At 53.5% G+C, this 68,418-nt stretch overlaps 3 protein-coding genes across 3 annotated transcripts; 2 read left to right on the top strand and 1 right to left on the bottom strand.

Moving 5' to 3' along the window:
- The first annotated feature begins 1,494 nt into the window (after nucleotides 1-1,494).
- Nucleotides 1,495-2,897, top strand: DIRAS3 (DIRAS family GTPase 3). The gene is made up of 2 exons (XM_074908056.1): nucleotides 1,495-1,750; nucleotides 2,003-2,897. Exon 2 carries the CDS (start codon nucleotides 2,082-2,084, stop codon nucleotides 2,676-2,678), a length of 597 nt encoding a protein of 198 aa, XP_074764157.1. The 5' UTR covers nucleotides 1,495-1,750; nucleotides 2,003-2,081; the 3' UTR covers nucleotides 2,679-2,897.
- A 14,725-nt stretch (nucleotides 2,898-17,622) lies between these two features.
- GNG12 (G protein subunit gamma 12) lies at nucleotides 17,623-41,624 on the top strand. The gene is made up of 5 exons (XM_074908057.1): nucleotides 17,623-17,693; nucleotides 25,367-25,424; nucleotides 25,964-26,063; nucleotides 38,996-39,112; nucleotides 40,478-41,624. The coding sequence occupies exons 4-5, from the start codon at nucleotides 39,017-39,019 to the stop codon at nucleotides 40,601-40,603; spliced, it is 222 nt and encodes a 73-aa protein (XP_074764158.1). The 5' UTR covers nucleotides 17,623-17,693; nucleotides 25,367-25,424; nucleotides 25,964-26,063; nucleotides 38,996-39,016; the 3' UTR covers nucleotides 40,604-41,624.
- A 4,298-nt stretch (nucleotides 41,625-45,922) lies between these two features.
- GADD45A (growth arrest and DNA damage inducible alpha) lies at nucleotides 45,923-48,126 on the bottom strand. The gene is made up of 4 exons (XM_074908058.1): nucleotides 47,991-48,126; nucleotides 47,798-47,899; nucleotides 47,477-47,690; nucleotides 45,923-46,802 (listed from the first exon to the last, which is right to left on the bottom strand). The coding sequence occupies exons 1-4, from the start codon at nucleotides 48,032-48,034 to the stop codon at nucleotides 46,689-46,691; spliced, it is 474 nt and encodes a 157-aa protein (XP_074764159.1). The 5' UTR covers nucleotides 48,035-48,126; the 3' UTR covers nucleotides 45,923-46,688.
- Between the last annotated feature and the right edge of the window lie 20,292 nt (nucleotides 48,127-68,418).

Here is a 68,418-nt window from a genome sequence, read left to right on the forward strand (position 1 = left end):
ACAGAGAAGATAGCCAGACCCTGAAGACACCCCTTAGCCAGGGGTACCCCCATTTCAAGTCTCTCAGAGCTGAGCTCTTAACATCTATCCCCCTTGCTCTCTTCCTGCTGAATGTCCCGGCAGTGAGGCACCACAAACGCCCTTTGTCACATTTTAAAATTGTCCTACTCGTTTCCCAGCCCCGGCTGCAGCTCCCCCAGGGCCTGGCTGGGGACCGTCCTCTCCCCCCGAGGTAGCTCAGCTCCGTGCTGACGACTCCCTGAGAGCCGCCCAGGGACCCGCGGCTTTTTGCAGACTTCCAGATGGGAAGGTCTGATCCAAGCCCAAGGTCGTGCTCAGAAAAAAGCCCATTCTAGAGAAAAAAAAAGAGAATTGTCATGCAGGCAATGCAACACCCCCTTCCCGGTCACAGGCAGAGCCGGGGATGGTTTTAATTGTTACCGTGGGAGATGTTGCTGTCGGTACAAGCTGGGACTGGCTGTCCTCAGGGATCAGGGCTAAACAAATTGCGCCTGTCAACCAGCAAACGTTGTCCCTCTGCTCCAAAGCACCCTCCAGCAAACTGCAATGTCCGCGTTAACCCGCTCAGAGGCCGCGCCTGGCCCCTGCCGCGGGGGTCGGTGTGGTCCCTCTCGGGTGCAGCTGTGTGGCCCTGAGGGCCAGCAGCCATTTTGTGGCCTGAGGGGCGGCGGGGATGGGGAAGGGGCTGAGCCCTGCTGTCTCCCGCCGGGCACCCTCTCCTACCCGCCATGGCAGCGGCTCGGCTGGAGCGGGGCAAGGAGGTGCCAGGGCAGGACGGGGACGTGAGGAGCTGCCGCTGCGGGCCTGGTGCTCTCAGCCCTGGTTTGGAGGGGTAGCAGCAGGGACATGGCCGCCTTCCCCTGCCAGGCGCGCGGGCTGGGGATCCCGTCCGCCTTCAGAGAGGGGGTGTGGAGAGGCGGTGTTTTGGGGAAATTTCTAATAAATGAGGAGAAACACAACCTGTGATTGTGAAATACAACTCTATCTGCCAGCGTGAGGGAGCCAAGTGAAAGGAGCGGACCTTGGCGGCCATAAGCCTGAGAGCTTGGGTGGGTGCTCGGGGTGGAGGGCTGCAGGGCTGCCTCACGGGGCTGGAGAGCAGACCCTGTTTTTAAATGTTAAAAGAAAATGAGCCTTAAATGTGAGCTGGGGAGGATGCAGACTGGGTGAAAGCCTGTCAACGCCTGGGGGCTAAAGGAGGTGCGATGGGGGGGGGGGGGGGGGGGGGGAAGAGACTTGTGTGGAATTAGGGGGATGGAGCACTGAAACTTGGCTCCGGCAGCTTTAACCACCAGATTGAGGCGGTGGTGGTGATTAATTCTTTCTTTTGATGAGGCTTTTGAGGGGAAGGAGGGATTTTTCGGGGGCTTTTGCAGGCCGGCCGGGTGCCCGCGGCCCGGGCCGGTGGTACCGCCCGCTGCGGAGCCGCCGCCCGCCCCCCCTGAGGCCGCCGCAGCGCCCGGCGCTCCCGGCCCGGCGCCTCCCGCCGCGCTCGGGGGGGGCGGACGGAGCTTGTAGGAAGGGAGAGAAAGCCCTGGGAGCGCTGCCTGCCCGCAGGAGCCGAGCGGGAGCGGGGGAGCTCCCGCAGGCCCGGCGGCGGAGGCGGAGGGAGGCGCCGAGCCCAGCCTGCCCGCAGCGGCGGGGCTCCGGCCGGCGGTGGCACGGTTCCCCCAGGGCTGGTGGGGGATCGTAAGCTCGTTTCGCTGGGCGGTGGAGCTGATGGCTACAGGTGAATTCCTTTTCGCTTCTCATAACGTTCAGTCTGCATGGGATGTATGCGGAGCGGGCGGGGGGGGGGGGCGGAATAGTGGTTTATTCCTCTTTAGCGCAAGAAAAAAGAACGGGGGGAGTGACTTATTTAATAGCTTATTTCAGTAACATACCGTAAAATTACCGAGGTGGTGTGAACGATTTCTTTTTCTTTCTCTCCCCCTGCTCCTCTTTCTTTCCCTTTACCCTCTCCCTTCTTCCTTCCCCGCAGGCCACCTCTGTATAGGGGTGTGTAAACTTGAAGAACTCGGGCTTTTTCAGTTAAAATCTTGCATCGCAGCGCAGCAAACATGCCTGAACAAAGCAATGATTACAGGGTGGTTGTGTTCGGAGCAGCAGGGGTTGGCAAAAGCTCCTTGGTCCTTCGTTTTGTAAGGGGAACTTTCAGGGAAACCTATATCCCTACAATCGAAGATACGTACCGGCAGGTAATCAGCTGCGATAAGAGCATCTGCACCCTTCAGATTACAGACACCACGGGAAGCCATCAGTTCCCTGCTATGCAGAGGCTGTCTATATCCAAAGGGCACGCTTTCATCTTGGTGTACTCGGTCACCAGCAGGCAGTCCATGGAAGATCTTCAGCCCATCTTTGAACAGATTTGTCAGATTAAAGGGGACATCCAGAAAATCCCCATAATGTTGGTGGGTAACAAAAGTGACGAGACCCAGAGGGAGCTGGATGCCAGCGAGGGGCAAGCTCTAGCCAGCAAGTGGAAGTGCTCCTTTATGGAGACATCAGCCAAAATGAACTACAACGTGCAGGAGCTCTTCCAGGAGCTCTTGAATCTGGAGAAGAGGAGAACTGTCAGTCTCCAGGTGGACGGAAAGAAATCCAAGCAGCAGAAAAAGAAAGATAAACTGCAAGGCAAGTGCTCCGTGATGTGATTGACTTTGGCTGGACTCGCACCACTGCATGGTGTAATCGGAGCGCGGACTCCCACAGAAAGTACGTTTCTGCTGGAGGTTTCAGATGAATCCATGCCTTATAGGGCTACTGCTCTTCTCTAAAATCTCCACCGGATTATTTTATCTGTTGGTTTTAAAGAGGATGACTTTCTGCATGTTTATTTTTTTAAAAAAATAAATGTTCAATGTTAGCAATTACATGTGACTAGAAGTTTTTAATGCAAGAAGTTTACGGAAGAGAAAAAATGTCAGTCAGAAACAAGCACCTCTATTCCTGTGAGTACATGATAGTTTTTAAGTATTTCCAGCCTATTAGCTCAAAAGACATCATACTGTCTATAATGTGTATACTTCAAAAATTGTTTTCAGGAATCTGCTGACTGGAGCAGATCTTTAACAAAGCTAGGCATTTGCATTGCAAATGAATATGGATGTGGCTCCAGATGCTTACATTTTTGGCAGACAGACCGGCTTGCCTACCAGAGATGCAGTTTTTCCATGGCAGAAGTTAAGTTTTCCTGTGTGCTTTGCAATTCCTGAGACTTCGGCAGTTCTGTGTGTGATTACAGCTATTCCTGCATACAATCGAGCTGTTTGCTTTTTTCCCCCCCTTTACTCTGACTTTCCCTGTTTGCCAAGGTAGGAGGTTCCACATCCTCTGGCTCCAAATCCAGGGGTGATTCCTGGCATCCTTAAGCAAGAGCTGCCTCCTCCATGAAGGAAATCAGGTTTTTGTAAGTACCAATGGCTATCTTGGCAGCTTGCCTTTCCTTTCCCAACTGTAAGTCTGGTTTTGCATGAAGCTACTTTTGCAATCTTCTCTTGCAAGTTCTCTTAGATATTTCTCCCCCCCCTTATTTCATCCACGTTACCCAGGTTTTAGTTGAGACTTATGACAAGTCGATTCAGGTGATGCTGCTTCAGGAAGAAACATCTACACCTGGAAGCTGCATGTTTAAAGCAAATTCCTCTCTGATGGCAACTTTTAGCAGATACTTCCCACAAATCAAAGGACTGGAGACTTGGGCTTAGTGTATCTCGACTCCTTCCTTCTGCTTTTTTTTTTTTTTTGGCTATTGTTAACAAGAGACAAGCATGATAAGTGATAAGCCTCAGCTGCAGTGCGTGGTTGAGAAAGGTTTCAAGAAAATCGGTGCAAATATTCTCTGTCAGCCTGTGCTGTAGATCTCCTACTTTGTGTATGTATTAGTCCAAGCAGCAGACTGTAAGGACCTCAGGACTGCACCGTAGGTTTGATTTTTACACAACAACAGTCTTGACGCAAGAGACAGGGGAGAGAGGGATTGCTTCTTTTTATAGCACTTTTCTAGTGGAATGATTTTGTTGTTGAAGACGAACAAAATACGGAACAGGAGATGCTGGAAGGTACACACCCTTTCTTAGTTTGAAAGCGTTCTTGTCGATTAATAACTGCTGGTTTTCTACGTAAGATGCTAGAGAAGGGCCTGTTCTCTCAGCCATTGTTTGTTCATGTGTTGCAGACTCATACACGGAGCCCTGAGGTTTGTGTCCATGTTAATATCTCTCATATTTGAACAACTCTTACACTCAGTGCTGACTCGTTATGCTCCGTTGTCTCCCGTGTCTGTCCGTGAGCTGCTTTTCCAGCCTCCTCAGGCTGTTCCCACACAAACACGAGGGGTCGGTGGCTCCGTGTGTGCCAGGGGAGTTTGCCTCAGTTACAGCTGGAGCCCTCACACCATTTGATTGAGCAGAAAATCTTACTCATTATGATTTCAGGAACCCAGGCGAGTTCTGCATGAGCGTTGGGTGCCAACTGAAGTGTCACGCTTACTTGCCAAAATAAAGCGTGGATTTGCCGAGCTGATACAAAGGCTCTGTGCCTGATTTTTCCTCCTGGAGATGATATCCCACAAGCTTCCTGCGCCGGACCTGTGGTGCTGACAGGTGTAGTCCTCTGTGCCCCTGCTGTGTGTCACCTTCGCTGTTGCAGTCAGGGGTGAGTCAAGCTGAAGGGCAGAGGTAGAAGCACCCGTAATGGCTTGGCTCGAAAATAACTCGGGCTTTTTCCTCTCTAACTTTGCGCATGAACTTTGATCTCTCTGTTCTTTCATTTCCAAGCAATTATGCAATGCTTCTCTGTGGGTCGTTTTTAGCATCTGGCAATTATTATTGCAAAGACTTTCGGTTCCATTCCAGCCTTTGAAACCCCTATAAGACATTTTATATTGAATCCTTTTTAAAATGTCATGAGACCTAATAATGTCTCTGCAACTCCCACTGCCTTCGTGGAGATGCCTGTGCAAAGGCAGGGCAGCGTGTATCTGCAATTATTCACAGAGCCAAGATGTTCTGTAATGTGTCATTAGCGCTGCGGTGTTTTCCCTGCGTGTGGTAGGGATGGAGCTCACGGGGGACAACTCATGGGGACAAAACGGGCTCAATCCCTCCTGCACCTGGGAGAATCTCTGGCAGATCCCCCACACCGCCTCGGCGGCTGCGAGAAGAGGTCCCACAGGACTGCGTGGGCCGTGGAGGGGCTTGGGGGGAGATGCTGGGGTGCCTCGGGGGAGGCAGGAAGGTGGTGGTGGGGGCATTGGGCCCCCCAAGTCCCAGCCTAGGAGCCTGGAGCAGGCTGGGAACAAGCAACACCTGGTGCAGCTACCTTTCATGCTGTGTAAATAATCTACGTTTTGGGTGTGCTAGATCAATTGTATGTAAATTAAAACTGTATTAATAAATAAATTATATAATTGTATTTGTTTCCATACAAACCGAACTAGTCTGATTTATCTGTGTGTGTGTGTGTGTGTGTAATCTATTATTCTTACAAGAAGGGAAATTTATTTTCATTGAACCGATGCCTGTCAAGATGTTGGCTATTAAAAGTTCCATACAAATCTAAATTACAGGGCAATATCTTGACAATCTTCCAGGGAGCTATGTAGAGAATGACTATAGTTAGTAACAGAGTGAAAAATACCATCTCGCTTGGGGACGCCTGTTAACCGTTACAAAACAGCGTCCACGTTCCATTTGTAAATGGATTTTACTCCCTAAACCTTGTATTCGGGTCTGCTTCCTCGGCACGCGGCGCTGGTGGGTTCCTGTGTGCCGGGAGAGATGGTGGCATCGTTCCTCTTGCTCTCTTACAGCCAGTAGCCTTGGGCCAACGTCGTTACTCTGGAGCAGTGGCATAGCTGTAGAATTACAGGCCTCAGACTAACTGGAGAACAGCTGAAGATCCGTTGTTTTTAGGGACCAATGGGTAAGTTTTTGCTAAAACTGTACTTGAAGTACTATGTGCCTCTTGCAGATAGCCTCTGAGGAGTTTATTGCACACATGCTTAAGTTTTCTTTCTCGTGAAGCAGCATTTTGCTGAATTAAAGGAATAATGATTTTTCTTCAAGGATTAAAGTGTTTTGTAGCATAAGGAGTATATGTTAGAAATGCTTTAGCCTTTTTTGAATAAGTGCAGCTTTAAAAAGTGAACAGATCTGTTTTTTTAAAAGAAAAAAGCAGAAGGTATGCTGATGAAAGACAGTGACAACATGTTTTTTTATGGAGCTATTCATGCATCCTGTAAACTTTTCAGCTTGGAGACATGCCTTGACACACTGTTCCTATCTGGCGAGCAGAATGGTAACTCAATGTTTCCCAAGTTGGTTGTTTTTCTCTCCTTTTTTTTTTTTTTTTTTTTTTTTTCCCCTTCCCTCTCCTAAGTCAATCCCAGAACTTGCCGTTTTTCTGAAATGTTCTTCGCAAGTTCAGATGTGGTGAGACAAGCTCATGGGAGACACTGATACAACTTGTTGACTCGCTGTTGATGCCTCCGTAACGTCTTTCCAGGATCACGAGGTGAACGCAGGTGACTGTAAAAATCCTCCGTGCAATGTCCTGAAGGAATCGTGAGCCCTGTCGGTAGCCTGGGTGGCTGGGTGAAGGCTGAGACATTTCAAGCAAAGTCACTGCATTTACTCGCTACCCTCTCTCTCAGGACTTAACGAGGACTGGCAATTCCTAGCTCTGACCAGCTAGGTATGTATTTCCAACACTAATTTAACCCCCTCTTTCAGTTTCTCCAGCAAGCAGCTGCTTTAATTTGGAAGCAACGTGGACCGGGTGGAGCATTAACCCCGGTTTTCCTTAGATCTCTCTTCCAGGATCCCAAACGTGCTTTAAAGCTTGGCTCAAATCTTGCTCTTAAAAATCAGTGCCGTGCTTTCTGCTGCTGTAGAGCTCTCAAATAATTTTCAGAAACAGCACTGCAGTGCATTTCTGAGAACTTGTTAAGCAATATTCAGGCCAAAAGGTGTCAAATCGGGAGTGTTTTAATGGACAAAGACAATAGCACTGCAGGCCTTCTGCTGCTTTGCTGGAAGAAAAATATTACAGGACCTTTCATTTTAAAGCCGTTCCAAGGTTTCCTCTGCAACCCAGAAATTCAAACATTTGTCAATTAGTAATAATTTCCATGCAACACTTGTCGACTGGCTTGAGGCAGCTTCCTTCCTGAGTCTGGCCAACAAAATTAGTGTTAAGAGAAAATACCAGGGAGGAGAATCACGAACAGCTCTCCTGCAACTCACAAGAGAAAAATGTGAGCAGTAGCTGGAGTGTCCACCCACACATGTATTTTAAAAACAAGCAGACAGAATATTGCCATATTCTAATTCCTCTTCCCAGAGCGAAGTAGGCACATGATTAATGTAACAAACAGCTCTGAATAATAAGCAATATTGCTTTATATGCGTGGTCCGTAGCTGCAAGGTACTCGGCGCACTCTAGAAGAGTAAAAGCGCTTCTTAATCATCATCTGCCATCTTCTACAGTTTCTGGGGCGTAAATTAAGTACGTCAAAAGCATCTAAGAGCTAGTGAAAACGCTAAAGACCGCTTAAAGCTGGTTGCGGCAGAGCAGCCTCCAAGTTAATGGATATTGCCGCATGCTAGGCTAGCCCTGCTACCCTTAATTGTTTCCTTTTCCCCCCCTTTTGAACATATATTTAATAATGCAAAAGTCTGAAAATTAGAGGGGAAATGAACGAGGCAAAGAGATTGTGTTTTCCTGGCTTAGCGCAGAACCAGTCTTCCAACCCAACCCTCCCTAACTGCCCCTGCAACCCCCCCGCTGCCCCCCAGCCCTTAGCTGGGTGGAAAAGGGGGGTGTGGGGGGACCCACACCCACCGTGGCCCCTCGCTTCTTGGCAGCCTGTGCAGAGAACTTGGCGTGAGGAGGCGGCCGGCGCAGCCCATCTGCTGGAAGGCGGCTGCTCCGGGAGCCCTCCCGTGAGCTCTGCCGCCAGGGATCGATAAACGGTACGAGGTGACGGGGCCCTTCCCTCTCCAGCGGGTAGCTGAGAGCCGTAGCCTGGCGTGTGACAGCATCCTTAGTGCTCCTGGGGACAGGCAAGGCCCACGCGTCCTGAGTTGTGCCCACAGAGGCTCAGCTGCGGGAGAAACCTGGATTTTTCTCAGGCTATTCAGGGTCAATTCTGTATCTGTGTTTATTTAGCTCAGGTAAATGCCGTGATCTCTATCTGTTGGAGAGTGACTCCTTCTGTTTATCTCCAGCAAAAATTAAGCACTTGGGCAAGTGCTGGCAAAGAATCAGAAGCTGAAACCAACCAAAACTCATTTCTCCTTGTGCGCAGCTTTTCCCCAGAAGTGCTGAAGTGGCTTAGGTGCTCAGTCCCTTTGGCTCTAGGGGCTCTGGGGGAGTTCGGCGCTGCGCAGCCCGCAGGGTTTGCCAGTGTAGCCCTCGCACCGTCCTTAATGCTCAGGATTAATCCAGCCTGCGCTTCTAGGCTGTTCCTCTGCGCCAAACGGCCAGGCAGGTCTGCAGCTTTTGTCTGAGCTACTTGAGACGGCAGATGTGGATCTAGGCAAATCAGTGAGTGAAAACTTGATCCTCCACGAGCAGCTGTAGGCAGAGGTAACCTCGTTGCTGGTGTGAGTAAATACAATGGTGACTCCAGAGCAAAGTACGTGTGTGTTCCCAGCTGGAAACTGTCTCCTCCTAGAAGGCATCGGATCTATTTTTAATGACCGCAATTTAAAACATTTTACTGATAACGATATATTATTAACACATTCGTGACAAGACCCCTGCGTGTCACCAGCTGAGCCTGCGATGTCTCCCCCAGCGAGCGGGAGGTGGTTTTCCTACACCCCTGAACACTGCCCCAGTGCTAAAACATCGGGGCAGCACAGCAGTAAAAGCCTTGAGTCCGGAACGCCGGCAAGAGTCTTATCGTTTCACCTCTGCTTTTCGGCAAGGGCACTTCTGCGGTGACAGCTGTTTGTACCCGGAGGTGAGGCTAAAATAAACCACGTCAACATCATAACAATATCCACGGCTGAGCAACCCGAGTGTGCAGCCGTGCTCCGGGTTGCCCAGGAGAGGCATGGCTCTTGCGTTTGCAGTTTGTCAGTCAGAAATAGGCAGAATCCTGCAAACATCAACACCGAGTGCTCAGCAGAGCCTTTGGGTGAGCTTTGCCCAGCCCGTGTCTGCCGGGGCTGAGCCTGCAGCAGTGCAGGAGTGGGCTGCCCACAAGTACCTCCTGCAGCCCCTCTGACACGAGAGAGGGGCGTAGGACGCGGTCGGTGTGACGCAGCACCATGGCGTGATTGCATCCTCCACACCAAGAGGCAGGGCTGCCAGTAGAAACCACAATCTTTTTCTCCCAGTGGAGAACAATAAAAGCGACCCCTTTTTACCCAGAATGACAGCACGGGCAAGGATATAACATGTATCTTGATGACGACTCCCCTTTTAAAAATGAATCCTGGTTTTCCACCCAGGTAACAGAGGAGATCAGTCAGATCTGACAGATTTTTTTCTGAGTAATTCTGTTTTTTTCAAGGATCAGTATCTGAGAAGCTCATGCACGGACGCTGCGCCATGCCCGTGTGTAAATACAAGTTTCTTGTTGCCCACAGAGAAGGGATGGATGGATGAACGCGTCGTCGTTTGCCGCCGGCAGCCAGGCTGTTCCCGCAGCACGAGGATCGGCGGCCCCACTCCCCAAACAGAGAAGGCTAGAGGATTCTGCGGTTGGGCAGGATGATCTTCAAGGTCTTTTCCAACCTAGATGATTCTGGGATTCTGTGCTGGGCTGTTTCCTTCCCTCCCACCCCCCCGCGAGGCCCCACTCCCGCCCTGCCGCAGGGCGAGCGGCTGACCGGGGTGGGAAGTGATCAGAGCACCGCACCGAAGTCTCCAGCACAGGGACCAGCGGGGAGCTTTCTTTTTATATCTCAGTGATGCATTTATGCTTTTCAGACTAAAAATATCTAAGGATGGAGATATGAAGACTCTTCTCTCCCACGTTGTTGTTTCTCCTTTGTTTTTACATGGTTTTCTCCAACCCCTGCATCCCATTATCTGCCTCAGTCTGCTCGTGGGCTCCCGGCGAGTGAGGGATGAGCAGCTCCCACCCAGGCAGCGAAAATCCCTCCTCAGAGGGATTTGGGATGGAGCAGACCCTATCCAAAAGATAAAACCTACCTCTGCAAAATGCTCAGCCCTATGCAGGGCCATATGGGCCGGCTGAAATGAATATGGAGGCGAGGGAGTAACGGAATATGCTCCCTCTGACTCCGAGGAACAGCGCACCGGAGCTGCAAGATGTAGGTCTGTGCCTGTGCAGTCCTGACACGACATTTCTACAAAGTAAAGCCCACAAAAGGGGAAGAGAATGGATAAAAAAGGGGATGTTTGTGCTCAAATTGTTTCAGCTATTTCTGCTGTCAGATGCTTTACCAGCTGGCCAAGCTGGAATGGGGAGATTGGCTGATTTCTTGATTATCTGGAAAGATTAGCCAGAACGTGGTTCAAAAATGGAAAATATTTCTGTTGACTGTAAGAAATTACTCTTTCCCACAGGCGTAATTCCAGGCACTGATTTGTTAGGTTCTTCTTTAGGCAAAAAATTAGTCTTTACATGCAAGACAGAGGATGCTGAAGTGTGGCTGGTGTTTGTCCATGATGTGAGTCATGCGTAACAGAAGGATATTGGGTGTTTGATATTTTTTTTATTACATTCGACGTTGCGGTGTAATCGGTTGGAGGATTTCAGTTATCTGGAGCATGGGAAGGTCACAGCCCTACCAGGGAGTTTCGGGCCGGTGCATGTTTTCAGTCTGTGGTATGGTGCCAGTTGCACGCATGGTGTCAAACGTTGTGGTTTTCTCACAGGACGGGGTAATTTATCACACACACTCCCTTTGGACAGGGAAGGCCGGGTCCGCCAGCCCAGGGATGGGGATTTTAATGAGACACTCCATCATTTGTGAAAGAAACACATGATAAATGCTAAGGGAAAATAAGCACAGGGAAGGTTCAGACCGTATTGCTAAGGGCTGGCTACTCGGGACACGGGTGGGCAAGCAGAGGTAGCAGAGCCAGGGGAGCCTGGGCTCTGGCTGCTTCTCCAGCAGCGCTGTAGCTGGCTGGGGCGTCCTGCCCCTTTATCCACTTTGTGCTGCCAGAAGGGTCTGGGGGACCTTTCTGACCCTCCTCCCCAAGCATCGCAGGTGCTGGTGCCCCCTCCCTGGACACCTCCCCGCAGGCTGAACCCCCTGCCCTTTTCTGTGCTGGAACTGGCTGGGAGAGATGAACAGCAATATTTTGCTCTTGGTCTTTCTCCTTTAGCAGAGTCTATTCAACAAAACAGCCAAGATATTGATTTTTTGGGGGGGTTTTTTTGGCTCATTAATTCAGGCTTTGCTCTGGGAATGCAGGAGAGCAAGCGCAGTGCTGGGTGGCTGGGACGGAGCTGGCACGGGGGCCACCGCGGGAGGGAGCGGCGGCTGTTGATGGGGCAGGGGCAGCGATGGAGAAGCGGGGCCCACGGTCCCAGCCGGGGGCTCTGAGCCCTGCCCGGAGGAGCGAGGAGGGATGGCTGCCCTGGCAATGAACTGCACTGTCTGCCCTACCTCCGGTCCTCCTTCCCCACGCGTCTGCACAGAATCTGATTACTCTTCTGCTCTAGAGAAAAACCGTTCTCGGCTGCTGGCCGTGCACATCTGCCTCGTTTATTTAGAAACTACCTGTCTGTAACTATTACTCTGGACTCTGCGCCCAGTGAGCTAAACCCAGAGGAGAGCTGGGACCACCGCCCTCCCAAAACACACGACAGCCACCTCCGCCCCGTGCCAGCACCCAACCAGTGCTCTCGCCTGCTCTCAGCTATTTTCAGGACTATTTTTCTGTGCATTTCTAGTTAAACACAAGCTCAGCAGAGCCACCAAGTCAAAATTCACATTCTGCACAGATCCTGGGGAAAAAAACACTGGGTTTTTTTGTGGGAGTTGTGGCACAGTTTTGAGGATTTCCTAGGGAGGGGCAAAAGCTAAGAACGGCTTTTCTGCTCTGTCTGCTCTAGCCTGGCTCCTACCAGCTCCATCCTCCCTGCCAGGAGAAGGGCTACAGTTGGGCCTGGGGGCTTGGCTAGCTTGGGCCCCCGTTTGACTTCTTTGGGCATCTTGCAAAAGAATTGGGTAATTGACGCAGGGTACCGGTGTTTGATTTTTGCTGGCTGCTGCTAGCATGTCCAGCACCTTACTTTGAGGTGCAGGTTCAGGAAAGCATCTTTGCTTGTGGTAGTGCTGGAGCGAGGCACCTGGCTGACATTTCTTCTGGCAAAATAAGTTTCCGTTACAGAAGGATGAATGCTTAGAGTCAAAATGCATCATAAGAAGTGTCAGTTTTAGAACAAACGCCCACTATATACAACTGCGGACACGGGCACTGGGTGAGTGCTCGGCAGCCCAGCACCACGCTTGCGCCAGGGGGGCTCAGACTTGGAGAGAAACGGCTTCTTTGTCCTCAGAGAGGGCAGCCCTGCTGCTGGCAGCCTGCAGCATAGGGTTGGCTTTTGGTCAAACGGATGGAAAAAAAAATCACTTTGTTTCTCTATGTGCATCCCTCCCCCTGGGATGACGCTCTTGACCTTCGGGCAGCACTCATCCCGCGCTGCGAGCGTGAGGCTAATGCTGATTCTCCACAAGGCTGTCGGTGGGGCTGCACGGTCCCCCCCTGCCGTGACTGCAGCCGTGCTTGCGGCGTCTCTGAGCACCTCAGAAGTTATTAGCCTCTTGCAAACACGCGCTGCTTTTCATTTCAAGGTCTGCTGCCTCTGCGTTGCATTAGGTGCTGTGTCTCATTCCTGGGCAGGGAAGAGGTGATATGTTCACCTCCAGAGCTGGATTATTCGAGCTCCTTGCTCCCTGCAATGCTCCTGCCAACAGCAGCTCCACTAATTGCCTTTAAGGAGAGATTTATGCAACTGCTGCTGTTCCTCCTGTCGAGCCGGTCGTGCACCGTATGTTGCACATACAATCATTTTTCAGCGTCCGTGCCCCGAGGCACCGGGAGCATCCTCTGGTCGCTGCTGCTCAGCAGCATCCCTCAGCACCAGGCTCCAGCAGGCAAGTGCCTGCTCTTGGCTGGGCACTCAGAGCCTCCCCCGGGCAGGAGGAACCATTTTGGGGGGCAAAAAGGTGCGTGTCCTTTCTAGGATGGCCACGTGAGAGAGACAGGCGGTCCCCAGGAGTGGGCTTTGCTGAGTGCTGGCATTTGGGAGCCCCTCTCCTTGGGCACTGGTGATGCCTGGTGGGCGATGCATTGGAGCTGCAGCATTTTCTCCACTATTCCATATCTTAGACTGACTCTGAGGGAACTGGGGGGGTTCAGTCTGGAGAAGAGGAGGCTGAGGGGAGACCTCCTGGCCCTCTGCAACTCCCTGCCAGGAGGGGGCAGAGAGGGGGGATGAGTCTCTGGAGCCAAGGCCCCAGCGCCAGGCCCCGAGGGAATGGCCTCAAGCTGCCCAGGGCAGGGTCAGGCTGGCTCTGAGGAAGGATTTCTGTGCAGAAGGGGCTGTTGGGCGTTGGAATGGGCTGCCCAGGGCAGGGGGGAGTCCCCGGGATCCCTGGAGGGGTTGAAGAGTCGGGCTGAGCCAGCGCTGAGGGATCTGGGGGAGTTGGGAACGGTCAGGGGGAGGGTCATGGTTGGGCTGGAGGAGCTGCAAGGGCTTTTCCAACCCTGATGGTTCTGGGATTCTGGGATTCTGTGATCCCTGGAGCAGGCTGCAGGGCATCTGAGGCAGAAAGGAGCAGCAGCGTCAAACAGGCGGAAGAAGTCTGGCTTTGCTTCAGCATGGCCAAAGTGCACGCTGAGACCAGATCTTCTGTCCTCCAGGTTTATGTTATTGCAGTATGTCCTTTGGCTGAACTCTAAACCTTGTTATGCGGGAAATAATGAGAGTTCAGCAAAGATAAACGATCATGGTGGACAGGATTACACCCTGGGTACCACACCGAATCCCACAGGCGTGGGCTGCTGCTAATACCTCACATTCAAAACAATGTTCACGCACTTTGCTGTGGGTTAGGGGGAGCAAAGTAAAAGAATCAAATAACAAAAAAGTTATTTGCAATAGCCTAGGTTGAAATACAGGTGTAAGATGTGTGAAAAGCAAGAACAAAGAGTTGCTTTGTGTCACCTTCCCTGTGTGTGTCTGTGGTCAGAAGGGCAAGGTTGAGGCAGGATGATGGGCTCGGGGGTGCTGCGCCGCTGGCCTGGCTGCAGGGAAGGTTTTCACCGTTTTCTTTGAAGCAGTTGTGGCCGCTGCTCTGTGTCCTGTCCTTGGGAAAGTCATTTCATCTCCCCGCTTCTCCCCTGGTCCTTCCGGACGGACAAAAGGTGGGAAGCAGTTAAACCCTTGAAGCAAAGACTCTTTAATAGTGTGGGCACTCTGATCTAGGCTTAATACACTCTTCTGATACGTGCTAATAATAATAAACATATATATATATATTTGTGTTTGGAGGAGAAAGGAAAAACTGTGCTTGTATCACCACAGATCTGAAGAAGTCAGTCCTGACTTCAGACAACGGTGAGACAGCCTTTGTTTTTACGTCTGGGACAGAAAAAAAGGAAGGGAAGTCAAGAGATCTCCTCTTGCTGAGTCTTTATCCAGCCCCTGCTGAAAAGGAAAATAAAAGTTTAATGGAGAAAACACAAAGTTCAAACTCGCTTTAAGTTTTATGGTCCCATTGATCCGAGTCGGAGGGGCAAGGCTGGTCCCGCGCGCGGTCACCTGGTGCAACTCGCGCTTTCTCTGGAAGCAGTTAAGAGTGCCGGGTGCCGCGGAGGTGCTGCGAACGGTCATGATGCCACTGTAAAAACTGCCTTTAACCTTCCCCCTGTCCCATAATGTTTCAGTGGCAGCATTTATTTTTCAGGGAATTGGGGCTATAAAGCAGAAGGAGCCTTTGTGGGACGAACCAGGGAGACGGGAGCCCACGCCGTGGTGCAGGGTGTGCTGGAGGGGGGAGCCCCAGCATGGACGGTACCCACCGTGCCCAGTGCATGCCCCAGTGTGCCCAGTCCATGCCCCAATGCACCCAACATGCCCCGTCAATGCTCCACGCCACCCAGTGTGTCCTCCCAGTGTGACCAGTGCCTTCTCCAGTGCACCGTGTGCCCACTGCACACCCAGTGTGCCCTCCCAGTGGGACTAGCACATTCTCCGGGGCACCCAGTGTGCCCAGTGCATGCCCCAGTGCACCCAGCATGTGCTCCTGTGCACACAAGATCCCTCCCATGCCAGTACAGCGCCCAGCAGGGCCCCCACTTGCCCATGGCCTCCCTCAGGGCTGCATGCAAACCCTGCAGGGCAAACTGGCCGGGGTGAGCTGGGAGCCCCTGACAGAATCTGCTGCTCGGGTTGGGGGCTGCTCGCCCAGGAAGGCTGCACTGCGAGGCAACAGGTAGTTAATTAACTCTGGTTAATTAAGCTCACGCTTAGAACTGAATTAGTGGATAGCTGCTTCTTCAGCCCACGAGAGGGCATTGCTTCCCGGGGCCTGGCTGGCTGGTGGCGAAGCTTGGGGAAAAGTGGCTTGCTCTTTTTGAAATTAGGCATTGTACAAGGAATTTGTTCTCTTTTAACAGTTTTCCTAAGGGTTTGGGGTTTGTTGGGGGTTTTTGCGCGGGACGTAGCTCATGACAATGTCCTTCTGTGCCTCCAACGCTTTACAGCCCCGAAGCCGTAACAGGAGACACACAATAAAAAGGAGCCAAGCAGGATGGCGATACCGTCTCCTCTCATAAACCCTGGCTGCAGAGACGGGCTGGCGTCGTCCGTGGAGACCTGCCTGTGCCAAGGGGAGCAACAACCGGGCTGCCTCGGCGTCGGACAAAACACGGCCCTGGCAAAGAGTGGGCAGGGATTTTCCCGATGCTCTCGGACCCGCTGCGGGGCCGAGGTGCAGCTCGGGGTGCGGCGCGGGGACGCGCTCGGCGTGCAGCTGGCTGAGCACAGCGGCCTCCCTGTCCCTCCCCACCACGGGACGGGTGTTATCTCCCGCCCAGCTGCCTCCCTGTCCTCCCTTTTTCCCGGTCTCGGTGCCCGGTCCCTTGCAGGGAAGGTGAGTGGGTGAGAGCCATCGGCAGCAGCTGGGTGCTGGGTGCAAGAGGGGGAGGTGGGGGTCCAAACCCAGCATCGCTGCCCATAGCCAAGGAGCTTCAGGAGAAACAGAATCACACAGAACCATTCGGGTTGGAAAAGCCCCTCGGGATCATCGAGTCCAACCCTCAGCCCGACTCTACGAAGTTCTCCCCTACCCCACATCCCCCACAGCTCATCCCAACGGCCCTGAAACCCCCCCAGGGATGGGGACTCCCCCCTCCCTGGGCAGCCTGTTCCACTCTCGGACCACTCTCGCTGGGAAACATTTAATCCTAATGTCCAGTCTGAACATTAGGAACATCGACCTCCGAACGTTCACCTGTCCTCCTGGGGTTTAACAGCCGTGAGTCCGGGCCAAGACTAAACTTAATCTGGTCTAACGAGCGCTCCTGCCAGCTCCCAGGCAGCAACCTGTATTTAAGCGTTAATCAACACCCTCCTCTGCCTCTGAAGACAAATGTATTCCCGAGCAATTCGCAGCATCAAAGCCCCGCAAGCAGAGGCACGTCGGGCCCGTTTGGGCAGCAGACAAGTCTTTGCAGAGGCCAGGCCTGATCCTCCTCGGGAGACGGTGCTCGCCCCACGCTCCAGCAAACCCCACGGGACACCCGGCTTGTCCCCGGGCACACGGGGATGCTGCAGCCGGTCCAGCGCCCGGGGGTGCTCTGCCATCGCACCCCGTGGGTTGGGACTGCTCCGGTCCCACGCTGCTCCTGTCGCAATCCCTTCGGGAACAGCGTTGGCAGGTCTGAATCCGGCCTTCGGAGCGGGAGAGGCCGGATTTGGTTGTGCAATTTCCTGGTAGATCTGGAAGAAGCACTTTACACCTCCTGGATGGCGTCTGGGGGAACGATGGGGTTTGGGAATGGGTGCTGTGTCATGTGTCTCCCCCTAGGTCTCCCCCCCGCCCCGTTCTGTTTCCTCAGGCTGCGCGCGCTGGGCTCGGGAATAAAAAAAAATTTAAAAAAAATTAAAACATCCAACTTCTCTTTCTCCGAAGTGTTCCCTGTTAAAAGATTAATCTGGTGCTACAGCTCCCCAGTTCAGGACGCAACCCAACACGCTGCGCCCCTGCCGTGCCTTACGTCATCATGACGTCACACCGCCGCCCAAAACCCGCTGTTATACCTTAAAAAAAAATTAAAAAAAAAAAAAAGAGGAAAAATCATTTCTAAGGTGTAAGCAGGACAGCTGGAAAAGTGGGGAGGGCACGGAGGGGGGGTGGCACACTGCAGTGGATGCCCGAGCCCCTGCGGGGAGATTATTTTGGGGAATAAACGGGAATTCCCTAAAATAAATAAAAGGGGATAGTTCAGGCAGCCGAGTGCCCGCCGTCGCCACGCCCACACGCGCCCGGCCACGCCCCGAAGGGGCGTGGCCGGGCGCGTGTGGGCGTGGCGACCGCGGAGGATGGGCGTGGTTATAGCGAGGCGGTGGGGCGTGGCTATAGCGGGCGGTGGGCGGGGTCAGCCCGCCCGCTCCGGTCGCCCGTGGAGACGGGGCTGCGGTCGGAGGCCGGGAGCGGCGGGCGGTGAGTACCGGGCCGGGCCGGGGAAGGGGCACCGGGTCGGGGGTTCCGCCGGCCGGGACGGGCTCCACGGACCCGGTGGGGCAGCCGGAGCCGCCAGCCCGGCCCCGGTGGTTGGGCGGCTCGGCCACCCCCCCCCCCCCCCCCCACCCACCTTCACTCCGCCTCGGGTGGGCCGCGGGCGGTGCTGGGCCCGGGCGGTTCTTGGGTTGGTTTCGGGGGTTTTTTGTGTTTTGTTTGGGTTTTTTTGTTTGTTTTATTTCTTCCTTAGCTCTCCGCAGGAGCAGTCCCGAGCGCGCAGCTTGGAGCCGCTTTGGTGCGGTTCAACAAGTTGAGTGTGTGGCTCCAGAAAGGGACAAAAATCTCCCTAATTACATATATATTAAAAAAAAAAAATTAAATAGGCCTTTCTCTTGGAGATAAACTCCGTGCAGCAGCACTCGGCCTCCTCCGTCCATCCACACTCTATAGCCGGTGGTGGGTGCACAGGGCTGGGAGTAGGAGGCATCACGGGGGGCAGCCCCTTGCTTTCAAATAAATCATTTAAACTTTTCTCGGTTTTAACGTTCCCACCCGTCAGGCGATGGGCTTTGTTGGGGTCGGGTGGCTCAGCCTGACGGAGGAAGTTTCCCATGTGCGAGGAGTTGTGGGATTAGTGTGGGAAGGAGTTTTAATTAGTGGTAAGCGTCATTATTCAAGGAGGTTTCGTGTTGATCCTGAGATTACACGCCCTGTTGCAGTAATAAGTTTACTTTAGTAACTTTTAAGTTGCAATACTCTATTCTGAGCTTAAATTCTTTACTTTGGGGGGGGCCGGGGAGAAAAAAAGGAAATATTTGGAGTATCTATTTTGGTTTTAGCCTGATGCTGTTGGGAGGGAGATCCCACGCTGGGCTGATGCCCGTCTCAGCCCACCCATCTCCTTCCCCCCCCGCTGGCACAGACCCCACTGGGGTCTTGACCCCACCAGTGTCTTGTCACGCTGGAGGAAGGGCGGCAGCACCGGCCTCGACGCGTGGCTCTGAGCTGGGGGGGGGTTGGTCACAGCAAACGCCATGGGGACAGACATGGGGGTTACTGCAAGTAGGGGAGGGCTCGGGAAGCCGGGCTGAGTACGTAGGAAGCTGAGGCCTCGTTAGTTCTGACGATCAGGAAACGATTTGATTAGTGTGGCATATCAAATTGAATTCACAGTAATTTGTCATGCTGTTAGCCGGCGTTTCCATTGAATTAGAGCTAACGGCATCAGTGACAAGTTACTTGTTTGCGTTGTAAATTGGTTTAGACATAAAATTGGATCAGCAAATAGCGAGTACTGGACGGCAGTAGCATTTTATGCTACCCCAGTACCACTAAATGAGATTGAGGGATTAGTATGAGGTTAATGACTTCTCAATCCCTTATTTCATCCTCACGTTAAACGTACTGCAGGCATTTAGGATATCTTTAACCAAGCACTAAAGCGGCACGTGAACTCTAGAGGAGAACAATGGATGGGGTCTAGTGCTGCGGTCAAGCTCGCTTTCGGGATCACCCAGGACTGCCTTTGTTTGAAAACAAAGCTCCTGCTATTTGGAGACGTTCTGAGGGCTCCCAAACGACAGCCATCCCCGGGCAGAACCGCTGCCACCATGTCTGATCTCTTGCTGGCATTATGCTTAAGTGCAAATGTTGAGTTGTGCTGTAGGTTTCAGACGTTTCTTTTGTTTCAAATATATGTCTATATTTGTCTATATAATAACTTTTTTTATGAATACTGAAAGTTCTTAGTTTCTTAGGCTCTGTTCCTCAAAAGAGTTCCTCAAAAAACCTCGCGAGCGGTTCTTTCTAGGAAGGGGTGGGATGCAGACGGTAGCGTGGTGATGGCTCCACCATCCCTTCAAGTGTTGCTGAAATGTTGAGCGTGTTGTGGAAGATGCTAAACGCGACACCTCTTCTGGGGTGGGAACGTGCTTCCTCCCCAGGCACAGCTTCCCAAACCCTGATGCATCCATCGTCCTTCGATTAGGCTTCGCTGCAAAAGTTAATTCAAATTACCACAGAAGTTCATGGGACAGCCCCATAAATCCTCACCCTCGGCCGTTTCTCTTCGTCCCCTGTGCCAGAGGAGAAACTACCGCGTGAGCCAGCATGATGTGGACAGAGAGAGATCCTTTCCAAGCAGCGTAGAGTTAGCATGGGAAGCACCACCGCAGCCTTGGCCAAGCTATGGAGCAGTATTCCTGGGAGGATTGTATTGCTGCAAACTCCTCTGCCCTTACAAAAACTATAGAAATGGGCAGGGTTTCGCAGGGCTCGTGTTCTAGCACAGAAATGTCGTGCCGAGGTAGGAACCGGCAGTGAAACTGTCATTAGTTTTAATGAAAGTGGAAAGCAAGTTCCCCAGATTTTGAAAGTAGCCGTGGACTTGCTGTTTCTTGGGAAATTAGAGCTGCAGATGTTTGATGACTCTCGGGATTTGCTCCACATTAATCACCGCTGGAATCACGCAGCTATTTTCTGAATTTTGTAATATTGCACAACTAGACCTCATTTTTCTGAGCCTGAATGTTCATCCTGTGTTCAACACCGTGGCCTCTTCTGAAATCACATCTTTTCTGCTCCCGTCAATAACCTGTATGAATGTAGAAGAGAGGGAGAAGAGAAAATACTAATGACGTGAGCAAAAAGTTTTCGCTCTGTATTTTGCAAGGATTAATGAGAAGTAGCAGAAAGAGCAGAGGTAGTGATAAAAGTCCATGCAGTGACTGAGGTAGGGTAGGATTCTCCGTGGGTTTCTCCCTGAGGTAGGTAGAAGTGGAAAGGTGGAGGGAGCGGTGGGAGTCCGTGGGGAGGTGGGAGCACGGTGGGGCTATGTCTGTCCCCCCACCGAGAGGCACAGGGATCGGGGGGATCCGGCATTCCCCTGCACCCCGATCAGAAGGCGCTGTGGAGCAGCTCCAGCCAAGGCATCCATGGGGACGAGAAGGTCCTTAAAACTGAGATCTGAGGTACAGTGTACCCTGCGTCTGCAAGCTCCGGGGCTCCTGGGGGCCCCCAGGCAGCACAGCCTGCCAGCGTGGGTGTTTCGTGGCTTTGAGATGTTCAGGGACACCATCGAGTGTATATTTTTAGTTGTGTTCCTTTGAATATTTGGTAAAGCAGGCAATGTGTTTATATTCAGCTTCCTGTATCCGTATCAGCGTCTTGGCATGTGATGGAGTTACAGAGTAAAAAAAGAAAAAAAAAAAAAAAAAAATGTTTTGTAAGGATTATTTGTATTGCAGGATGCGGCCTTTGGGATGCTGTGGGTCCTGAGCCCCCACGTGAGGGTTGTTGGTTCCCGTGGGCCCCCCCAGGACTCGTGCATCAGCCTGGGGTCGTCCCTTCCTCGTTTAAACACTCCTCAGCTCCCCTTGAAGCGGGAAGCAGGCTTTGCTCTTCCATTTGTTGACACTGGTTTTCTTCCCGTCCCTTCTCCCGCGTCTTTACAATTTAAATTTTACTTAATGCTCGTGGGAGCGGGCGGCTGTGTAATTTGTAGGGGGGCGTAGGATTAACCGTGGGGAAGAGGAAAAGTTTTATGGTGATTTAGGCTGAGGAGAGCAAAAAGCCTCCCTCCTGGTTTCTGTCCTAAGATGATGCCAATGGAGCCGGTGCTGCCCACGCAGCCGCTGCTGTACCGGGGAAGTGTAAAGGAAGGTGCAGGGTGTTCTCGTGAGGGACCAGTGGATATCGTTAGAAAGGGAAAATATGGGCCAAGAACCAGGGAAGAACTCGTGGCTCTGAAAGCTGGTGCTGCGGGTCTGGCCTGGGAAGCAGGAGCCACCCTGGGAAGGGCTGGGACGCTCTGCAGAGGGGACTTGGTGTGATGGAAGGGACTGAAGGTGGCCCTGCGGAGGAGAGGCTTTATTTGGCAGAAACAGGCTTTCTGATCATTTATAAATTTAAGCTTTAATTTCAAATTGATTGCAGTGTGGGAAGTCTGTCTCTGGAAAGGCTTTTCCTGAGCTGTCTGTCCCTAATTGGCTGTGTTCAGCTTTCTGTCCTCTGTTGTCAGGTCTTTGGGCTTAAATTTTCTCAGCAATTGGTGCAGTCTGCAGTTCTGAGGTACTTGATATATCTGTGTATACCTTTTCAGCTAATGAAAGAAAAAAAAAAAAGGTTCTTTGCCATGTCATTAATCATCTTGATGAATAGCCGGAGTATTTCCAGGAGAAAATTTCCTTTCTGCTTTTAAAAATAAAATCAAGCAGATACCAAACGCTGGTTTTTTTTTTTTTTGCGTGCTGCCATATCGCAGTGACGTGCAAGAAATATCTGTCCCAGGGCGGTTCATTATAGTTTGCGTTAGAAAAACAAAGTCCTTGTGAGGGATCCTGTGCTGTGGTGTGGTGCAGCTTTCCAAGTGTTTTCAAAATCTTCCACTGATGATCTTCCTCTCCCTTGCTGATCCCGCATTTATCCTTATTAAACACCACGAGCCCAGCTGGCAAGAAGTTATCCTTTCTGGAAAGCTACGCTGTTATAGGAAATACTCGAGGTGAATGTAAACCAGCATGAAATATGAATTTGCAGTCCTGCAGCGGTTCTGCAGAAGCCCAGGAGGCTTTTGTTTCTGAATCAAAATAATTCCAAGAGCATCTCCAACTTCATTCGCCAGGAAATTCGCTCTGTCTCGGCTCCAGGGGAAGAAGTTGAGCAAGTGCAACAAACAGCCTCGGAAATGAGAGACTAAATGGAAAGGGTTTGTTATTTTTGTTAATGAAAAGCCATAATCTTTCAGCCAAACTCTTGTTTTCCTGCATCACTTTACTCTTGCAAAGCACGGGACGAAAGGTGTTATGTTTTCCCGTTGCTTGTTTTTGCAGCCATCTGGAGTGTTGTGTTAAACCACCCGGGTCGCTGCCCTAAAAATGTAGAAGTTGGTGCTGTTATAAGTAAAATTCTCTGTTTTGTCGGTCGTTGCTGCGGATAAGGCTGAGCAGATCCCAAAATACGTTTTCAGCTGTGTTTTTTAGATTCAAGCCAAAAAAAAAAACACCAAAAAACAAACTCACAAAGGGTCAGACTTTTGGGTCTGAGCTTGGAGCAGGGATAAGCAGAGTGTTGCTGACAGTTTGGGGAGATGGACCATCTTCTTCCCAGCCAAATCTCGTTTCTATTACTGTAGGATCTGTCCTGCAAGGCAGGGATGCTCCAGCTGGAGCTGGCTGCCGGAGGACTCGGCTTGGGCTGCTGCCCTTGGCCGGAGGGTCTGGGATGCGTTTGGCAGCGATATTTCCTCGTTTCTCTCTCCCACGTGCCCTCCCCTGATTTATTCCTTCCCGAGGATGGCCTGACCTCTGAGCGCTTACGCTCCGGCTATGCAGCGTGTCTTAAGGAGGGTTTCAGAGGGGGTGAATTACGCCGGCCTCAAACTATGCTAGAAATGTTGGGTTTGGGGGGGTTTTAGGACTAATTTGATAGGAGCTTTGATTAGGGAGGAGTTCTCAGTCTTTAGGGTGGAAAGCAGCCCCTATGAGCTGTATTTATTTTTTAGATGCGTTTAACGATTGTTTTGATCTCCATCAGGAAGCAGAAGTCAGTGGATTAAAATTTCTCTTAGTTTTCCTTAAGAATCTCCAGGAGGTGTGACCTGAGTGAGAACTTGCCCAGCTAAGCAACGCAGAAGCTTTTCTGTTCAAACCCCTGTTTTGCAGAGCACAGCTGTCACACGGATCTAAAAGAGGGTTACGCGTTGCATTTATTTTTATTTCCTTGCTGTATGTGAAAAGCACAAGCTTGGCACCAGGACAGCAAGGACTGGCTGCGGCGAGGCAGTTTCTTTTGGAATGCAATTTATTTTCCTCCTCCATGCAATGATTTTTTACAGCAGCTATTAAAATTTTGATGCCGTTTCCAACACGGGAAGCAGCGTGTGATTTATAAAGGTGACGCTGCTCGTGCTGCTAGCCCATGGCAGGCAGCACCTCTCTGCTTTGTTACGGACCATCCCTTAGGAACTTTGTGTGCTTTCTTTTTTTTTTTTTTTTTTTTTTTTCCTGTTTCCTGGGAATGGGGGAACTCAATTACTCTGGCTTCTCCAACCCCATCATCTCTGCCCCTCTGCCAAAGCCTTTCGAGGTCGCTCTGCTGCCTTGTGCCAGCCAAAACACAACAGCCACGTTCTCGTTGCCATCGCTTTGCCCCAGTACATCATTCTGGGTTTCCTATGCCGGGAATTGGCTCTGCATTTCATGCAGTCCGGGACCGGTACATCTCGTAGCTAATTGTGTTATTCGGCCGGTTACTGAGCGGCGCCGGGGCTCTGTGCCAGATCTCCGCCGGCCGTTTGGCAAAGGATGGTGGTTTTTCTTCCAAAAAGCGTCAGTGGCGATTCTGGATCCCGCCGTGCCCTGGTTAATGAGTTATCAGTGCCCCAGCTGCTTTGCCAGTTTAGTAAAAGCCCGGTGCATCTAATCTGTGTTTTGCACCGTATTTGACAGTGAGTGTCTCTACAGGGACACAAAAATATATAAACACGCATTATAAACCACAGGAAAGATTAACACCGCAATTACCAGTCAATGTTAGATTATTAGTTGCTCTTTTAGCACTTTACACGTGTATTTGCACACCTGTGTGTGTATGGCACTGGACGTGCATGCCGTTACGCTTTGTGCAGAAGCAAAGCAACGAGAATAAAAACAAAGACAACTTTATTTGTAAATAAAGTCCCCCCTCTAGCTATCACAGAAGGCATGTCACCCTGTGTTTTTTATCACCTTCTCTTTTACCCATAGCATCAAGGCAGCCAGCTTGGTTTAGGTCTGCATTCTAGATGTTTTTAAACCCTTGTGATCTTTCAGGTGTTCAGCCGCTGTTTCTGTTCTTGGCGATGCCGAGCTGTACCTACGAGGTGCCCAATTCCACTCTCAGCCGTGGCCCAAACCCTTAGAAAATTGCTGCCCTCGTTGAATTGTCATTGTTGTATGGTTTTAGTTTAAAATCAGCGTTTACTACAATGAAAGTTTGGGAAGAGTGTTAAATACAGCGTGCTCCGGGTCTGCCAGTCTTGCAACAGTGAGCAGGATCTGGCGCAGGAACTTGGATGGTTTAGGACTAATCAAATCCCAGGTTTTTTTCTGGGTGTGTATAGGCCTCGGTGGGAAACGCGGGGTCTCAGATTTGTTTCTCCTGTAGTTTAAGCACAGCTACTAGGCTATAGCCACGGAGGCTTGCATCTCTGAGAGGTCTGCAGGAGGCCGAGTAACACATGTGCTTGACACCGGCTACGCTGGCACTCGGTGTAAACCCGCTCAGGGTTCTACCCCGAGTAGTTTAACTTGTTTTAAAGCCGGCAGCTTTTCTAACAGCTGCCTCTAAACCTCGTCTGCCGTAGGTCTGGGTGGGACCTCTGCCCCGGCAGCCTCAGCTGCCAGAGGAGCCGCAGCGGCACTGAGGAGGGCGCAGAAAGGCTGCAAAGCTTGTTGACTTCATGCACGGTTGGGAGGAGGCCAGAGGGAACTGGATCCTCGGGAAGGGAAATAGGGGAGCTGGCCCTAAGAAAGGCTTGGGGTAGATTTGTCAGTGAGGAGGCCAGTCTCAAAATACTTTAGTCTTTGTGACTAGAATTAAACCACAAGTGCTAATTCCTCTTAGCTGGCTTTCTGGCTTTATGAAGTACTCATAATTTTTATTTTACTCTGTTTCAGCATCATTACACCGATAAAATCGAAGCAAGCCAGACGGGTGGCAGGACAGCCTATGTAGGTGAGTTTCCACTACACACTTGTTCCTTTCTTTCATGCAAAACACAAAGCAGTGTGACAAGTCCCAAACCCCAGTGATTTAATTTTATTCCGGAGTAGAACAAATACAAAATACGTGGCAGCTTTAAGGAGGAGAGGCCACAAGGCAGCCGGGCAGGCTTGTGTCTTGGTGCTCTCAAAGGCAGCCCTGTTTAACTGCCTGACTGCTCTCGCGTTGAATATTAGGGGCAGAAATGCCGGTTTTGAGTGGGCCGCTTCTCCCACAAAAAATGGGCTTTTCCTTGTTCATTCCACCACTTAGCAAGGGGCAGCATGGAAGTCTTCCTAATTTCTGTAGTTGCTGTGTTACGTGTGTTTTGTTCGACCATCCCAGAATGCCAATACTTGCTATATTCACCCCATTCTTAAAACAGGTGCTTTGATAAATTCACGTGATGAATTGTGAATACTTTGCACCCTTTCAGTGCCTTTGAGCCGAGAACCACAGAGCTCCTCACAAAGCATCTCCCACTAGTGTCCTCGGCTTTATCTCTCTTTCAGACTAAAGAATTTACTGAAGGTCACGTAACCTGAGGCCAAGCTGGATCTCGTGACTCCCAGTCTGGTGCTTTAATCACGGACCGCTCCTGCTTTACATGCTGTAAGATGAACTGATTTTGATACAACTGAAAGTCTCTTTGCAAATGTCTCTTTGTAAGTCTGTGTATGTCTCTTCTGGTGTGACTTAGCCGAGTAGTGCCCTGTGAGGAGAAAAGGTACCCGCCGTGGAGAAACTGCACTGGGGTTCGTTAGGGAACACAGGTTGTCTTTACTAATTACTTCAGGCCAATGTCTTCAAAGTAATACTGCTCAGATGTTTCTCAGAGTAACCTTGATCTAGAAGTCAGTTTTTATGGCTTTCATTTTTACTGAAGATATAAAAAGTTAAGTCAGGAGAAATTTGGAGGAAAATAAAAGCAGGTTTTCCCACTACTAGCTTCCCAACAAGAAAAGTGGGTTTGACAGAATCACGTGTGGTGGCTGACTTTGACAATCAAATGTAGCTGTAGCCCAGTTTTGATCAGCAGGATGGTACTGGGATAACTTGTGAAATGGAGGTTATGAAGGAATCCTTAATTACATACCCAGAACGCTAAATCCAGTTGAAGATCTGGGGAGTTTGTTTTCTTTCATTTCACGTTATTTGAGATTTATTATACATCTTAGAAAGACTAATTAAGATACTGGCAGCACTCTTTATCACTTCAAAAAAGATCTCAACTGTAAAATCTCTAAAAATTCTCCAGTGTAAGTTCTCTGCAGGAGCACACATCACAAATTGGCGATCTGTGCTTTAAGGAGCTTTTATTCTCCGTGTGCTGTGACGGGCCGCTCGCCTCTGGGGAGGGCAGGTGGAGCTGCATGCCCAGGCTTCCCTTCGCTCACCTCGCCCTAATGGCTGCTCCTCCTCCTGGAAGGAGAGTTTGTTGTTGCTGCATCTTTTCTGCTGTGAAAGTGGTTTCAAAATCAGCTAATATATACTGTAATCCAAACAAGAGGCACACAGACTGAGCAGAGCCGAGGTGTGCCAGTCCCCCGCCTTCAGCTCGCTTTTATACCTCTGATGTGTAAAACCCTGTCTCTGTATTTGCTTCAGGCTCACGTCACGTGTAAGAGCTGTGCTTGTCCAGACTATATAAAAGACCAAGTGACTGTGCAAAACAGAAGCTTCTGTGCCCAGCAAAATAGAAGTTGGGTCTTGCAGGGCGCCTGAGTTTCCCTGATGCCTTCAGCTGTGGTGCTGCGCGTCCCAGAGCATCCACGTCCTTCACCAAAAACACTGTCTGCAATTAGCAGCTGCCAGATGTTTCAGCTTTTCCGCGTGCATGGTAACAGCCTGATCCTTGAATACGCAAAGGAGTTGTTGTAGGTTGGGGAGGATCTTGTTTGCTTTTAGCAAACCCCAACTTTTTCTAGCGTGTATAAAATATTTGTGCCGCAATTGTAAATCTTGCCTGATACCTATTTAAAAATCAGCTCCTCCTCACCTTCCAGGAACCGGCTAGCCATCGCCGTCACCGCTGCTACGAACAGTTTGGTTCGTGGGAGCTGCGGAGGCCGGAGCAGAAACCTTCCCCTGGCCACCAGTCCCCTGCGATGGCAGCCACAGCCTCGCTGCTGAGACCTCCCCAGGCCTCGGCGGGGCTGTGTGCAGGGCGGGCGAGGGAGCAGGGGGCTGTGGCACCCCCGGAGCCAGCGGGGAGGTTGCAGGTGGCCACGGGGGCTGTTTTTCCCAGGTTTGTGCCGCGGGTACCTTGTTCAGTGCTGCAAAGTGTCTCCGAGTCCTCCTCCTGGTAAGCTCTGGTGTGTCACACAACCTCGTCTCCTTTCTTCAGGTGCACTAGAGGTATCATAAAGCGAGAAATCACCAGAAAGCATCTTTAATCCATCTTTCATTTTCTTTTCTTGCCGAGGGCAGGGCTCCGATGTTTTCCTGCTAACCAGGTTTTTTCTACTCTATTTAATAGCACAGCAGATGGGAAAAGATTTCTGCCGGGCGTCTCGCCGTGGTTTCCACTGGGTGTCAGCACGGCCCCGCGCTGGGGCCGGGGCAGCAGGAGCCCTGCCAGCTGCCGCCGGCTTTCCCTTTGGCTGCACCCACCCCTGGAAAAACTAGGTTGGCTGCATAACCTGAGCAAGGTGCTGGCTGGGGTGCAGCTTTGCAATGATGGGATCGCCCTGCGCAGGCGCGAGAGGCGGGTGAGCTGGGAAGGGGCTGTTTTGCCAGAGGTTTCCTTTTCCGAGCAGAGCAACCGGTTGGAGCAGGAGGAGTGTCCAACAGGCCCTCCTTGTTCTAGTGCTCTCTAATTAGGGTTACATCTGGGACAATGGGTCCCCGTTTCTGGAAGATCAGCGTGGATAACTTCTGTAGTATTTACTTTGAAGGTGTGGGTGTGATATAGAGGCTGCCGGAGAGGTGCTGTGGAGATAACGCGGGCAGGAGTCGGCGTGGGCCGGGCTGTGTCCGGCAGGCGTGACAGATCGGGGCTGCTCACCCTGTGCTTCCTCCACGTCAACCTTTCCACTCTTTTTTCCACGCTTGATACACATCCTGGCTTCTCAGTTATAAAATCTCTGGGCCTGCTGCCTGTCCTGCCAGCCCGAGGCACCTCCTTCAGGCCCCTCGACTCTGTATGGTCAATATTGGGTGAGAAGAAGCACCCCGAGGGCAATTTTTCAGGTGGGCAGAGGCATCCCTTGGCTGCTGCTGCCATCGGGGACCCTGTGCCTCTCCCACCCTCCCTGTGGGTCACCTCGCAGGGACTGGGCAGCAGCAAAAAGCCTGTGCCCGGTGCCGCCACGCAGTGAAGAGAAGATGGTGTTGGGGAAGGGCCTTGGGGATCCCGAGCAGGAGCAGCCAGAGCCCCGTGCTGGGATGCTCGGCCTCAGCACGGGGAAGCGGCGAGCGCAGCGGCCGCGGGAGCCGACACCCCCTTTGCCAGGCGGCTGTGGGGAGGCGCCGCCGCGTGCCGGGACGTGCAGGACCCGGGTGGGGACACGCGTCCGCGCTCGCTGGGGAGCCGAGTGCTCTGCAGCAAACACCATCCCCTCCCGGCCTGCTCCAGCGCAGAGGGGCGAGCGGGTTGGCTGAAGGTGGTGCCAGGTGCTTTGAGATTCCCCCACCGGATTCCTCCCTCAGACACCTAAGCATTGAAAAGTCAAGGCCATGGAACGTCACTACGACAGAGGCTTTTCCGTGTGCAGCCGTGTTTCTGTACGCTGACGTACCTGGGCACGCTACGATGCACCCTCGGAGTAGAGTTGTTTATTTCTGCACCCAGCTACAGCCTTTAATGCCAGCATCAGGCCTCTTGGCTTCAACTCGGAGAGTGTTTTAAGTTCTGCAAGTCGTAACAAACCCGCTCCCGAGCAGCCACGTCTCTGCCCCGTAGGAAAACCGGCAACCAGCATTCAAGTCCCAACCAGCCGCCGGCCTTCGCGCTCCCACACAAGCGCCTGGGAAAGCGGCACGTGCAGAAGCACTCGCAGCACCCGGAGAACCCACGGAAACCTTACACCGAAACACCCCACACCCTCCGCTGCGCCCGGTGCACGTAGTAGTAGTGGTGCGCGTAGTAGTAGTGGTGAACATGGCCCACAGTGATCCCAGGTGCTGGAGAGGGGCTCTGGCATCGCCCCCTCCTTACCAGGGGCTGTTGCAGCTCCTCTTCCTCCATGAGGACTGACCTTGACTGTAGCTGCTGGTGCCTCTCCCTGCTGCTTGCATCTTCCTCTCTCGCTGCCTTCTTGCTCCTTCCAGCCTCCCCAGCCGCTGCGTGGGGTTCTCCTTTCCCAGGCTGGGGGGGAAGCGGGAGACTTGCCTCCTGCAGCACCTGTTTGCCCCGAAGCAGACCGCTGCCTGGTGCAGGGCTCAGAAGTTTGAAGGTCTGCTGGATAAGCACCGAGGTGGGAGCGGAGGTGTTGCTCCTCGTCAGGAGTGGGACAGTCTTTGCAGAGGGGCTGCAAAGCACCGCCTGAGCGTGGCGGTGGGGGGGTCACCCTGCCGAGGAGCGGGCAGGGAGCCCTGGGTGGCAGCTCGCTGCGCTGTGCGTGTGGCCTCAGGAGGGGTGAGGAGCTTTACGGAGCAAAAACAACCATAAAATGCCACTTCCCTGCCCCAAAAAAATCTACTCTGTATTTTCAGAAGCAAAATTGCTGGCTTCAGAGATCGGAGTAAGCTCCTGGCTCTGTATTCCTGCTAGCTCTGGAGAGTGTAAGTAGGATTTGGGGTTTGATGGTGGGTTATGACCGAATTGTTTGCAGGGTCTCAGCTGAAGGCAGCGGGGTCGAAGGGTGCCAGGGAGGGGGGGTGTTGGTAAGTAGGGTCACTGCAGAATGGTTCTGCTCTGAAGCAGCGGGGTGTTGTTGGTGTGATTTGGCAGGCAGAGTCTGGTGGTGGTGGTGGTGATACACAAACCAGATCCAGCTTAAAGCTGTTTCAGCAGAGTCTGGGGAGGTTGCAGGACTGGGACGGTTTTACTTGTAAAGCTGCAGCATTTGTTGTGGAATCACTGAGACCGTAAACACGAGCTCGTGCGGTACCATTACGGTTGGTTTTTGGGGCAGAAAAGCTGCCTAAAGCCACCCGGCACCGCTGAGCAGCTCCTGGGGATGTGTGCGCTTGCAGCCCCGTGCCCGGCGTTGGCTTCGGCACCCAACTCAGCGCAGGGAGCACAGCCAGAGCGGGGGCTGGATGCAGCCCAGCTTTGGACTTGCTGAGCTGCCTCTTTGTTTCTTTTTTTTTCCCTATTACTGTGTTTTTACACAGCGGACCAGGGGGTCACCGCGAAGGCTGGTGTCCCTCCTGGTTTCAGAGCTCACGTTTTTCTCTGCCTGAATTTGAAGCCTCCCTGTGCCCAGGGCAGAGCGTGGAGAACATTTCCACCTCGCTGCCCCGGCCTGTATCGCCCACAGCCTGGCTTCCACGGCTCTGAAAAAGGAGATGCCTTAGAAACTTGCATTTGCAGATTAGCTGTAACTGTAGATCCCCACCGACCCCCAGCTGTGGGAAAACCGGAGGCTGATGGTGTGTTAAAGCCCTGCACGTTTTGTACGATTCCAGATGCTGTAGTTGTTAGTGTTGTCGTAGCGTGTTTTGTTCAGTCGGCTCTGTTGATCTGGTTTTGAGTTATTCACCTTAAAAGCTGTTTTGCTTCGAAAGAAATAGTAACAAGATACCCTTTGAACCTTTATTCTGCTGCTAGCTGCAGTATAAGCTGACTTTACATAACTGGAGCAAATAGAGATCTGTTCGCAAGGCAGAGCTGCTGGATGATTCCCGGGCGTACGTTAGCAGTGGTGATTTAATTACATTTCACTCAGCAGGTGGTTTGTAAGTCCTGGATCTAAAAGACTAAAAAAAGATAGACTGGTGTTTAATTAGCCCGGCTGGAGCTCAAGTTTAATGCCCAGCCGTGTACCTGTCGAGGCCCCTGGTCTCAGCACCTGCTGCATTGTAACCTCGTTACCTAAAGCCTGTGGAAAGAAGTAGGGCAAGGCCTTGAAAAACAGAATTTTTCTAGGGAAGAAGGTCAGCTCCACCTGTTCGCAGGTTATATTTATAAGAAAGAAAAAAAACCCCACGGGTGTATGGCTCGTGTTTAAGCATGCTGGAGGTTTCATCTGTTTTTCCCTGGCAGAGTGTGACTGGTGAGCATCCTCCTCTTTCAAACAAACCGAAGTCTTCAGTTTTCCGTGGAAAAAGGTATTTTTCCCAAAGGATGAGCTAAGCCTTCCCACTGGCATATTTGCTCCATTTGTTTGTTGACTCTGCTGTTAATTACAGAGCCCTAGCCCAGCACGTGCCTCTGCCAGCCTGCAGTACCGGGAGAGGGCAGGCAGCTTTGCTCCCTCCTGTTGTTACTAGGACCTTCTGACAACTTTCAAACAGAGCAGGGGTGGGAATGAACGGTGAAAAAGGGGGAAGAAAAAGCGGCCATGAGCACACAGTAGTGTGGGGCAGACATCAGTCCTGCCAGCAGCAAGCTGCTGCTGCAACTGGAACTGTTCTTGCAGTTGTCTTTCTAGCTGCAGCTTTCTGCTCCTGCAGTCTCCCTGTGTTAAGAAGGGAAAAATAAAAGCTGCATGATGTGCTGAGGACTGAAAATAAAGCAAGATCATTGCAGCTCCCACGAGAAACCCCGTGCTGCAGCCATTGCCTCGCAGCTGGGCAGGGTTGTGGGGTGATACAGCTGGAGAAGGCAGGCAAACCTGTGAGCCCCTCATACCTGGCATGAAGCACAGGCACAGAAGCTGGAAAATTATTAGACCAGCTGGAAAAAAACATACCCCATCTGTTTTCAAATGTAGCTGTTCATGTTTTCAGAGCAGTTTCTGCAGAAATGCTTTGCCTTGGGCACGATGGCCAGAGAAGGCTGTTGGTGGGACTGATTATTTGGTCTCTTTTTTAGGCTGTGAGTCAGAGACAGGTGAGAATTGCAGCCATGTCCGCAGCTGCTCTGTGGCTAGGGAATCTCTGTCCTTGTGAGCCTCGGGTCTGGCAAGCCCTCGTTCAGCGATGGGGACCGAGGCTGTCGCTCGCTGTGTGCTCCTGCAGGGAGCGGGGGACCCCCGGCTCTCCTCCTGCCTAGGACAGCACGAGAGAACACCAGCCACGCTTTGTCTCGGGTGGTGAACTGAAAAACTTGTTGGAACTTTGAGCCTGGTACATTTAATAGGGAATGAATAGCTGTGAGTGCTGGGGGAGACGGAGATCCCGATGTGAAAATTGGTGGGGAGAGTCGGGCTCTGCGCGTATCTTTGCTGCCGGCTCGGGGCTGCCCGCTGAACACGAAGGTTCATTTCCTAGAAATCAGAGCGATGTCCTCCCCAGCCAACTGATCTCTTCTTTAGAGAGTGACTTAATTCTTCTGGGAGACATCCCTGTCCCAGAAAACCCTGCCCCAGGCTCCGAGGGCACGAAACCCCAAGTTCTGCAGAACTGCGTGTGCCGCCGAGATAAACCTGCAGTTTTCTGCAGCTCATTGTCTGAATTCAAGCGTAACCCATGAGAAATCCTGCGGCTCGAGATGGCCGCAGCAGCTTAGTTAATAGGGTTGGTTGCCAGGAACCGAGAGGGAAAACAGTATTATTGGGTGATGACCTAGTTGTTTGTAAATCTCTCTGCAGAAGAGATTTAGTAATCTTAGGAGGACTATTAAAGTAATGCTGCTTATGTTTGTTTGAAGATGAGGAAACACAGCAATTTAATTTTCAAATGTTATGGTTTGGGGTTTTGTGTTTTGTTTTGGTTTTTTAAACATCTAATTTATTAACAAAGCTAACCAGCTGGGAAAATAAGCACTGAAACTTTCCTAATGAGGTCATTTATGTAGTATGGGAAGGGGCTTGAGGGAAACTCAGACCTCTCCAGTGGCAAAAGGGGTTTTGGGGATGTGGCTTGGGGGTGGGGAAGGAAAAGCTGAGCAAAGTCATCCTAGGCTTGCCCTGGCAAAATGAGAGGAGAATGGTTTACATCTTAATTTTTCAGTAACTGTTTTTTAACCTTATGTCTTTTTTTTTTTTTCTTTAAAAAAGTACTAAAATTAGAGGAATTGGCAAACGTTGCATCAGAGATGCATGCATTGCTTTATAAAAATAAGTTGCTTTGGGTTGGTCGGTTGGTTGTTTTTTTTTCTCACACTGTAGTTTTTCAACATACGGAGTGAAAACTGCAGGGTCTGGAATGGGAGCTTGGGCTCAGTTTGTGGTGGATCTGTGCTTTCGTGTCCATGTGAAACGGCTCCTTGTTATTCCAAAAATGATTATTTTAAAGCACTCGCTGTCGGTTTGCAACGCACCAGCAGAGTTCATTATCAAATTCAGCAGCTGCATTTATCAGCTCTAACTGTGCGTGTTGGAGGTTCTTGGTTGGGAGTCTCATTTTTCATGAGCTCATGAGCGTACAGGGAAGCTTTTGCAGCTGTGATCGTCTTCTGTGGGTCCTTCTGGGCAATGCTTGAACACGATGCCCTGATCCTGTGGCTTTCTTCTAGTCAAAACCAAAACCCCCAGAAGGTGGGGTTGTCTGATTTCTCACCGTGTTCTCTGCAGAGTAATTTTCCCAAAGTAGCCAATAGTTTCGTATCTATCATCTTAACAATACTACCTAAGCATGAGAAATTCCTTCTAAGTTCCTTTTCTACCATTTCAGTTCCACGTAGCCAAGACATCATTTTGTATTTACACGTCTCCCACTTGGTGCCTGTGGACTCGCTCTCCGTCCGGAGCAGGGTTATTTTCCCCAACTGCCACTGATGCAGGAGGACGACTTCTAGAAATGAAAACCTCATAGCAAGAACATCCTCCAGACATGTCATCAGCACCTCTCCTTGGGCCCGGGGAAGGGTTGCTGATGGTTTTGGTGAGCCATGCCTTGCTCCGGGCTCCTAGGCATGAATAGGTGATGAAACCCAGATCCAGAAAAGCCCTCGGTCTGGTACTTTCCCATGGCAAGTAATTATTTTCAGTGGGAAGGAATCTCAAAACTTGGGCCTGAATGTATTAATGACTTTGGGCAGAAAAGGGCCCATTTTTGTGCGTTGGAAGGGGGCTGTGGCAGCAGAGCAGCCGGCCCTCTGCCCACTTCTCATGGCACACCAGCAAAGGCAGGAAGCATTGAAGAAAACCCACAAGATCTGTGTCCTTTTAAACTTCCTTGCTAAGAACTCTAGCTTAACAATTAGCTTTTCAATAATTAAATTCCTCAAATTATCAGGTTAAATGCCCCAAGTCTAGTAACAGAAGACTCCTGTTACGTTTCTAAATGCTGTTTTAAACGAGGACAGGGCGCTGCGGGGCGCAGCCTGCTTGTGTTATCCGTCAGCTCCCAGGCTACAGCTCCTTGGGCAGCCGAGACGGGCAGGTCTCCTGGCGCCCTTCGCTTGGCCAACAGCACGGCAAAATCGTGGGGCAGGTTTACCAGTGGAGCTTGGGAACTCGGGCTTTGTCCTTCTCGCTGCTAGAGGTCAGGGGGAGGTGGGGGCTCCCCCACAGCCATCGTGTTCCACCCGCTCTGTGGCACCAAGCCCTGGATGTGGTCCTGACCCTGCCAATTCACATCAGCTAAATCACGGCCCAGGTGATGCGAGGTAATTCTCCTGACTCTATAAAATTCTGCTTTTGTGCCTGTGGGGAAGCAGGCAGTGCCTTCCCGTGCTGCCCGGCGTGCTGCCAGCCTCCCCAACGTTGCGTTGGCTGTCATTGACTTGAAATGGAAGAGGCCTTCTCGTCTGAGTCACGGCACTGCAGGGCTTCTGTCAGAGGTGGTTAATGCACCACAGCCTTTGCCTTGAATTCCAGAGAGTTCTCACTTTGTATTTTACAAATAATATGGCATCCACCTCCCATCATCGCTTACAATGAGAAGCAGTCGCTTGCCTTTTCCCAGCAACAAAGCAAAATGTCCGAGTCTTAAACCTTTACAGCTGTTTCCAAAGGTGTTTATGCTGGATTGCTCAGCATTCCTCTTCCTCTTGAGTAACTTGCAGATTGAATCACTAAATATGCCATCAAAATGCATTTAAATATTTGGGTAATATTAGTAATTGAGGATGCAGACGCGGTGTAGTCGCTGCGGGGTGTTGCAGTTCCGTGATTAGCAGTAACTCGACTGTAACGTGGTGGCTCTGGGTTAGTAAGCGCGAGTTTGTGTCGTGATGTTGATACGGAGGGTATCTCAGACTGCTTAACTCTCCTCCTCACAGCTGAAGCACGCAAAGACTTCACACCTCCCTAGAGCAAACAACACTCCCAAAACTCCGTGGCCGGGCTGAGTAAGTCACCGACGGGCGCTGGGAGATGGCGGCCCCAGTCTGGCAAAACCAGTGCCCGTTCCTGGGAGCGGGGGGGCTCTCCGTCCTGGTGCTGCCTGGCCCTGCGTGGTCACAGCTGCCTCTCAGCTGCCCGGCGCTGACTCGCGGTTTGGGTTTGTCACCTCCTGCCTCGCTGTGCGTGGATTAAACGAGGGCTGGAAGAGGCTCGGGGGCCGGAGGGTGAGCTGCGTTCGTGCAGACAGCCCGGCTCGCTTCCTTCATGCTGCTCTGAATGCAGCACCGTGGGGCCGCGGGCAGGAGGTGCCGAGTGGGGAATGCGTGTGTGTGTCTTCGGTTGAGACAGTGCCATGGAGGGAACGCCGCTTCGAGGGGAAAAATCCTGTTGGCTTTTTAAAATTTTTGCATTAATTACATTCCACAGTGAATCACATGCAGCTCAGTCCGTAGGTGACCTCTCTGGAGCACAGCAGGAACTTTGGGGAAATTTTGGGGCGTTGAGGAGCTCCTGGCGGTCTGGGGCAGCAGATGACTGTCACGGACTGAGGCTCGGCTTGCTGGCCTGGCTGTTGTGAAGGTGAAACAACCCCAGTTTACAAGCTGTCCTCCTGCACAGCCGGCGTGAGTCAGCCAGCAGCGTGTGCTGGCAGCCCGGCTTCCCTGGCCGCTGTGTCACGGGCGTCTGCTCTGCTCAGATTTCCTCAACTTTGCTGCAGCTTTACTCGCAGTAGCTGCACGCAGACACCCTGGGTGGAAGTATTTGGAGGAGTGGGAGGTCACATGCTTCAGATGCAGCATGTCCCTGAGATGGCCAGTGACTGGCCTGCTGCAGGGCGCTGGCTCAGAGCTGCGATCTCTAAACTGGCACGCGTTTAAATGTTCTAAAATTACAAAAGACCTTCTGTGATTTGCCTTGAAATCGGTCATTTGGAGCATATGCAGCATTTAAACTAGTCCTGGGTTTCGTGCTTGTCGTCTCCTCCTCCTCATGAGGAGTTATTTGGAAAGTAGGCCGGCGAGCTAAATAGGGGCTGTTATATGGCCACTTCCATCCATGCAAGTCGGAGAATTGATGAGTATGTTCTTAATTTTTTTTTTTTTCAGGGAATAAGTTTTTAGTGACACCTGATGTGAATTATGGATGTCCCCCCTACCCGTGTGTGAGCAGGTGGCGTTACCGGCCGCTTGGCAATTACTCTGCCCAAAGCTGTTGTAAGGAAGCTGCAGGCAGCTCCCCAGCTCCGGCACCATCCCCGCGCCGATCGTCGTCGTGGCTCGCTGCCGGCTGTGGGAGGAGAACTGGGGGGGTTTGACGGCGTTTTGTGGGCATCCCACACCTACCGCGGGTGCTGGTCGCCAGCGTGGGCTGCGTTGGCCTGACACACACCACGGGGGGAGCTTCAAACCCAGGGCTGGTGTCTGCAGAGGGAGAGAAAATGAAAATCTGAATTTGAAAATTTTCAGCCTGCAAAAGGTGTCGTGTGTCGAAACGGGGACTCGGTGCAAAATAACGCTGTTCCCAGCAAGCGGGCACGTGCACTGGCTGGGAAAGCAGCCCTGCTCTCCAGGCCGAGGCACGGGAAACCTGAAGCCCCGAAGGAGAGGCTGTGTGCGGTGCTTGGACAGGCCGCATGCGGCGACGTTGGACTCGAGCCCCTGTAATGCAGTGAGTGATTTCAGCACAGCAACAGGGAGCCGGTTCTTGTGGATCCGCAGAGAACAAACGGCGGGGTTTGTGCCACGGTCCTGCAAGGATTGGCACGGGAAGGATGTTTTCACAGGCGAGGGCTGTCCTAAAGCAGCTGCTCTTTGAACTCCTGGGTATCTGAATAATTTAGCAACAAGCTCTTTGTTGCTGCGATGCCTGTAGGGATATGCTTTTGAACATGACGCTGCATGGTCCTCAGCCCTTCCCTGCTCCCTGCACGGGGACTTTCCTTCCAGCACCAGCGGCTGTGTGGGATGGAAACTGCCCGGGGATGCCGGGGCCACGCAGCAGAGTTGTGCTGCAGGGAGATGGGGCGAGGTGGCCTTCGGGGTGGCACGGGCAAAGGGACAACTCGTGGTGGTCCAGCAAGCCCAGGGCAGGCTCGAGGTTTTCTGGGATCCCCAGGAGGTTAAAACCTCTAAATCCCGAGTGGCGTAAACACCCGTGGAGCGCTGCCTTCCCGTGTACTTTGGTGATCGTGGTGGAGAGACCTCGTCGGGGTGTTTGTTGTGGAGTCCCTGCAGCAAAGCTGCTCAGGGACAGCAGCGCCAGCAAAACCCACCCTGAACTGCTTACCGGTGCCCCTCTGACCTGGCCCTGAGTCAGAGCTGGCACGCGGGCTGCCTGCCTTGTCAGGGTACGGTCCTGGGTCACTCTTTGCTGGGGTTGGGAGCATCTCTTCTTTTTTTGGTCCAACTCACCGGGAAGCGTGTGGCCCCCGGCACAGGCTGGGCTCTCCCGTAAGCCTCACGCTGCTTGTGGCCATCCCCTGGGTAGCTACAAACTGGGGGGTCAATCTGCAAAAGCTGTGCTTGGATCACCCGCTGAGCCCGGCACAGAGCATCCTCCCTTCTCCGTGGGCAGAGGTTGTGTCGGGAGCGATGCTCTGCACTCTTACCCGGAGAAGGAAATCCCAGAGCTGCTCGTTGTCTTTTTTTTTTTTTTTTTCCTGCCACCCCCACATATATGGCCACATGGGAGCAGACAGCAGCCAGGAGCATGCCTCTGAACCTCACCACCTTGTTTTTCGTGTCCTCTGACATGTCGTGGGGCCACTGCAGACCTGAAACGCAGCCCGGCCGGGGATGTGCCCATGGCTCTGCCCATCCTCCTCGCTGCAGCGGGCTCGGCGGAGGCGCAGTGACGGCCGTGAAGCCCTCCTCCTCCTGCGAGAGGGAGAGGAGGGCACGTTCTTCATCCCCAGCTCTCCCTTGCAGCAGGATCCATCCTGCAGCAGCGGACGCAGAGACTGACCCTGTGCAACCGGCAGCCTTGAGAAAAGCACCAGTCGATAAACCCTGTTAACAGGGGAAAAGTGAAGCAACAGGATGCTCCAGAGCTCGACGCATTTTTTTTTCTGGAGGGTGTTTCAGTTGCTGTGCATCGTTTGCTGAGCTGCTTCTCAGCTGACAATGCCCCTTGTGCAAAATAATAATTTTAAAAGAAAAGAAAAAAAGCACTTTTTGCAGCAGGTTGCAGTTGCCTCTCTGTGTAAAAGCAGTTTAAGGTGCTGTGTCACCTTCTGGAAAACTAACCCGCTGTCTTTCCAAACAGGACTTCACCGCTTCACTGAAAATGTCTGGCAAAACAGCTGGCACGACCAACAACATAGCTCAGGCCCGAAGGACTGTCCAGCAGTTAAGAATAGAAGCCTCAATAGAAAGAATTAAGGTGAGAGCCTATCCTCCTTCACCCCTTCTTTTTTTTCTTGGTTTTTTCCCCCTTCCAGCTGTAGGGCGATACGGGAACAGAGAGCGTGTGTCTGTGTGTGTGTGCCCACAATTCAGAGTTGTCCCCCTCTCAGAACATGACATCTTCACTGCAGCCCAACAAATCTGAATAAATAATTCTCGTGGCTGCTTCCCAGCAGTATCCTCAGGTGCTTTAGAGACCTGTAGGAGAACCAAAGCAAAGTACAAAGTGCAAATGCGGCGTGAAACAGAAGGCAGGTACACGTTCCCAGTTACATGCATATTGTGTGATTTTTTTTTTTTTTTTTATACCCCAATCTTTCGGCTGGCTGAATGCTACATCTGTAAGGAAGGTGAATGTGTAGGGATGTTATTTAAAAAAAAAAAAAACAAACACAACCAAAGATTGTGGAAACTGGATTTCTTTAATTTAAGGCAGAAAAGAAACCAAACTTTTTTTCCAGCTAGCAGGGAGAGGATATTGCTCAGAGCAGTAACACTGCCTGGTGCTCCTGGGATGGCTGCCCAGCCCTTCTGAGGGCCAGAGAACAAACACCCAGTCCCGCCGAGCAGCGGGGCCCGTCCTTGGGCGACGGGCTCAGGCACGGCGACCCCGGGCAGCCTTCCCCAAAGTGTCACCTGAGGACACTTCTGTTTACTGTTCCCAGCTTTACAGCCGAGGAGTTCCTCGTTACGAACCTACTGTATTATTTTGAACCTTCTCCTGTTTATTTTTAGTCTTCTGTAGAAGCCGTGTGGGAGCCGGGCGGTACTTTTGCCTGTCACAGACTAACCCCGAGAGCACCGGGGTCTCTCCTTGTCTCCCTGCTGTGGATAAAGCCCGAGCGAGCCCCTGGCAGCGTGTCCTCGGCAGGAGACGGGGCCCCAGGGAGCGTGTTGATCTCTGAGCACCTCTCCTGTCCCACACAGGGACTTTGTACCCGTCAGCAGCTCTCAGCCATGTTCAAGGAACCTGAGCTGAGTCAGTCAGGACAAGTTTCTCTCTGCTTTGTAGTGTACAGCTGTCAGAATCAGGTGGAAAAGAGGGTAGGATTAAGCTGAAACATTACACATATCTCCACAAATGTTCCACCCACATAAATTTGCAAGTATTTTTCTATTTCTTTTAGAGAAAAGTTCTTTTCAGAGAAGCCTTTTAGATGCTCACGCTATTTAGCGTTAGGAACGCTCATGAACGAAATGCCAGATTTCAGTTATTTTTATGTGTATTTCTTTTGTGTTTTGCACAAGATTATGGATAATTGGAAATATCATGAAACAAAAGTGGCATCCTATTGGTTGGGAAATACCGTTTTATGGGTTTCTTTTTCCCTGTCTTCTGCAGGTGTCAAAAGCATCAGCAGACCTAATGCTCTACTGTGAAGAGCACGCCAAGAAAGATCCCTTGCTAATGGGCATACCCGCTTCTGAGAACCCTTTCAAGGACAAGAAGACCTGCATTCTGTTGTAGGAGAGCAGCATCTCCTCTGCAGCCCTCCCAGGCAAAGCCAGCCACCGGCGGGCACGTAGGCAAATACTCGTAAGGTACCCGCTAGTAGCTGCGTCAGAGCGGCCGTTCTGTCACCGAGCGTATAAACGATTTCTTAAGCTTTCTCAAGCACTTCTTCTGTTCCCTATCTTTATTAGGAAGCGAGGTTTCAAACTGAATTAACTTCTTTCTTGCCCAGGGGAATGGGGCCTTCATCCAGCCCGCGGGCGCTGCGCCGGCGTCGCCGCGGTGGGACGGGCAGGGCGAGCCGGGGCTCTCGTCCTCTGCCGGAGTGTGGCCCCGTTTTTGCTTTTCAACTTACACAAACAAGACCAAAGTTGCCTGAGCTTCGCTGACAGAGCAGAAGCAAAGGTGTAGAAACCTGATTAAACATCACTGGGTTTACATTTATTTTTTTTTTTAATTATGTGTTGAGGGGGGGTGTACCTGTGTTGGTAGCGTGTGTTTATGCACAGACACATTTAGAAGTGCATTATCTACCAAAAGCTACCTTGAAAAAAATGATTGTAGCAACTGCTGGTGAACTCCAGGGAGCCGTGCCTGCAGCCTTCCTTGTGCTGGCTTCTCCTGCCAGGGCTGGTTTTAAGTTTAAAACCTGAAGCGTTAAGAATCAGAGATCTGCAGACTGATCTTCCTGCTTTTTAAGATTTGAAAAAGCTGAGTTTTCAGCTTTGATTCTGCTTCTCTACATTTTCTTCCTTAATTAAAAATCTGTGTTAGTCTAAAAAAACCCTGTCAAAAGAATCGAAAGCTGCAAGCTAGTACTGCCCTGGCTTTGTGTGGAGCTGGAGGCATGGTTCTGTCACTCGAGGTCCCAGTTCTGTTTTGTGCAGGGAGTCAGAATTGGGCTCTTTTTAAAATTAATTTTTAAAGGGGAAAAATGCCAAATTATATCCAGATTGCGGTTATGCAGATATTAATCGGAGGGCCTTTCCATCAAGTAAGTGATTTTATATATACATAATAAAAAAGTCTTTCTCTGTGTGTGTGTGTATATGTATATATATATAAAAACTTTAATAGTATATTTATACAAACGTTGCATATTAACAGAAAACTTGGAAGAGATGGAAGATAGTCCTGACTTCAGCTGGCTGCACATGCCTTTCCCTGTAGCTGGTGGTTCAGAGGTTGAAGTTGCAATCTGCCAGAACTGTGCATTTCTGTAATGGTATTTACAGAATTAATTAACCACTTGTAATTTACTGTCTTACATTGCATATTTGCCATTTCTATATTAAATGATACGCACACTGTTGGTATATATTGAGACATTACGTATTTGTTTAACAAACAGTTCAAAAATAGACGTACAAGACTGACGGAAGATTGTACTGTTTGTTCTGTGCTTACATGCAAATTATTTTTATAATTAGAGTATTTTTCTAGTGACAGTTTAAAAAAACAGTAACGTAGATCCACCCTAACTTTTTTTTTTTTTTTTTTGCTGTGTTGGTGTCTATCATTTGGGTTGACCCAGCGCTGAGGGATCTGGTGGAGTTGGGAACGGTCAGGGTGAGGTTCATGGTTGGACTGGAGATGCTCCAAGAGATTCTGGGATTTTATAGCACATCTTGTTAAAAAATAGTTAATTAACTTAGTTTGGGCGTGCGAGACTGTAACCGCTGAGAGAACTCCAGCTGTGCAGGCAGGTGTGTGGGGAGGGTAAATAACCTGTTACGGCCTGAATATTGTTCTATCAATCTGTTGTCCCTGTAGCAATCTGCATTTTTATTTTATTAGCGCTCCCCACCCCCCAAAAAAAAAAATCTCAGCTGTGTGGCTGCAGAGGTGCTCCTGGTGTCAGGCCCTTAAATAAACCGGCCCCCTGCCCCGCGCCGGAGCTTGGCCGCCCCCCGTCAGCCCCACCCGTCAGGCCGTGTCCGTAGCGGTGCTGAACTCTGTATTTTCTCATAAAGACCTTCTGGCCCGTTCCTGGGGCTCACTCCATCACTCCTCTCCCACCAACCCCCCCCGTGTTCGTCAAGCCGATGCCGAGTGCGCCCAGGCTGTGGCCGTGGCTCTGTCCCAGCCCTGCGGCCGGGTTAAGTCTATTTTTCAACTTTTTTTTCCCTGCAATTTTGACATCCTTGCAGCGCTGGGGCAAGATTTATGCCAGCATCTGTTTCACGCTTGCTTGCACATCCAGAGAACAAAAGGTTTGATTGTAGGTGGCCATGAGCGCGCCGGTGGTCAGAGACGTAGGGTTAAAAGAACACCGCGGCAGGTTTTTTTTCAGGTGCTTTTGCAGTTTTAGGTAGGAGACCCGAGATCCTCAGCTGACTCAGCCCCACGCAACTGCCTGCTTCTGACTGCATTTAATGGGTAGATTTTTAGTAAACCCTTTATTTTTTAAACGCAGTATACAGAGGCGTGCAAAAGCTCGAGCAGTTCTGTTTGCACTTTGCTCTTTTGCTATAAATACTCTTGTGAAAGAACAGGAATTGTAAAGTTCAGGGGAAATACAGGCACTGCTGTAGTAGAAGGAAAAAGGAGAAATGAGACCATCTGCATCCACAGCTGCTGGGGAAAACCCACGGAAGCAGCACCCCTCTTTTTTATATCAAGTCAACCCAATACCACCCCAGAACGAGTATTTATTTCTTTTCCCTCATAAATTAAGCAGCCAGCTTGTTATTTGTGGGGTTTTCTCTGTATTTTCTAATCTGACTCTTTAATGCTGTGTGACATTAAAGGGAGAAGGGCTGGGTGGTGGCTTGAAGGCCCGACTCTTGCTAAAATAACCCCTTGCTAAAATATTTCTGCTTTTTCTATGCTATGCTGTTCGTTTTCCTTGGCCTCCTGGAGCTGGTGAGCTGCAAAGGTTGGACCCACCGCTGCGTCGCTGGGGGTTTCCTCCGCGGTGGTGGGGTCGGGATGGGGCTCGCTTGGGCAGGTGGGACCAGGATCCCCCGCTCTGACCCCCCCTAATCTGCTGGGGGTCCCCAAAAGCACCTGGCTGTCCCCATAGTGTCGGTGGCAGCAGGGACAGGTCCTCTGCAGCCCCCAGGTGGGATGGTGGGGTGCGCCTACCCAGACCCTCACACGTGCTTGCTGGTCGTGTTTAAATCTTGTCTCGGGTGGGACCGGTTCACGTCAAACCCATGGGGCTAGAAGAGGGGAAAAAAGGAGATCTCACACGATGTTCTGGGCTGGGCGTCGGGGCCATATTTGGATGAGAGCTGCAGGACACCTCGGCCCTGGAGCAGTGATAGAAGCTGGGTGTTCCTCATTAAAAAAAAGTTTAGAGTTATTAAAGACCCTTGGTAAAGCCTTGATTCTGTTGGGGGGGGGGAGATGATTTTTTTTTAATTTTTTATTCCTTTCCCCACCCTTTGTCTCCAGGCAATCCTGACCCATCCCTCTGGGCTCAGCTCCGCGTGCCGGGCCGACACCCCAGTCCCCAGAGTGCCCGTGTCCCTCCCCAGGGCCATCCCCCGGGGGCCGTGGTCCCTCCACTGCCCCGGGAGCCAGGCCCCTCCTCGAGCTGTGCTTTGCCAAAATGCTCAGATCTGCTTGGACTTGTCACTCTTCTCCTGATGGTTTTTGGTTTTGAGGCTGCAGCACAACGAAGGCCCAAACCAGCCCGTTTTCAAGGCGGGGTGCAGCGATCGGAGGGCAGAGCAGGATCTCCAGGCTCAGCTCTGGAGTCCGGAGACGTCCCGTCGCTGCGTGCAGCTGCCACTTACTCCTTTTTGGCTCATTATCGCAATTAACATCCTTCCCGGTATGTGTCGTGCACCCTTCCCGCCTTTCCCAGCGCCGGTGCTTCCTCCATGTGTGGGTGCTGCTGGGCTGTGGTTCACCTTTGCCCCCCAGGACCCATTTCTGGGTGTTTTGGGGAGAGTTTGGCATGTGGCCAGGTAGGACACCTTCCCCCCCATTTGGAGCTGGCTGGTTTGGGGGGGGGGAAAAAAAAAAAAAAAGTGTTTGGGTGCATGGGCAGATGTGTCCCCAGGGCCACCCCTGGGTCCAGGCCAGGCGGTTGGTAGTGTGGGGACAGGAGCTGGGAGAGATGCCGGGAGAAAATGGGGGAGGTTCAACTTGAGGCAGAACTGAGTGAAATTGCAAATATGTGCAATTAATTTTAATTCTGGAACTGTGAATGAGCCACCCGCCCTCTGTTACGCTCTTGGGAGAGAGCACCAGTGCCTGGCGTACGACGGCCGGGGCAGGCAGAAGATCCCCAGAGCTGGATTTGCGTGTGTTTACGGTCAGGCATGATTAAACTTTCTCCTCAATATCTGACGTTTGTGCTGCTAAAGCCACATGCAGCAGAAAGAGGGTTTTTAAATACGGCTGCACAGAGGCAACAAGCCAGCGGATCAGCTCTCGGGGTGTATTTGCTTTTGAAACGCCGTAACAACGCGGCTAAAAATAATACATTCAGAAAACTTCCTTTTTGTGCTGAGAACGTGTCGGAGCCTGACCCGGCCTCCTCGCTGGCTGGGGACGGGCGGCCTCGTGCCGCCCCGCGCGTCCGGGGAGCGGGAGAACTGGTCGGGCCTCGCCGCCCGCCGGGGCCCCGGAGGCAGACGGGGATGGTTGGGGACAAAGTGACCCTGCGAGGAGCGCGGCATCCGCACGGCCGGGAGCCGCGGGGCAGCGCCGGGGCGCGGCGCACGCGGGCCACGAGGGACGGCCCGATGTAGGTCACCGGCGTCCCCGCGGCCTCCTGCAGCAGCGAGCGGCGTGGGTGGGAGGGATGGGAGGATGTTCTGCTCTCGCGGGGCCCGGAGAGAGGTGTCTGCCACGCGGAGTACGGCGTTCTGTGTGCCGGAGGAGCTGCGGAACGAAAAAAAGGAGCCTGGCACAGAAACCTCCTCACACCGGGGATGGAGGGGGCACAGGCAGCGCGGGGGGCGCGCAGGGAACAAATCCAGGAGGGTTTGGAGCAGGTGGTGGTGCAGCCCTTGGACAGACACCTTCCGGGGAAAGGAAACGGCGAGTCAAGTTTTTCTCCAAAGAGGAATCGGGTTTCCCCACCTTCCAAAAAGGCTCTGCAGGAGTGCTGAAGCCTCTAAACGCTTCCTCCCCTGGTCTGTTTTATTTTTTTTTAAACTTAAGTGGCAGCTTTCAAGAAAAATAAATAACATTTCCAACATTTCCTGCAGCACATTGGTTGCTTTTTCATTTAATGGCTTGGGAGGGGCTAGGAATAAACCCACACCGGACCAGCGCAACAGGACCTTGCCCGTGGCCAGGACAAGGAAGCAGCTGCCAAACGAGCCCTTTTGACTGCACGCTAATGAATAGGGTAAGAAAATAAAATCCAGGACCAAGGGTTGGAGTTTAAACTTTATTTCAAAAAAAAAAAAAATACCCCCCAAACCCCAAAACCCGAAAAACAAAACACTATCCAATTTCAAACAATTAAATTAACGTCGCTGCTTTTAACAGCCAACTGTTAAAAGACCGTGTGGTTGCAGACCAACTGCTTAAGGGCATTCTGGTTCTCAAACCTCTGAGTATAAATAATTTTTTTCATCAATATCATAAAATAACTTATTATATATCTTAGCATAAAAACTTGAGAATTAACATCCCAAAAATACAATAAAATTGTTTGTAAAATGTTTCAATTAACTTTTTTTGGTGTTTTTTTTTTTTTTCTCTTTCAAGGTATTTAAACCAGAAACTGTTAAGTTGCACTTTAAAAAAAAAAAAAAACAAACAGCCACGAAGGGTGTTGGGGCCAGGCGGCCACACAGCACCCCCCAACTCGGGCAGGGCTTGCTGCTCCTCCCTTCGCTTCCACGCTCACCCTCAGCACTTCCGACTCGCTTTTCTTCAGTCCCACGACTGTTCAACCTCAGCCTAACCCCCCTTGACATCAGTCTTATTTTTTTTTAAATGATTTTTTGTTTGTTTGTTTGTTGTTTTTTTTTTTCCTCGTTCGTTTTTTTTTTTTGTGTGTATGTGTGTGTCCTCCCCCCCCACCTTCCCGTAATCCTCGTGCCAGGGCAGGGAGTTACTTCCTGAGCAACTGCGAAAGTATTGCAAAACTTCAGTGCAATTCGGTTCAGTTCGTGCGGGGCCGGCGCGGTCACCGCTCGGGGAGGTTAATCACCGGCACCCACTGATCCATGTAGCGACTCTCCCGGCAGAAGCACATCAGCTGACTCAGCGCTGGATCCTTCCACTGCGAGGCATGGGGGTTCTGGAAAAGAGAGAGAGGAGGGGGGAGCGCTTTAACAAAGGCAAAACAACACCAAAAAATAATAAGCGCAGCAAAAAACGCAGCGGCGTGAATCATCTTAAATTGCCACTCAGGCAAACAAACAAACCAGCGCCCGAACCGCGCGAGGGGTTTCGCAGCTTTGGGCTTCGGGGTGGAGGAGGAAAAGAAATGGGAAAATGGGGAAAAAAAAAAAAAAAAAAAAAAGAGAAAGAAAATAGGGGGGAAAAAAAAAGTTTCCCGGGGTCCTCGCAGGGGCTGGGGGACCCTCTGGCGCGGGCGCAGGCCCCGAGCGGTGGCCGCAGGCGCGGTCAGTTCCGGTTTTGCCCTTTGGGAACGGCGCTGGATCCCCGGCTGTTGCGCGTCCTCATCCCGCCTTCCCGGTAAGACGAGTTCTGCCCTAAGAGCCGCGCCGCCGCGGCCGGGACGGCTTTGGGGGTGTCCCCCCAACCAACACCCCATATATCCCTTCTGGAGTTGGGGGTGGTGGGGGGGGGTTGGCAGCAACCCGTGGCCCCCCCAAGGGCTTCGAGCGGCCGCTCGCGGGGCGCGTGCGACCCGAGGCCCGGGGTGATGGCGGTGGCGCTCGACGCCCCGCGCCGGGGTGCCGTGGGGTGTGGTGCGCGTGTTTCTGTGTCCCCCCCGCCGCGGCTCACCGTGACGAGGACGCAGTGGAGGTCGGCGGGCGGCTCGGGGCCGGTGGCGGGCTGCAGGAGCTGGGCCAGCCGCGCCGGGTTGCTGACGCGCAGGATGTTGATGTCGTTTTCGCAGCAAAAAGCCTGGATTAAGGTAAAATGGATCTGCAAGGCCGCGTCTCCCGCCTCCTCTTCGTCCGCCGCCAGCAGGCACAGCACCACGTTGTCCGGGTCCCTGCGGGGACACCGGCGGTCACCGGCGGGGATCTGGGGGGGGACGGGGACACACCGAGGGGCTGTCGGGGTTGGTTTTTTTTTGGGGGCGGGGGGGGTGTCACTCACACGTTGAGCAGTTTGGCGGCCTCGTAGACGCCGAGGGTGAGGCTCCGCTGGCTCAGCGCCTTGCTCAGCACCTCCTCCAGCGCGTCCCCCGCCCGCTCCATCCTGCCGCCGGGAGAAGCACAGACACGCGGGTCACCGGGGCAAGGGGCGCGGGGCCGGGACCCTTCCTCCCCGCCGCACCCCCGTACCTCACCTCCCGGCCGTGCCGTGGTCCCCAGGCAGCTCCGCCAGAGTCATAGTGCGGCCGGGGCCGGGGCTGGGGCTGGGCCCGGGGATGGCGCCGGGGCCGGGGCCGGGACGCGCCGCTCGCTCCGCGCCGCCGCCTCTGCCGGACAAAGGCGCCCCGCGGGCGGTATCCGACCCGCGTCCGGCCAACCCGCGCCGCCGCTATTTGCATATCCCCCCTCCTATTGGTTCATGTAAATGAGGCTCCTCCCCTTGAACCGGTCTGACACGCCCCCACCCCCCGCGCCTCGGTTACCGGCCGCGGGAACCGGCGGGGCGGAGGATGCTGATTGGTGGAGGGAGGGGAGGGGCGTGGCCTGTGGAGGGCAGGGGCGGCGCATGCGCAGAGCGAAAGCGTCGGTTTAAATCCTCGTTAGACCCGCAGAGTGGTTCGGGAGGGAAGGAATTTAAAAATGACCCAGTGCCACCCCCTGCCCCGGGCAGGGCCACCTTCCACCAGCCCAGGTTGCCCAAAGCCCCGTCCAACCTGGCCTTGAACCCTGCCAGGGAGGGGGCAGCCACAGCTTCTCTGGGCAGCCTGGGCCAGGGCCTCACCCCCCTCACAGGGGAGAATTTCTGCCCAGATCTGGTCTGAGCCTCCCCTCTCCCAGTTTAAATGCCTGCCTTAGTTCCTTTCCCTAGGCCAGGCCCACCCCGCCATGGCATTTGCCTGCTCGCACACGGGTGCTGCTCTGCCCGCCCTGGCCGGTGCCCACGTCAGCAGCCACTGTCCCCGATCTACGGCCACAGCCGGAGGGAACGGCCGGGGCTCCGGGCCGCACCCCCAGAGAGCAGCCGTGGGGTACAAGAGTTACAGTCGGGTCGTGCAGCAGAGCCTGGCCTGGCGAAGCTGAACTGTATCGTGGTGTTGGCACGACAGCCTGGCCTCTAAATTCCACAAGTTTCCCTGGAAATTCACAATTAGGATGAAGTTCTGTCTTCCCTGCGACTGCGAGGACTTGACCCACAGCCCCGGAGAGCGTCTGCAACACTGGGGACACGAGCACGGGGACGGCTGCCCTCAGCGTGCCACTGTCCTTCATGCAGGTGCCAGTTTTCACATCCACGGCGTCTCCTGGGACGTGGTTTCTCATCCGCGTGCATCTTTTTTTGGGTTTGAGTTGGCTCCGTGTCCTGCGTGGGGGAGCTCAGAAGCAGGGTGAGACCTTCCCACCAGGTCCCTGCCTGGGGTGGGGGTTACACCCCAACACCTCGTGTACTATTCTGGGTGTTAGACCCAGAGGAGGCAAATAAGGCAGCAGAGTCTTAAAACACATTCCCTGTGTGTAGTAAACTGCGAGTTTCTCTTCCAGCCTTGCCGTGCTGGAAAGGTAAGGCGGCCTGTGGAGAAACCCCAAATTCTGGAGGCAGCTTCAGCAGCTCTGGCCTCTGTCTCACAGGTTATCGGGGTGCAGGCAACCTTGACGCCCCGCTGCAGGGCCCCCACATCACCCCCCTACAGTGTTTCAGGGCGCGTGGGGCGGCCCCAGCACCGCGCAGCAGCGCAGTCCCCGTCCCCGCTCCCGACGTCCGCTGCAAGGAGAGGAGAGCAGCAGCTCCGGAGTTTCTGACAGCTGTAAGGAGCGACCTGCTCCCTCTCTCCACTTTGTCTTCTGCTAGGCCGCACTGTAATTTCCCGGTGAGTCACAGGCGTTGCAGCCTGTGCTAACACTTGTAAGAAATCCCTTTCCTGAGCGCAGACTGAAGCCCGTAACAGCCCGACGTTGAGCTCTCCTGACTTTCTGCACCGGCGGCGGGGACGGTGACATTTCAGGGGAGGTGGCAGGCCGGCTCTTGCCCCACAGCCTGGGCACGCTGGCCTCAGGCACCTTTGCCAGTGGAGTTGTGTTGCAAAAGCCTCCCAGTGCCCCCCCCCTTAACTATCCCTGGTGGGGGGAGCGTGCTGGGCTCTTCCCCACTGCCGCTATGGTGAAGCAACGCTTCAGGTCGGCCAGAGCCGTAAGACCGCTCTGCAGCTGGGCACTCAAGCTTGATTTTCTGATGCTGGCTTAGCTAATCCGTGGTTGTGTGAGCCCAGCAGAGGAGCCCTGCACCCCCAGCACCCCCCTCCCCGGGCCAGCTGGCTGCCAGGCAGCGGGCAGCCCCTCGCCAGCCCCTCCACAGGGTTTCCTAGTGCAGGGTTGAACTTGGGGTTTTCTCCGGGAACTTACTTCTGCTGCCATATGGCCTGTCTCAGCCTGGGAGACCTCCAGGGAGGATTTCTTCTAATGGGAGCTGTGTCAAAGATCACGCTTTCTCAGCTGTCACACCTAAAAGCCTCCATCCTCCCGCGGCGAGTGCCAAAACACTTGCCCAACCCGGGCTGTGAGCTGGCAGGGCCCCACTGGTTCCAGCAGACCGAGGTTGCAGACGAGACCCTCGGTGGTCCCTCGCGGAGGTTTTGGCAGCCTGTGATTTAGAGGTTTGCTTGTGTTGGCGTTTTCCTTCGGCTCGCAAAGAGCAGGCGCCGTTTCCCAAGGCGGCGTTTGCTGGAGCGTGGCGCGGCGGCGAGCGCAGCCGAGCGAGGCAGAGCGGCGTTCGATAGGCTGCTCGCAGAATCACCCGAATTAGCCATTTAGAAAACAAAATCTGGAGATGAAACTGGTTTGCACGGCAGAATATAGAGCATGATTTAAGTAGCCCCTCGGTTATGTTGACTACGGCAAGGAAAGCTTCCAAAAGTTTGCATCTGTTCCCTCGGCTCGGCTCTCACTGCCCATTGTCCTGCCACCGCAGCCCTGATGAGATATGACACGACTTAACGAAGCCCACGGCAGTGGGGGAAAGGGAAAAAAAGCCTCTTTTGCATCAGGTAGAGGGGTGGCAGATGGCAGGACCGCAGCAAAACAGGTGGAAGCATTGTGTGGCGACCCTCCGAATTAAGTGCGGTTAATTTGCTGTATCTCTATTAGCAACTAAAATCTCCGGCTTGACTGTGAGATCTCTGATTGTATCTCGCAGGCGGTCTGGCCGCGCAGCCCCATCTGTGGCTGGCCACAGAGCTAAATCTGTCTCGAAGGCAACTGAAAAGCAGCTGAAGCCTCTTTTCTCTCTCCTCAATAGCAGCAGCTCCCTGACCCATGCTGGCCGTGCTGGCAGGCGATGCCCTAAAACGGCATTTTCCCTGCAGGTTTCCTGGCTGGGGGCAGTTTTCCTTCCCTCCCTTTGCCCAGAGAAGCAGTGAGGATGCCCGGGAGGCACACAGGTCCCTCCTGCTTTGCAGCGAGGAGAGAGAAAGTGGCTGTGCTGGGGGTGCACTGTGGCTGCCATCCTGGGGAGCCGGGATGGAGTTGGACCTGCGGTTGTCCCTCCGCCGGCTCCCGGCTAGCAGCTGCCACTGAACCTTCCTTTCATCGCCTGCCAAAAAGCATCCGGGGTGGTTTTCTCCCCTCCCTCCCCTTTAATCCTGACTTTCATAATTCTCCACGTTCAGCATCACAGAGACAGGGGGCCCAGGAGCTGTGTCAGGCTTGGCTGGGGGGGCTCGGCTCTTTGCCCCACGCTGGCAGGCTCTTGGCTCCAGATGTTCTCCGGCGCCGTGGGTTTTAGCTGTTTGGATTAAATCCCTGGGTTAACACGCAGGGATTTAGGAGATGCCCACTCGAGTCCTGCCTGTGCCTGGGTGGGAGCTGCTGCTACGGGAAGAGGTTCTCGGGCAGCCAGAGAGGTGTTTCCTGCACGTAACAGCAGCGAGTTGTTTAAGTTTTTGGGAGTGAGACCAAACATCAAACACTGCCGAAGGGGCCGGCCAAGTGCCTTCCTGGGGGGCTACCCACTGGGTGGTCCTGGCGGCTCCTGCCCTGGGAGCCCACAGCGCAGCGCCAGGGGCCGTTCAGCTCCCGTCCCGCTCAGCCCCGTGTCGCCCCCGAGCTGGTGTGGCCCCATTCCCGTTTCCAGCCACGTCCCCATCCTCTCCCTGCCTTGCTGCTCTCCCACGTGGGACCTTTCGCCAGCTCCGCTGACCCCCTCCATCCCGTTGCTACGTGCAGGTTGCTCAGTGTTGCAGAAGCACCCTGCCTGCACGGCCGAGCAGCCCGGCACCCCAGCCATGCTCCAGCCCCACCGCGTGTTCCGGGCCGGCGTTTGCACTCCCCGTTAAATCCGCTGGATAACGAGGGCAGCGATCGCCTTTGCAAAGCAAACGCCAGCTTGCACATTCCCCAGGGCGGCCTCTGGTCCAACAGTCACTTCATTTCCCAGCGGCGCCCAGCGTTGCTGAGCTGAGCCCAGTGCCCCGGCCGGTCCCACTGTTTGCAGCCGGTGCGGGCACCAGCACCCACGTTCACCTTCCCAGGCCGGGAAATTTAACATCTTTGTTGGGGACATGGGCAGTGGTATCGAGGCGCCCTCAGCAAGTTCCCCACTGACCCTGAGCTGTGTGGTGTGATGGAGGGAAGGATCCATCCAGAGGGGCCTGGGCAGGCTGAGAGGGGGGACGGGCAAACCCCACGGAGTTCAACAGGGCCAAGGGCAAGGTCCTGCCCATGGGTCGGGGCAATCCCAGGCACTAACCCAGGCTGGGCGAGGAGGGGCTGGAGAGCAGCCCCAGGGAGAGGGGCTTGGGGGGGTTGGGGGCAGAAAACTGACCGTGAGCCACCAACGTGCGCTGGCAGCCCAGAAAGGCAACGGTATGCTGGGCTGCACCCAGAGCAGGGTGGGCACAGGGCGAGGGGGGGATTCTCCCCCTCTGCTCCGCTCTGGGAGACCCCCCTGCAGGGCTGGGTCCAGCTCTGGGGCACCAACAGCAGAAGGACACGGACCTGCTCCAGCGGGGCCAGAGGAGGCCACGGAGATGCTGGGGGGGCTGGAGCCCCCCTGTGAGGACAGGCTGGGAGAGTTGGGGGGTTCAGCTGGAGGAGAGAAGGCTCCGGGGAGACCTTAGAGCGGCCCCCCAGGGCTGAAAGGGGCTGCGGGAAAGGGGGGAGGGACTCTGGATCAGGGGCAGAGGGACAGGACGAGGGGTCACAGCTTTAAACTGACAGAGGGGAGATTTAGATGAGATCTGGGGCAGAAATTCTCCCCTGCGAGGGGGGTGAGGCCCTGGCCCAGGCTGCCCAGAGAAGCTGTGGCTGCCCCCTCCCTGGCAGGGTTCAAGGCCAGGTTGGACGGGGCTTTGGGCAACCTGGGCTGGTGGAAGGTGGCCCTGCCCGGGGCAGGGGGTGGCACTGGATGATCTTTAGGACAAGGCCTGCACCCCACGCGGGGCTGAGCCTGGCTGTGGCAGGGTTAGAGTCTCTAAAGGCACTAAAATCACCAAAAAAAAGGAAACCCAGCAATCAGAGTTTGGGGAGGGGCAGGCAGGCACACCTCCCGATGTGGGCACAGGGGCTGCCCTGGGGGGGGGGTGAGACCCCTGTGTATATGAGACAAGAAAATCTTTTTTCCCCCTGTTTTCTTTGAAGGAATTTCTCCATCCACGATGGAAATAAAAGCGGGGTTCAGCTGAAGCAATCCCTGCTGCCATTCAGGGTTTGACTCTGGCCGGCGCCGAGCAGCCGGGAAACGCGGCCCTGTCTGGGCTTGGCTCTGGCGCCGGGCGCAGTGCCAGCTGCTTTCCTAACCAACCCCCGGCTCGGTGGCACTTCGCCGGTGGCACAGAGCGGGAATGGGACATTCCGGGCAGAGGCCTTTGCCTTTCCCAGCAGATGTGAAGAGCAGCCTGGCCCAAACAAGAGCCGCGCCCCCTCCCCGTGGCTGTGCAGGAGGGTTGTGTAGATGTAGGTGATGAGGGCCAACTGGCCCAAAATCCCAAGTCCCAGAGGAAAAGGGGTGCCGGGGATTTGATATTAAGGCAGCTGGTCTGGTACGGGGCGTTTCATGCAGCGCCACGGGGAGCAGATCATCGCACCCCCGGCTTTCATCGGTGGAGGTGGAAACCACGAGTGAGGAGAGACTGAGGACGGCAGGGGAGGGGCTGGGGGCAAACACTGGCTGTCCCCCTGCCACCCCATCGCACGCATGACAGGAGAAAACTTGGGGCACAGGACCCCACGTTCAGGATAATGCCTGTCAGCTGCTCTTTGCACAGCAGGACTCCTGAGCTGGGGGTTCCCTCTGCCAAAGGTGGGGCGCAGGGCGCTGGGGGCACAGGAGTCCAGGGGATCTGGGATGTGTTTATCCCGCCCCATTTTGCCAGCACTCAGCACATTCCTGCTGCGCTCTGCGGTGCCGAAGCATCGCTGAAAGGGATTTGGGTCTCCCGGGCCGCGGCACGCTGGGGTTTGGCAGCAGGCCGCCGTGCTGCGGGTGTGCGCAAAATAAGGGACCCGCTTCCCATCAGCAGATGGGGGCAAAAGCCCCTGCGGCCACCGGCTCTTGCTGCACCCCTCGCTGAGAAAATGAGTTTTGGGGCTGCACAGGGAATGGCGAGTGGGCCGGGAGCTGTGTTTGGTTTGGAGTGCTTGGAGTGCTGCAGTAAAATAAAGCCCCTTTGGCTGGAGCTGCAGGAAAGGCTGCACGGGGCTGGGAGAGGCGTGCAGGCAGCCAGCGACCCCAAAACCCAGGGTGGTGCTGCCAGCCATGCCCCTCGAGCTGGGGGGGTTTTACCCATCTGGGCCTAAATTTGCATGGCAGGGGCCCAGGGATTTTGGGACAGCAGGAAACCTGCAAACGGGGAACACAAGTGGGAGCCCTGGGAGTGCTTCACCCTTGTTCCACCACCCCAGGTAGCTGCTTGAAAATCTATTCCTTCCTCAGCAGAAGTCCAGCAGAACTACTGGCTGCAGGCAGTCGAGGCTGGACTATGGTTGGACTAGATGATCTTCAAGGTGTTTTCCAACCAAGATGATTCTGTGTGATTCTGTCAGGCTCAAGCAGCTCCTGGTACCTGTTGATGGAGCAGAAACTGGCGCTGCTCCCTGAACCGTGCCAGGGCGGGCGGCTGCTGCTCCCAGCAGCGATGTTCCCTCTGCCCGCGCCTGCCCCGGCCATCCCTGGCCCTGGATGCATCCCTACATCCCTTCTCTCCAGATGAGGAAAGCATTTTGCCCACCCTGTGCTCGTCCACCTTCACGGATGACCCCACGACCCACGTCTGTGCCTGCACCTCGGGCGCTTGTGTGCGCCCTCCCGCCTGGCCCCGGGCCGAAGCTGGGGCAAAGTCCAGGAGCCAGGACACCCCCTCGCCGCCCACAGCGCCGCTCCCCAGATAAACCTGCAGTAAAAGGCAAAACCAAACTTTATCCCACTTAATAGCTGCCAAGAATCCTAAAATAGCACAGGAGTGGCGTTTGCATGAGTCAACGCTCCCCTGCCCCGCGTGTTTTCTCCGCGGGGAAATCGGCTCTGTGTTAAACCGCTGCAGGGGCCACCCCGGCAGCCACCGGCACCCCCCGGTCCCCGCGGGGATGTTTCCCACTTGCCAAGGGCTTTGCTTGCCCCCGTGCCCGCAGGAAAGCCCCGGCGGGAGCTCCCCACCCCCTGCAAACCCAACCCCTGCTGCTGAGCGCGGTTACGCGAAGGCAGAGAACTGGTTTTGTTCACCTTTGGAGTTCCAGTCATCGTTCCTGCAGGTAGGTCATTCGGGGACAGGATGTGAGTTTACATTAATTTCATTTAATTTTGTCTCCTATAAAGCACCGAACGGGGAGAGTGCTTAGAAATAAAAGGGGAAGGGGCCTTGAAGTGGGACCCTGAGTCTGACAGTCATTGCAGCATATATAAATGAAACCATGACATTTATTTGAAAGCAAATTTTAAAATATATATAATGGTCAGAAACACAGGAATCTCGTTTTCAAGGACTCTGGCAAAATTTTTAAAGGCAGCTCTGACCTGTGCTGGCCGGGAGCCCCTTTGCCCACCCCGGGGCACAGCCCCTCATGCCTTGCAGGGCAGCAAAGCCCGGTGGTCGTGCCACGCTCGCTCGCCAAAAGCACCTGCTTGGATAATTAATTAATGATGCCGGTGGTTGCCAATTAGCTGATTTGCATCACGTCCACAACCCAGCTCCTCCAGCAGCAGCGCGGGCCGGGGCGGCGGAGGCGTGGGGTAAAAAAAAAAAATAAATAATAAAAATAGTTGTTTCTTTGAGAAAGAGAGACGGGTCTGCTGCGGTCCCTGCGCGGGTGCGGGTCCCTGCGCGGGTGCGGCCGCCGCCTCTCCAGCCCCGCCTGGTGGCCGCGGTGGGGGGAGCGGCCGCCCCCGAGGAGCCTCAGGAAGCCCAAACCCAAGGAATTTCTGGCCCCGCAGGTCAGAAAAAAAATTTCATTTTTTTTAAAAAGCAATTTTTCGGTAAGGAAAAAAAAAAAACAAAACCGAGGTGCGACATGTCGCGACAGAGAAGTCCAGCCTTTAGTAGCCGTCCTGGGGGGTCACTGCGGGGGGCTGCCCTGCCTTTTTTTTTTTGGGGGGGGGGAGGCTAGTGACCCCAGCCGTGTCCCTGTGGGCACTGGGCCAGCCCGGTGGGAGCTGCGGGACTGGGGTGCTGAGCAGCAGGATTGGGGTACTGCTGGCTGCCTGCACCCCCCCAGCGTGGGAGGGGGGAAAAAGGGTGTGAAACCTTCTGGCAGCAAGGAGGGTGAAGGCAGCGGCTGCGGGAGCGGGGTGGGATGGAGGGAAGGACATCCCCCCTCCTGATGGCATCTCCCCACCAAACCTGCCCCCCCAGCCCCGGGGGGACGCAGGGATGTGGCTCAGCCCCAGGGCCTTGCTCCCCCCCATGCCCAGAATTTTTTTAGGAGGGGGTGAAAGAAGCAGAAAAATGCGGTGACCAGCGCTCCGGCGCATCACGGAGCAGGGCTGGGGGCTCCCTGCTTCCCTGAGACGCGTGGGGCCACCCGCTTCTCTGCCTACAGAGGGGACAAGGGGCTGCCCCCGCTGTCCCCGGGGGGGACACAGGGGCCTGTCCCCACCCACCCTGCCCAGCCCAGGAGCTGATCGTTTCCAAGGTCAAGAGCACCGGGTGCTCGCTTGGAGGGTGCCAGGGCGTGCAGAATGTGTGCGAAGAGGGTGACTGCAAGCCGGCAGCAAACTAGCCCTCGTGAACCGAGTTTTAGAATTTCTGGCGTGGCAGAACTCAGTAAACTGGGACAGGAGGAGCCCTAGGCCCCCGTTCTTTTCCTGCAGCAAGCCCTCCTCCGTGCCCGCTGCCGTGCTGGCGGTGCTGATGGCAACAGCTCGGCCCAGGTGGGTGTTTTGGGAGTGGTGGGGGCCCCCCAGGCTGGGGCAGCTCATCTTTGGTCCCATCACCTCAATCCAGGAGCTGGGGCTGTACGAAAAACATTGAATAGTCCCAAAACGGTGACCCAGCTCCAGGGAAGAGTGAAGGCAGCCATCCCTGAAGTGCTGGAACACGGGCCAGGCAGCTCCTCACAGGGAAAGGACAGGGCAGAGAGCCTTCAGGCCAATCCTTTAGCATAAACTTGTAACAATGGTAAATTTTTTTTAAAAAAGAAAACACTTTTTTTCTTTTTTAATATGCTTAATTTTCTAATGAATGGCTTAAGGGGTTTTTTTTAGAAAATACGCATTTAAAGCAATCAGCTATTGCTGCTGCAGGTCCCTGGTGCTGGAGGATTCCCTCGACCCGAAGCAGTCAGGCAGATCAGCCTGGTTCTGCAGTCCCTGGGAGAGCCAGGGATGCTTAGAGCGGCCAGTCTGGGGCAGTAGCAGCCAGTCGTGCTGGTTTTATTTTCATCTATTAGGGGAGCTGCCAGCACTTTTTAATTAACTTGAGGATTTTTGCCTTTTTTTTACGCTCGGGAGCAGTCTCCGGGCAGGAGACAGTTTTCTCGGACTGATTTGCAGTTACTCATGTAATGATTTACCCTCCTTGCACGCACCCCGGTAAAGCGATTTCTAGTGTTGGTGTTACTGTTTGCACTGTGTGGCTCCTTCCTCCTTTGCAGCTGGGCTGGGAGCTGGGAAAATACTGCATTTTCACATTTTTTTCATTTATTTTTGGGCCGGGGCCTTTCCAGCCGTGCTGGGTCTGGAGCAGTGGAAGAGCTGGACCGATGTGTCTGCAGCTGAGGCACGCTGGGGCTGCGGGAAGGTGACTTCAGGGTGGCAGCTTGCGATATGGGTGTCTATTTTCCCATTTTGGGGGAAATTTTTGGGGCCCGTTTAGCCCTTTCTGTCTCCCACCTGGGTCCCAGGACACGGGGGGAGCTGTTGATGCGGGGTGGCTGCGGGACCCTGGGGGTGAAGAGGATGCCCTTGGGGGCTGCTCAGGAGATGGGGAGGGCGCTTGGGTCTAAACTGCTTGAAGAGGGTGAGCTGTGAACCAAAGACCTGAATAAAAAGGGATTTTCTTCGGGAAGGGGTTGCATGACTGCGAGGAGCCCCGGTGGGAGGGATCCCTGCCTTTGGGAGGGGAGAAGGGCTGGGCGGGCAGCGGCTGCTGGTGCGGAGCGGGTGCTGTTCCCTACATAGCCCCCGCGTTGCAGGCAATATGTTGATAACACTTTGTTCTTCGGCGCTTGCATCAGAAGCACCCAGAGCGATGCACAGTCGGTGTGTGCAGCACGCCCACGGCGAACGCAAATCCCCTTTTTTTTCCCCCCTCTGTTTTCACAGGTGAGGGCTGGCAGCGAGAGGCTGCCCAGGCTACCAGGCTATGGGGACACGCCGAGTCCCTGCTGCGTGGGGAGGGCTGGTGGCTCGAGCAAGCGGGGTGGCTCCACGGCCCTTCGTCACCAGCGTTTGGGCCCTTGCTGCAGGCTGCATGAACTGCCACTATTTTTGGTGTCTTTTTATTATGCCTTTTCCACCAGGAAGGTAGGGTCTTGCTCTGATTCTTCCCACAGTCCCCCAAAGTCTATTCTCAGTGCTGTTTGTGGTTACACAGGCTGTGTTGGGGTGGGGTGTCCCCACTGGCCTGGGGATCCACACCCCGTTGTCAGAGCAGGCAGCCCCACGCTGCCGCTCGCTCTTGCCACGAGCAGAACCTCCTCCATGAACAGGATGTCCACCACAAAAAGGACCTCCACCGCCCTCCCGGGGACCGTGCTTCCCACAGCGCCTTATCGAGCTGGCAGCCTGGCAGCTCTCTGCTCGTTTGTCTCGTTATCTAAAGCAGCAGCCGCAGGGACCCCGCAGGACATGAACGCTGGGACGGCCCATGATGCGGACAACGAAGCCCGCCGGGTTAAACCCGCTGCGTGAGGAGGTGTTGGAGGTCTTGCTACCAGGTCAAGCATCTTACACTTGCTTAATGTGCTGGGACGTGCCCATGCGTCTCTGGGGGATGAGAAGATTCCTGTCACGGGAGCCAGGCAGGGTGGGTGGCCGGGCAGAGGTGCTTGGAATCTCTCAGAAACACATCCTGAGTGACTGCACATCCTCCTTGGGCATTTTTGAGGCCGATCTCTTGATCGTGTGTGATGGAGAACCAAAGCCTCGGCCCTGAGGATGCACAGCCAGCCTGCCCGGGGTGTGCTGCAGCCACGGGGATCTGGGGTCCCAGCACTGGTTGGGTCATGAGACCCTTTGCAGAGCAGGGGACTGGGATGAACTGGAGCAGTGGAGAAACCTCCTAAGCTGCCATCTGGAGCTGAACATGCAACAACAGCCCCAGGGCTTGTTTAGGCTGCAGAGACCTGTGCAGGTCAGGCGCAGCTCACTAGCAGGGAGCTGGGGTAGTTCCTCTGCCTGTAATCACCCTAATGAGTATTTGTCTTGCCCGACTGCAGCAGAGGCAATTCTGTGACCTGCTTTTGGTGTGTTTGATCTTGCTTTTCTTGTATTTCCTTGCCCGGGTGAGGCTGCAGCCGCAGCCGGTACGGTCAAGCGCACGTGGTCCGAAAGCGCCCAGGACCTGCACGTTGACTGGAGCCGATGACCTCTGGGGCTCGCTGCCAGCACCCAGACTTGGTGCGCGTGCCCTGCTCACCTTCTGGGAATACATACCTCATTAATGACTGGCAGCATCAGCATTAATGGCTCAGGCTAATTGCCCAAGCCTGACATCACACCGGTGGAGGAGGTGATGCCTTCCACGCGCTCATAACATGCGAGGTCCACTGCACAGGACCTGCTGCTCCTGCGCGTCCCCACCTGCCCCAAAATCCCCAGAAATCCTGCCGTTTGCCCCAAGCGCCCAGGAGGCTTTGGAGATTCCCCTCGCTGGTTCCTGGCCTCCCTGATGGTTTCATCCCTGGTGAGAGGAGACAGCAGCTGTCAGAGGTGGCCTTGGGGGGGAATCGTGGCCGCCGTAACCCCCGCATGGGTGCCCTGCCCCGCAGCGCTCCCCTGCCGCAGCACCACAGCGTCGGGTTTAACGCTGATGCGCCGAGTGATGCTGCAGCCCAGCCCTCCGCCGGCCACACGGCGAGGGGAATGGCTCTGCTCCTCCCTGCCCGCCACAGGGGCTTCTAGTTCCTTACCGGGGTATTTCTGCCTCTTGGAGAAGAGCTAAAATCGGTGCTGATGAACACCCCAGGCATTCCTGGTGCCTGTTCTGCATGAGGACTGTGGGCCTCTGAACCACCAGCCCGGTGGTGAACGCAGGGTCTCTTCCCAGCCATCTCCGGGTGAAAGCGCTGAATTACTCTCCCCTTTACCCTTCTCCAGGTGGGAGGGCAGGGCAACCTCAAAACCTCGCTCTGCCCATGAAAGAAAAAAAGGGAAATGCCCAGAAACACAAAAAGCACGAGGAGAAGGATTTGAGGTGCAGAGCGGTGCAGCCTGCAGCCAGCTCCTGGCCAGCACAGGGGCTCTTGCCAAAGTTTTTCCCTTGGCCTCATGGCAGCATGCGGAGAGCTTGTTTAAATCAAACACAGCAGAGCAAATAAGAGCTTCAGCTGACTGCGGTGCGCTGGGGAGCCAGTGACAGAGTCCCCCCGCGTGCCGCGCACCCCGCGAGGACCTCTCCTCCCTCCCCAGGGGTCCTGCAGGGCTCTGCTTCTCCTGGAACCCAAGCGGGCAGGGAGAAGAGAAGCAGGCAGGGAGAAGCAGGCAGGGTGAGGGGAAGCGGAGGCCCTGCCCCATGTGCAAACAGCCACGGGCGCATGCTGCCTGCGCAGGGTGCTCCCGGGCTGGGCTGCTGGCAGGAAAGGCTTGGCTCAGGTACCGAGCCCGGGTCGGTTTTATTTTAAATGCATCTGCAGGCACAAGTAAGAAAAACCAAGCATGAGGGCTGGGGTGTGTTTGGGACAGGTCCCTCGTGCGGGCGGTGGAGGCACCGTTCAGCCAGAAAACGGGCACGAAGGGCGGCGGGACAAAGGTCCTGGGTCAGTTTGCACTGGTCTCGGTTAGAAATTGCTGCTGGAGGGAGGGAGAGCTGCAGGACAGATGTGTGGGAGAGCAGGGTTTAGGGTAGCGAGTCTTTTCTAACCCATTCAGCTGGTGACTTTTTGGGGGCTGGGGTTTGCAGCACTCTCAAATTAACTAGGAAGAGCCAGTTCTGATATTGTGATAGATAAAGATGTAGCAAAACGCGATTTTTTTTTTTTTTTTTTAAATAATTACCTGACACAGTTGAACTTTCCCTTTTCTGGATTGCTGCATTTCTGTGTCAGCCCCGCTGCGGTGTCCCGAGGCTGGGGGGTCCGCTGGCACAGTGGGGAGCTCGGCCCAGCTGCCAAGCTGCCGGTCTCGCTCCTGCTCCTTGCTCTCCTGCAGCTGCCAGGTGGGAAACTGTGTCTTCCTTACCTCAGCTCTGTCTTGGCCATGCCCCAAAATAAACCTGCCCTCGTTCCCTGCCCTGCACTGTGCTCCGTAATACAAAAGGGCTCTTTTTATTTGTGCGACAGCTGAAATCTGGGCTCTACAGAGCGGCTGCAGCCTGGCCCCGCGCGGAGCAGGGGGAGCGGGCAGGCTGAGGATGCTGAGGGCGAGGGCTTCCTCTCCGCAGCCCCAGCGCGGGGCAGATGGCTGCGGGGTGACTCAGAGTGGTCTCCTGCTCCGCAGCTCGCCCCGCCGTGTCGCTGCGAAGCTGCCGGCTCAGCAGCCCGGCCCAGCTCTCCCATGGCCACCCTCCACACCCTCCAGCCCGTCCGACTCGGAGCCGGGTGTGCAAACAGGCCAGGCTGGTTTGGGGCACGGAGCCGGGCTTGGTGCTGGCGGGGTTTGGAGGCAGCTCTGCTGAACGCAGCTTCATCCCCACGGCCGCTTCCCCAGCGGGACTTGGAGCGGCCAAAGCTCTCCCAGGCAGCCTCGGTGGCAGCAGTGGCGTGGGGCACGTTGTACCCCAGGGGTTTTCAGTGCTGGCCCAGATTGTCTCTGTCCGTCTGTTCTGGGTATGGCGCGGCGAGTCAGCTTGCGGCAAACACACGTCCCGTTTGCACAGCGTGGCTCTGGACTCGGGCTTTGGCCAAACCTGTAACTTCGGGATGCCTGAACCTGAAGGCCCAAGCCCAGCCCCAGCTGCCCACGCTTACAGGCAGGGATGCAGGCAGGGCAGGATGCAGCCCCGGGCTTTGCTCGCTGGCGTGGAAAGCCACATTGATGGTTTTTCTTTGAAACACTGTGGGTTTTTGTTTTCTAGGGAATGTTCACAGGAGCGGTGCAGAGCTAGAGCAGCCAGCACGGGTCCAGCCCAGCCCCTGCGAGGGGGGACAGGGCCAGGTTGTCTCCGGTATCGGGGCTCCCGTGCGCCTGCGATGTGGGTGGGTGTTCCTGCCACCCCTGCCGTCCCCAAATTCCTCTCGGGGGGGTGTAACCCCACGGGCAGCTGAACCCAAACACCGAAGGCCGTGGCTGTGGGTCAGTGTCAGCAGTGAGGAGGCCGAGCTGCAGCGCTGAAGGCAGAAGCGATGGTGCGGAGGAAACGTTGCTCCTGACACCGGACCTGCTGCTGAAAGCACAGGAACATGCAACCATGGGTGCCCTGCACCCTGCTCCAATCATGCTCTAGCGTATCCCCCTTCCTGCCAGCCATGGGGCTGTGGTGTGAACCCAGCCAGCCTAAAAAATACAACAACACGGTGGGGAAAAAAAAACCAGCAGCTTTGCTTTTCAGGGCCCTGATCCAGCTGCCGGTGGCAGCACGTGGGAGGCAGCAGCAGGCAGAAAGGGGCCGTGTCAGCTGCAGCCGCGGTGGGAACCTGCCCCTGGAAGCAGGAGGCAGTTCTAGCGAGCAGGGAGGAGCAGTTTTCTGCCCAGACAGTTACCGGCTGGCCCAGCGGGTTTCACTTTGGCATCTCCCAGTCTTCCCAGCGCTGCTGCATGCAGCCGCTGGCCATTTCGCTAAGGCACCTTCGTTTTTCCCCCCCCCCCCCTCTAATTTCTCCCGGTAATAACCATGAGACGAGCCGCCGTGGGTGCTGGCGGGGGCTGCTGCAAGCGCGGGGATGCCCGGGCGGGAGGGCTGGGTGCCCGTTGGGGCTGGGTGCCTGTCGGGAGCTGAGCAGGACGACGGCTGCATGCTCAGGCCCAGCTTTTCGGTGCAGCTTTGCTAACTGTGTTATTTAACCCGTGGCAGCGGCAGGTGCTGGGGTGCAGAGGCTCCCCTCGGTTCCACAGCACCCCAACCCCAGCGTCCCTGCACTCTGCTGAGCCTTTTAGGAAGAGGAAATGTTATTTTCTCCTCTTTTCTGTCTTTTCAGATTAGGAAGGTAGCAAAGCCCCCTTCTCCTCCAGGGTAGATCCTAAGGGAGCTGCTTGATCCCGGCAGTGGGGTGGCTCCTGTGTACCCCAGCCCCTCCTGGCACCCCAATTCCACAGCTCCAGGGCCTCAGGAGCCCCGCGGAAGGGCTGGGTAGAGGAGAGCTCATGGAAATAAGCCCCACAGAGGCGATAAAAGCGGTGTTTGGTGTACCTGACCTTCTGTTTGTAAAGTTCCAGTGCTGGTTTTCTAGGCTAAAAATACCTTTTACCTTGACTGCTGTGAAGGAAGAACACTTGCTTGGCAGGTTGTTTAGGATTCAGAGGAAGAAAGGACAGGCAGGGCTCAATTAGTCTGGCTTAATTTACAAGCGAAGTTCTGTCTCTGCATGATTTGCTTCAGTTGTCTGTTGCACACTTTAATGCACAGAGCAGTACTGGGCTTTTTTATTTTTCAATGCACGTACTTAATGTAGAAGCACTGTTGTTACTCACATGTTTACAGCCCTCCTCATAATGAAACTGCTGGTTTTTCTGCTGCGAAAAAAAATTAAAATCTAGCGCTGTGCTGAAATGAGAAGTATATGTGGGAGGATAAAGATGTGTGGTGCAGATCATGTATCTTTTCGGGAGCTCTGGCTTCTGCTGGTCATTCCTGCTGTCCTTCTGCCCAGCGCTGCTTAATTCTGGTTCTTCTCATAAGGGATCCACACGCCCCGACCGCGCTGATGCGAGCAGTGCAGTAACAAGTGTTCTCACTGCCTGCTGTGTTCGCTGCGATGAGCAAGCACTGGCAAGCGTTAGGGACCGCTTAGCTAATGCTGTGTACTTTATTATTATATTAGTAATGCAGTAATAATTACTAATGCAAAAATTATATTAATGATGCAACGTAATTGCAAAAACTACAGTTTTAGGTAGTCTGCTTGCTATCTTCTGCTGTCTGCTACTTCAGACTCCCCGGCACTGATACACGCCTTGCTTATAAAAAGTGCCAGGAACAGGCCATCTGCTGCACGTCACTCGGAGCCATCTCTGCTGAAGCCGTACGATGGCTGAAGAGCACCTCAGGCTGAATGTTCTGCATCTTCCTGCAGCAAATCGAAAAGCCAGTGAAAACGATTGCCAGAACAAACCACACAAGAAGTTGCTAAGTTTCTCTGTGGCATACAATGATTATGTGATAGGTGAAGTTTTTCTTACCGGTCAGAAGTCACAGCCATACTTGCCTTTATTCAGAAGCAAGCATGTTTTCTGTACAAGAAATCACCGCATTTTGTACAGCCTAGGAAAAGATCCATCACAAAAAAACCCAAGCAACCCCCTCCCTGTCCATATATTGTATGTTCTGACAGCAAAGTAACATATGCCCGTGGAGAAAAACAGCAAAACAGATTTATAAAGGTTCTTAAGTGAAAAATTAGGGAAAAAAAAAACCAGTCTTGGCAATGGAGCAAGGACCCAGACAAATTCTTCTCCCCCTGCCCAGAACTTGCTGCATTTCCTACTCTTGCTTAATAAGCAGGCAGCCGACAGCTGTTGGCAAAGCTTGAAAATAGCATAAGAGTGTAGCATGTCAGAAAGCACTCCGTGCCTCTTTTGGTCAGCAGGGCAGGAGTGGCTCCTTAGGTAGGTTATCTATAGGCCGGCTGCGGCCAAGGAGCGTTGTGTGTCCCAGCCATAAATAGCACCAGCAATCCACTTCTTTGCGTGGTGGAAATGGGGGGTTTTCTCCGGTGCGAAACGATAACATGAGTCTCTGCTGCACAGAACTGCATCCGCCTGCCCAGTCTTTGATGCCAGCTCCTGGGAGTCTTCTGTGCGTGTCTGAATGACCCCCATGCTGTCTGCTAGCGTCTAATGACTGCATCAGCAAGCGGCGTTAATGAGATGACTGTCCTGAGACTCATGTGTGGGGTTTCAGTGATTTGGAAGCCATAATACAGAAGTTACATCCTTGATTAGAAGCAGAAGTGCCAAGTTAATAGTCCTTGGCTATTTAATTCCCAGGCAATGGTTGTCTGCGGTTCAGATCTTCAGGATCGATTGCAGTTCAGCATCGCTGAGCGTGCATGAATGTTTTTCTGGCAGGGAATTTTGCTGACATTTGGAGAGTAGCAAAGCCCCAGACCTTGCCATCTGTCCTTCCCTCGGCCGGCCACAGTGCGCTCTCTGTCCTTATCCAGCCTGGGCCGGGACGTGAGGAGGTGTGATGCCCTGCGCTGCGTGGACCTGCTAATGCTCCTCCGGAAGCTACAGGACGAATGTGGAGGAGCACTGCTCCAGGAGGAAAGCAAGGTACTGGTGAGAGCGATGCTCCTCCACCCTGCAAGGTAGTGATGAACCCGGTGGGACCTGCCTGCAGCTCCCCAGGTGAAGGACGCCCAGCTTTTCGGCCCTGCTGAATTGAAATGGTGTCTTACAGCCAGAAGCGCCTGAAAACTGTGAATGATATTCAGCGGGCAAGACTGTCTTTTGGACTTTTGACCCCGTGTGGCTAATTGTCAGGCCTCTTTATTGCAAACACCAACGTGCAGGCAGGCGGCGTGTGCCACAGCGCGCGACGGTCCTGAGAAGGGCCAGAGCTCCCTGCCACGCACCCTGCAACTCCCCTTTCTTGCTGTGCAGGATGAAGAAGTCTGGTTGTTGGTGAGTGTATTCCCCTGATGATCAGTTTCCCAGTTTATATCAGAACACTTCAAATCTGGTTTGTGTGTGTTTAATTCAAGGTGCGACCTAAAACTCATTATGCCATACCTGCGGTTGGAAAATTTTGGAATATGGAATATATGTCACCTCCGGTATAGCACGGGGAAGTTGAATGTGCACAATCCTTGAAAAGCAGCAAAAGAGAGATGCTGTGACTTCCCTTTGAGTGAAAAAATCCCAAGCCCCAAAGACGGGCAACTGAGAAGCCCGTTTCTGTGAGCAAGTGCCCTCTGATAAACAAGAAGCTGTCCACGCCATCTGGCAAGCAGCGTGGCAGGGCTCCAAGTGAGAAACATTTGTATTTTGTTCATAAAATGTATGTGATGCAATGTAACCTCGGTGCGTGTGACAGGACAGGAGGCCAAAACGGGTTCAAGGCTTTTCCTGAAAACATCTGCCATGTCAATACAAAGAGTTTTAATTATGTGTTGCTTGGTGATATTTGATTCACCCCAAAAACAAAATGCTTGTTTGAAGAAAATATTTTGATTTCTGAGGATATCATTGATAGCGATTAGAGAACAGCAGAACAGGAGTGGCTGTGGTACTGCAGGGAAAGCTGGTGGAGAACAATAAATGCAACCAAAATAATTTTCAGCTAATCTAGAAGAAACTAAAGCATGGACTTATTTTTCAAAACCAGTTGGTTTGTGGAGTTTCCAGTTTATGGACAAGGCGCGTTCAAGAACTGAGCAAATGTAATGAAACTAATTTCTAAAGCAATTATTTAAAGTGGTCTAAGTTCTCAGAGTAGGCAAGGCAAATATTAGCAGTATTATCCTTGCTGAGGATAAACTTAATTATACTAACAAGTACCAAAAGGTTCTGACAACTTATTTAAAGATATAAGCCGTGAGCATAGGAAATGGTGTTTTAGAAGGACATGCCAGACCTGTGCCATGTTTTAATCTCTCGATATAATTTCCACTGGCTACAAATAGAACTAGGAAGACTAATTAATACTGCAAATATTTACCATCTTCTCTCGATATGGTCGTCTAATTGTGTATATCTGCTAATTAGATGAGTTGAAATGTTAATGAAAGTAAGAAACTTTATTACACAACTAAGATCAAGGTAAACCTGCCAGGTTTTGAAGCAGTAACTTTAGCTGGTTATAGCAGCAAATCTCTGTTACTGAAGTCACCTTCAATGACACACATTTATCTCGGTGTCATGCTTTACAAAGCAATTTAATGCTAGTGGGAAGTGTGGGATTCACAGTTTTTGAATGCAAAACTCCTCAGTATCTTTAGCAGAGCCACGTGTCCCTGCATTAACCTGATCTCTCGACAGGACCGCATCCATGCTCACACATCCAATTTCTGGATACTTTGACAGCTCACGGCAACCATCTTCACCACCACCACGACACAAGAACGATTTTGCTTTCAAAATTTTGCTTTCAAATCAAACACTGTGGCACTATCACCTTTCTAACCTCCAACGTACAACCGAGAGGGTGTTTCTCTCCCAGTCTGCGCTGGATTTGACGGTGGGACCGGTGACAACCACGGCAGGGGATAACCCCCGGGGAGTCCGAGCGCAGCCGCTGGCTCGCACGTGGCTGTCCCGCGACCGCGTGCCGAGGCCTGGGCTGCGGAACCCACGACGCCTGTGTCTGCTTATACGTTCTTCAGGGTTTTTTTGACCTATTTTTGTAAAGCGACAAGATGGAGAAGGACAGAGCAAGGTACTCAGTAGTTTCACCTATTAGTGCATTTACCTGGATGCGTGCAAGTATGAAAGCATAAGTCCGTGACCGGGTCACGCTTTCACTCAGGCGTATCACTCTTAAAGTGTCTCAACAGCTAATTAAAAACTGCAACTTTGCTGCAGCCGGCCTGCGTTATTTAATCCTTCAATAAGCGCCACACACGCCCCCGTGGTTTGTTGCACTTTAAGGGCGTAATTTATTTAAAAAGCGTATGGATTATTTTCCACTTTTTTTCCCCTCAGTATATTCTTGGGACGACCGGTTTCTCCACCGAGGGGGAGCAGCCTGTGACCCCGCGCCTTGGCAGGAGACGTGCCAGAGGGCCAAGGCGCCGTCCCCACTCCTGAGGAGAGCGGGCTGGAAGCGGGCGGATGGCGCCTGCCGCCTGGCACGCACGCCCGGAGTTCAAAAATCCGCTTCAAACACGAGGCTGAGCGCGTCGGGGCTGATGTCAGCCCTGGCCGGTAAAACCCTTCAAGGGCTC

This window comes from Athene noctua, chromosome 5 (assembly GCF_965140245.1).
Source record: "Athene noctua chromosome 5, bAthNoc1.hap1.1, whole genome shotgun sequence".
NCBI lineage: Eukaryota > Metazoa > Chordata > Aves > Strigiformes > Strigidae > Athene > Athene noctua.

Excerpts from the sequence above, each read along its gene's own strand:
- DIRAS3 (XM_074908056.1), top strand. The coding sequence starts at position 2,082 with ATGCCTGAACAAAGCAATGATTACAGGGTGGTTGTGTTCGGAGCAGCA.
- GNG12 (XM_074908057.1), top strand. The coding sequence starts at position 39,017 with ATGTCTGGCAAAACAGCTGGCACGACCAACAACATAGCTCAGGCCCGA. Across the intron at positions 39,113-40,477 it reads CCTCAATAGAAAGAATTAAG|GTGTCAAAAGCATCAGCAGA; the intron begins GTGAGAGCCTAT and ends TGTCTTCTGCAG.
- GADD45A (XM_074908058.1), bottom strand. The coding sequence starts at position 48,034 with ATGACTCTGGCGGAGCTGCCTGGGGACCACGGCACGGCCGGGAG. Across the intron at positions 47,691-47,797 it reads GCCGCCAAACTGCTCAACGT|GGACCCGGACAACGTGGTGC; the intron begins GTGAGTGACACC and ends GTGTCCCCGCAG. Across the intron at positions 46,803-47,476 it reads TCCACTGCGTCCTCGTCACG|AACCCCCATGCCTCGCAGTG; the intron begins GTGAGCCGCGGC and ends TCTCTTTTCCAG.